This window comes from Sturnus vulgaris, chromosome Z, assembly GCF_052056855.1.
Source record: "Sturnus vulgaris isolate bStuVul1 chromosome Z, bStuVul1.hap1, whole genome shotgun sequence".
Lineage (NCBI taxonomy): Eukaryota > Metazoa > Chordata > Aves > Passeriformes > Sturnidae > Sturnus > Sturnus vulgaris.
In genome coordinates, this window is record NC_142283.1 from 63,966,585 (window position 1) to 64,038,673 (window position 72,089).

The window sequence follows — 72,089 nt, forward strand, 5'->3', positions numbered from 1 at the left end:
TCCCCTTGGAAATCAGTGTGATTCTGGAGAGCAGAAAATACATTCTCCTGGAAATTTGGTCAATAAGCAAGTGAAAGTACAGTGAAAATTGCTTTAAGATTAAAGAATTCGGTTTTTTGAACAAAAAATCTTAGTTAAAAAAAAAAAAAAAGCTTTTTTTTCTTTCTAAACAGAGCCTTTCAACAGATTCTCCTTCACAGCAATGTAGTTGTATCTTGTGTGACTAATAAAAATAAAATTAAACAAACAGGGAAAAAACCCCAACAAAACAAAACAAAAACAAACAAAAAAAGACAACTGTGCAATCTAGCTCTGATTTTTAGGCATCCTTGATGGTAAAGATAATTACTTGTATCCTTTCACTGTTTGGTCAACCAAAATTGGCTTAGAAAATACTATGGGAGGACTTATTCCTAAATGCATTCCTATTTCAAGGTAAATAGATTAAGCCTTACTGATAAAAGCTTTCCAATAAGCTAACAATAAAGAAATCACTACAAAAAGAATTCAAGGTTATTGACTGTTGAGGAAGCCACACAGACTTTATGTACTCCTCCAGGGGAGTCTGTTTGCTTGGACACAAATCCTCACAGTCTGTATTCACGACAAACATACCTCATGGACAATGGGGAGATAACAAAATCTGTTTTAGATAGCAGAAGTTAATACAAAGGCAATAACATGATTGTTAAATTTGCAGTTCCATATATTTAAGTCATGAATTCTATATAGTTTAAATCATAAATTAATCTGTGTAGCAGCTAGAAGATCACATTATACATATAAGGAAAACAAGGAAAACTATGCAAAAAACTTTCAGTGTAGGCTGAACTGCATTTGTTGGGCTTTGTGAAAGTCAGCTTCTAATGCCAAATCTCTTTTTACTAAAGTAGCTAACATTAAAAAAAACCAGCTTTCTCCCATTCCTCCCCTAAAGCCAGGCACTTTAGGGTTTAAAATTTTCTTGTTAATCAATGACACATGAACATGGTAATTTTAATCTTTTGATCCTGTCTGCTTTAGACACATAGAAATCTTAAGGCATTTGTAGACAGAGAAGAGAATCACATTGTACCTTTTAAAGATAATAGGAGCTGAAAGCATTTAGCTTCTCACATGCCATGTCTAGTGCCATCCCACACCAAATCAAAACCTCTTGCCCTCTGAAAACATTGCTAATTAATAAATGTTAGGAGCCTGACATAAAGATTAATCTTTATTTCAGAACTCCAATGGGGAATTTTGAAAATCCCCTGGAAGGTCATTTTGGATCAGTGCTTCTCTAAGATTATACCTTGTTTTGTCTAGCAGCCGTTATTATTATTACTAGAATACACAGACTGATAGCCACACTTGGACAGAAAAATAGACCTGGAGATCACACTGGAATGTAATTTTTCAATTTTCCTTCTATTTTCTCTTTTCATTTCTGACAGTACAGAAATATCTTACTATGTTCTATCATCTCATCTTCTGGTTCTGACATGAAAAGGTGGAGTTTAGAAAAATGGGATTTAATAATTCAATAAAAATGCACTGCACTGTTACAGAACCCTTAAAAGGTATTATTTTATTTAACTGGTCTGTGTTTTATATTGATTTTTTTTCCCTCAATACAGAAGTCTCTAAGACCTCCTTAAATATCTCTAAGATGTTTATTCATCTACTGGGTTGCAGTGAATACAGACAAGCAATGGAAGCAGAAAAGGTATAGCTTGAACTATGTTTTTTTATGTATTCCTTTAAATTTATGTTAGTGTGCCAGAGTATTGTCCCCAAAGGAGAATCATTATGATATTCTCAGAGACAGCTGGATATTGCACTCAGATTTGGATCTTGTTATGAGTAATCTTCACTTAAATGAATGCATTTATAGGTATATTACAAACAATTTATCATCTCAGAAATCAATGAAGGAAACTACAAAAGCAATTTTTTCCTGTCCATTCCCATAACATATTTTTACTAAAATAAAGGAAATAAAAATTTTCAGTTAAGGGCCACAGGAACTTGTAACATATACAGGAATAAACATTTATTGAAAGAGAAATGGCCTTCATTCTATGAAACTGAAATGAAGAGGTTAGTAAATGGCTTATAATTTAGACTTAGGGGGAAAAAAAAGTGTTTTTTTCAAAATTATTAAAGGCTATTTACTTTCCTAGAACTCTCCCAGGAGCAACAGGAGGTCAGTTAAGGTGGTGGCTCATTTTATTCTCATCTCTTTGCAGTTGTGTGAGATTGGTAACATTAGGATCCCTCCTACTCCACTCCTTCATTCCCAAAATCTCAGAGGAAAGACCTATGCCCTTCAGATTTAACTGACTTCCCTGAGGGAGTTTGGAAGGATTAGGAAGGTTAAAAATTAAATGGGATTATGGTTTATTGGAGGGACATATGGGTAGTGGAGACTGCTCTGATGCAGCAGTGAGAGCTCCGTGTCAGCCTGCTGCACTGTACCTCCTGGTCATGCAGCTGGGCCAGCATGCTGCTGTGTGCCAGATGGGGCTCAGAGTGCAAGGTCACCACTGCATGCCTCTGAGAGATTAAATAGCTTGTTTGAAATATGAGCTTCCTTAAATTTCTACACACGTGTCTTTGCTTTGGGTTTCGTTTGTTTGTTTTTGTTTGGTTTTTGTTTGTTGTTTTAGGTTTTTTTGTGGCTATTCAAAATTTTTAAAACCATTTTGTTAGCAAGGTTGATAACTCTCATTTCTCAGTGCAGATGCTGCAGTGTAATGGAGAGAATACTAACCCTATGATAAATTTCATCTGATAAATTAAAATTTTAACAGAGGTACTGGATCCAGCTGGTTGGCTGAGTCAATTCATGTAAGCAAAGTTTGAATCAAATTAGAGCACACTGACAGTATTCAGAAAGGTCAAGTGAGGGTTCATAGGATCAACCCACTAGGCTGTAATACACTTCCATAACTAGGTCTTTATGAGCCCTTAGTTCTGAATGCATGGTTATCAGCTTCAGACTTGCAGCTTGCCCTTCTCTGTTCCCTTAATAAACACTTTTAAACATTTCAGGAGGAAATGTTTTCTCAACTTGTGGATAACACAAGATTTAAAATAAACTTTACCTAAAGCTGTGGTCTCAGCATTGCTTTCAATTATGCTTCACATGAGACTGAAATGGAGCTGTTGTGTACAGTGAACAGGTTATGCAAGAGCACCCCCTGGATAAAGCAAAAAGTGAAATAATTTCCTCCTCGTCATTTGTACAGGTTATTTTGGCAAATACATTGTATTACTTTGAATTGGCTTGTTTCACAGAATTGTTTTGTTTTTCCTGAGACCCGAGTTTCAGTGTGTGTACGTGTGTTGAGGGGCAGGCAGGAAAAAAGGAAAGGTGCTTTGCTGTTCGTGTTCACTGCACACAGAGACATGATAGCCATTGAACAGAGTTTAACTCAAAATAGTCTGGGTGTTGTGCTCTACACAGAGAACAAAGCGGATAAACCTACCCCCACGTGGGGAAGTTTCCCAGCTTTACTTCTTTTCTCAAATACTGATTCCTTTGAAGGCTTCTAGCTACCGTAATTGGCAACATCCAAAATTGCATATTAAATGCAGACACAGAATAATCATTGTTTAGTTGTTTGCATGCACCATAGCCCAGTTTTGACCCACACCAGCTCTCATCCTCACAGATACCCAGGCACAGTTCAAGGGTTAGCAGGGACCACACTGATAGTTCCCACCGAGTTTCGGGGACACAGCTGCTCTTTTAAGGAAAGAAAATTTAATTATCACAAGCTGGGCCATGCTTCTTACTCTCAGGCTGGAGAAAGTCTTCCAAGATATTTTAGTTAATTATTGGCATTTTACAGAATAAAGTAACATAGCCCATTAGTAAAGTACTAATCTACCAGCTAAGAAAATAAGGCTCATAACTCTGCTGTACAAAGAATGGCTGAGTTCTCAAAGGTGTTTATGATTAATTATTGCCAACAAAATTAAGGTATTTAGTTACATTTGCTTACCTCTATATATCCATCCATGGAAAGCAAAGTGGGCACAGCAGTGATTTCATATGCCAATGAGCAGAAACATTAAAAAGTGCAGTGCACCAGAATCCTGTAGAGACCATACTATTTCAAAAGGCAGAAGTAGTGTGTAGTGAGAAGATTGTTCTTTAACCTTGTTTCCCATCTCCTCATGTCCTTGTTTGATTATCTGCCTATTCCTTTGAGAATTCGTAAAACACAGACTTCCAAGGATACAGAACATACATGCAATGCAGCATGAAATGCATAGAACACTAATCTTGTTTAAATACATATCTCGTCAGATATTCAAAAGTTTTACTGATTGCATTGACTGAAATGTCAGAAAGAGCTGTGTGAAAAATACCATTCAATTTTAGAGGAGAAAAGAAGAAAATTACTGTTTATGTTTTTAACATTTTTAGTTATAACATCTGTTAAATTAAATGAGAAGGTGAGGACTTGTTTCCCTGGTATGTGTGCTAAACTGGAAAGTAAAGAGCTTAAACTAAGCTCATCTGGATTATTTACAAAGTTGCTTCAGCATCTTTACCTATCTGTCTTTGGTAGTTCAGCATTACATAGGCATTGAACTACACAGGACCAGCACTTCACTGTAGTTCACATAATTGGGCTTTTTTTGTTTGTTTGTTTCTCTGATTGATACATATAAATAAAGATAAAGGCATCAGTAACCTTCTTCAACATCTTCATCTTGCAACCATGATACTTAGTATAACCTTAGAATAGATTCTCATTTCTCAGATATGAGAGGTATGACCACACTTGCAACTTTCAAATGCAAGGGCACAGTGTGTATCCTTGATACTTCAATAAAGTCACCAAAAAAATATTTATCTTGCAAGGCATAGGTGGAATCACCAGATACCTACACACATTCCTTACTTAGGGATGCTGTATTATTGAAAGAAATTAATACAGAAATAAAATAAAGACTGAAAATAAAATACAATTTGAAAGAACAGTTATCTGTTGAGAACTGAGACTTGTATTGAAAGTTATTATCTAGTATCATATCCAGTAACCATATCTCTGTCGGCTCATAGTGGAGATGTACATAGTGGGAGTGTAAGACTTTGCAGTCACCGTTTCTAAGTGAAGATAAGGCTGATTCTGAACTAGGCATTATTGGAAATGTAGCAATTGTGGTTTCCAGGTTAGAATCTCAGGTAGAGTTTGCTGTCATTCTGTTTCCACGTTTTTATTTTCTAGGTCCTTAATTATCCTTTCTCTTTCTTAGTTTAGTTATGGTGCCTCAGAGAGGATTCCATGTGCACCAGCAGTAACAACAGAATATGGTGACTGCACACTTGTTAATGACTTTCAAACAATACGGAAATCAGAATAATCTCAAAAGCTTGAAATGTATTCTAAATACCTCCAATACTATGTTTAAGTATTGTCTATAACAACCAAGCATAGTTTCAAGGGATTTTTCACTCTTTTAGATGTCTTTGACACAACAAATCACCACAGACCTGTTTTATATAGCACACAAAATACTTCTTGAGATGTAAATTCAAAATTTAGTATTTGCCTTGTTTTACTTATACACAATCCTCACATACAGGATCTGTCTCAGAATACTCTTCTTTAAAATGCCTGGTCAAGAAGAGAATAAGGGCATGACCAGATTTGTTTTAATCTGGACTGATATTCCCAAGCATCTATAATTTCACTTTCTAATATCTCTGACATTTGCTCCTGAGTATAACAATCCCACTACATTTCTTGGCCTTCAGTGCATCTATCTCTTTCCAGTGCAAAATTTCCTGCTGATTCCTACTTCCTGATACTCTGAATAAAATAATGATTTGTTTGTTTGGTTGGTTGGTTGGTTGGTTGTCTGTTTGTTTAAAAGTTACAGAGGTGAAGTGATTTTTTGGACGGAGGGTATGTAAGCAGGTATGTATGCTTTTTATAGCATACAATAGAGAAGATAATACATTTGACTTCAGGTACTGTAAATTGTAGAAGTAGAGTTACAACGGTAAGCCATGCTTTTCTTTGCTTACTTTTTTATTTGACAGCTGTTGACAAAAGTGTCTAACACAGGCAGATCTTCTGGCCCAGCCCACAAATTTTCCATTAAATACCGTCATACTGTAGATTTTTTTGCTATTTTGCCATGCATGCACACACACAATCATAGATACATTAAGACCTGTTATGTGGGGAATGGACACATCACAGCACATTTGTTGTGGATAATTTGCATGAAATTTCTTCCTTGACAGTAAGCCACTTACATAGGCAGGTTGCTTATCAAAAAGAAATAATTTGTTCTTATTTTTCTTTGGATAAACAGACCATCTTGTTCACAAATCAAAGTAAACCAGTGTAATCACAGTAATGCTAGGAGAAATCTCTGTAACAGTTTAGATCTCCACTGCTGCATGTATACAAGGACATGTCACAGTAACGTGAATTTTCTCAAGGACATTCGCACTGCCTGTTATATTTGCTCTCACAAAATTCTGAAGAGGTATTATGCTCTCTCAGAATAGCTCAAAAATGTGTGTGCTTGTCTTTGGCTTGGCTACCACAGTACGTGTACTTATTGCATTCTGCTAAAACTTCCTCATACAAAAATAATTCACAACTGAAACGCCTCTTTCTGGTCAAGGTTTCCTCATCCTGAATACATGCTTAGTCTGTCCACTCCACATTCATAAATAGTTTAAGAGACTTCAAGCATCTGAGGTCATTGTGCTTCACACAATTGTTCTTTGTTGCACTCTGTGAAGGAGATTACATGAGGGCAAGCTGGAATTCCTGGATACTATATTTCTCACTATTGAAGGGCTATCTCCTTGAATAAAAAAAGCAATAAGGCTATCTAAAGTGACCTTGGCAATTGTTCACGTAATTTATGACATTGTACAGCTAGATGTGACTTCAAATCAAGCAGTCCTCTAAAACCATAGGGATCATTTTCAATTGTGATGTCTCTGAACTGAGAAAAAATTGCTAGATGAAGAATACATTTTCTGAAATATAGGTCTATGCATCAAGCAATGCATTTGATAAGTACTTACCTGAGATTTAACCCCATCTGCTATAGCACTGCATTGTCATCAATTGCTGAGCTGTTAATCCCTGTGAGTATATTAAAATTAAATATATTTAATGGAAGAATGTTGCTGCTCAGTAGGGGTAATTCTTAGTAAGTAAAGCCAAAAAAGTAATTGCAAAGAATCTCATTATTAGTAGATGAATATTACTAATGCAGCTGCTTGCTGGTAGATAATGGATGAAGTATTCAACACCATACTATAAGAATAACAATGATAATCAACAATAATGAATAACAAAAATAACAATAATAATTATCATCAACTTCTTTAATTTCTTTTCATGCCTTTTAGCATGATGAAAAGAAGACATACAATGCGGTGCAAGGAAAAAACCTCTGTCTCCCTCTTTTAAGAACCTTTTGATGCCATTCCTTAGTGAGAGAAGTCGAAGATCTTCAGGCTTCCAGGCTATTAGATTTTGGACAATGAGGTGGTGGATAGTGGAGGGAAACTATAAAAGCAGTGGAGAGGGAAAGCTGTCACAGAGACTGTACTTTATCCTGCACTTCAAAGAATTCTGTGGGAATAAGTGTGTGTTGTGGCTGCCACTGGAAATTTTTCAGTTCAGCTTTTTCTTTATTAAACTCAAAGCCAGAGCACATCACACTTCTGTGTGCAGAGCAGCCTGTGATTTGGACTTAAGCTAGTTTTAAATATGATCTTACTCTACATTTTGCATTGTTGTGAAGAGTGTGTCCGCTCTGAGACCAAAATATATTAATCTGGACCACAAACGCATAAAAGATGAAATTCTTCCTTCCCTCGAAAGTAATTTTGTTAAGGAATAGAGCGGTTTCCTAGTGCCATGGTATCACAGGTCTGGCAGGTACCACTTAGCCATTCTCACCAGACAGGGTCCTCACTCAGGCCAAAACCAAAAAATCTTCACTGAATGTGAAAGCTGTAGTTTGCATTATCTTTTTTAGATTTGTTCCCACAATATGTGGTAGGGTCTGTTATGAAACTTGGATTCCAGCATTTGGTGTTTTACTGACAATGGGGGATAGTTTGAGATAATGCTGCATTTATATCCACACTTAGAAAAAAAAAATGAGAAAGAAAACTTGACAATTAGATGGTTTTTGTAAATGTGGAGTATATTTGTGCAGGGCTAAACTTTGTAATAAAGACTTTTGTCAAATATATTTACAGGAATTAGCCATAGTATATACATAAAGGGTACAGGATTAGTTTGCTGTGAATTATATCCTTGTATCTCTCCTGCAAACATTCATTATTTTAAATAGACATTGTACGTTTAACACATAATTTAGGCTGCATGGTGTTCCAAGAAACAGGAGGCACTCTCTTCTGGTCCTCATCAAGTGGGATGACAAGGCTCCATGACAATGGAGCCAGAAAAACCCTGTAACTTGTTACCTCAGCTACCACACCTTTGCTGTGACTCTAAATTACAACTGAGAAACACTTTTTCAGCAGATTTCAAATAAAAAATTAAAAGCCTATTAATTTAATATAAATGTATTCAAAGTGTGACATTGTTTTATGAGAAAGACTACAATGTCAACAAACATCATATAAAATTAGAAAATTTTTTATTTTAATTGCATTTTGAAGCTATTACTTTGCTTTTTTAACATGAAATGTAAAACATTTAAAAAGGTGAATTTGTCAAAATGCATTATTTAAGCTGACTAGAAACTGTCATATTTCTTTCTTTATTTAGGCAGTACAGGGTGAGGTTCAAGCTTTGGGAACTTTTGCAGAATATAATTCTTTAGCTAAAGAATTTGCCATGAGCACTGTGACAAATGCTTGAAATTTTACTAATTTCAGGCTGCAGTTAAGAGGAAAGAGAGGTAGAACAATAGTTTTTTTAAATGAAAGTCTATTTCTTCATGGTTAGCAATGTATAAAAACATTGTGTGGATTTATTGTGCTTCATGAGATTACAGCTAGTTGTAGTGCTTCAGTAATGCATCTGCAGAGACCATGAGACAAGCAGATGCTGGGTTAATGAGATCTCCCATGGATGCGTGGTCTGCAGTCCAGCATCCACAGGAAGCATAATGAAACCTGAATACATTGTAATTTACTACACTTTCATCTCTTTCTACGCTTTAAACCAAATAATTCTATAGTCACTATAATGTGACAAACAAAAGGCAAAAATCGCCTCAAATCATCCTCTGAGAACCCAAGCACAATCAGCATATATGTGAAAGAGCACAAAATACAAAGCCCAAAAAAGTCTCAAGCATTAAGCATGAAGAGCTTTCAATATCCAGTGTAAACACAGACATCTAAAATACAATAAAACATTCACTGGAGTCGGCATCAACAGGGATTTGGTACAAATTACCTGCAAACCGATTGACTGCTAAGCATCAACTGCTGGTGATGCTTGTAAATCCAGACTCCAGTTTACAAGCTAAAGAGGTACTTACAGAGTTCAGAAAGGTCATGGATTTCAGTCTATTTTAATATTCACTTACAACCAATGTACCTCCCTGTTGTTTTTGGATTTCTGCCCAAGGAAGTAGAGGAGGAGTTTAACATGGCCAGAAAACTCTAAAACCTTCCCATCAACTAAGTCTATTGTGTAAAACCTGCATTTTAGCTAAGAAGTTCTATTGTCAAACATATTTCTAGGTTTTCCAGTTTTCAACAACTATTCTCTTTTTCCTCTCCTTTGAAGAAAGATAACATCCTGTCCAACCTCGAGGAGGGAACCCCCCCCTCCATGCGTGCGTGCATTTGAGCATGAACCCAGTCCTATTCTCAACCCTTGGCAAATACTAATGTGGATTTTTAAGCAACTGTAAATTTGAATTGAACTCTTTGACTCAGGTGTTGGCATTACCCAGGAATTTATCATACACCCTTTAGCAGAGGAGAAAACAGAGTAAAATACAACACACTCTAGTTAGAAAGAGGATAGTAATAAGTAAAGTTCTATGTACATAAAAATTCACGGCTGCAATCACAGAATGAGACAGATTTTCTGTTGAAATAGGCTCAAGAATTAAGAGGAAAAAAGTCCTTAGAATAATAATCTACCCTCTTTCCACATTCCACTGATTTCCTGTCTGTTTCTTTCTCTGTTTTTTCTGATTTTTCTGATTTTTCTTTCCTTCTGTCATAGGTGATGCATCTTCTAAGGAAAACACTAAAATTTGGTCTTGCCATAGAGTCAGTTCTTTGACGTTAGATAAATTGCTATTTTACCAGATGGCAGTGTTTCAAATGTCCAGAGGCTGGAAGATTTCTGACAAAGTGTTTTGATTGTCCTGAGTTTGATGAAAGTCAGTTGGGGATTTTCATGGTAGAGGATTCAAACTATTCTGTTGTCATCATGTTTTACAGTCCTGTGCTGCATAGAAGTAGTCATGGTGGTGATTAGACAAGCCATATATGTTCATCTAGAATATTTCTGAGTTATGAGGAATAATGTAGAGTTTTAATCTCTACTTTCTATGCATTCTTATGACAATTAGAATTTACCTCCTCTTAATTACTCAATAACAAACACATTATCATAAATTGTTAGTCACAATTAAAGGAGTAAGGGCTAATTCACCATTACATTTACTTCACAATCAGAGAAATGTTGAAAAGGAAAGCTCAAATTTAACTTATACAATATGAGGTACCTTGCAGAAATATATGTCTTATGATTTACAGGCAGTAAAGAATGGGTTCCAAGCCTAGGAAGAGTTTTGGTTAGAGAGTATATTTGCCCATATAATTTCAAATTTTGTACTGAATGGGTTTCAGCCAATGTCCTTTTTCCTTGAAGATTAAAATTCTATTATGTGATTGAGGGGAATTAACTTTATGATGATATTTCTGCCATGTCAGAATAAATTACAGCAGTCATCACCTGTCTGCAGTGCAGGCCGTCTGAATACACCTGGAAATAGTGTGCAGAAGATGTGAGCAGCCCTGAGGAGATTAGCTGGCTTTCTCCAGCAATAGCGAGGTTTATGTCTCTCTGTATCATGTAAGGCAGCTTTCCCCAGGTAATAGTGCTTATCGGTCACATATACCATAATTTCATCGTCTCAGGACTGGGAATTTTTTGTTGGTTTCTAATGCGCATCAGGGAATTTAATTAGATGTGAGGACACCTGGCTATCTGGATTATTAAATCGAGGAACTCGAGGGAGAGACATGAAAGAATCAGACATATAAAAAAGCACAATACACAAGTTATAATATATAACTAAGTATAATTAGCAGTTTATGTCAGAAAATGAAAAACAGCTTTTCCTGACAGACCTGTTCAGTTCTTTAACCTAACAACACAAAAAATAATATATATTTTTCCTTCCTAATATTACTTTGAGAATAGAAGACAAATTAAATGCAAAAATCTATCATTGCAACCACACACAATTTACAGACTTTTCAACCAGTAAAACATGCATTTAGACACTGTGAAAAATATTTTATTCTCTTTAATTTGCTTCAAATAGCAGCTCCTAGTGATCAACAGTCACTGAACTCCAAAACTGAATGAATAAAGGAAGACAAAATACAGCCATGAAATGTGAGATAGAAAAACAAAGGTGAACCTTGTAAAAACTCTGGAGAAAAGGATCAGGATTTCAACATGGTATTGAAAAAAATGGAAAGCAATTACTAAATCTTACAATACGAAATTTTCCAAGACAATAACAAAATACCATCAATAGAAAGAAGCAGCCAATAAATTGCTGCAAAAGGGAAAGACTTGGGTAGTCAGAGATGCCACACAAAAGGATCTGGATTTGCAGTGATCACAAATATAGGACAAGTCAGTTTTATTCTACAGGTGAGGATAGTCGAAAGGCTTGAATTTATTCTAGGGCGCATACAAGCCAAGAAAGGCAACTATTCCAGTGCTGATGGAGTCTTTTCTTTAGGGGAGACTTCTGTGAGCAGTCCAGGTTTCATATGTACAAACTACCTTAGAGGAAAATACAAATGCAACAGAATTGATGCAAGCTCACTCTTCTTTACTTATACTGGAAAGTAGGAAAAAGTGCCTGTCTGCCTTACAACACTTCTGAGCCCAGACTGATAAATTTTACTGTGAGTCTAATTTTAAACTCAGCTTCTCTGATGTGCTCGTATGAACTTTTAATGTGGGTTGGGTTTTTTTTTCATATTTTTTACTTTTTGGACACAAGACAAGCAGAGAAAAGTAGATCTGTCTATAATGTGCATATGCAACAAAAGGCAAAGAGAAATGAAATATGAACTATGACAGGCCATAGGTGGATCACTGGACAGATTGCATAAGGTTGAATAGGCAATGGCAGGACCAGCAGACTGAGGAAGAGGTAAATAACATGCCAGTAAATGGAGAGCAAGGCTGGTAAAAATCACTAGGAAAGGAGACAAGAATACTAGGCAGAGGAGGGTGGTAGAGAAAGTGGGTGCTTTTAAGTCTTTAGTCATGGCTGTCTTACTTGTCACTAAGAACAAGCAATGAGGTGTAACAAATCAACCACATGGCCACTACCTCTGCTGGAAAGGGAAAGGATGAAAAAAAATTCCAGCCTCCTCCAGACGAAGCTGTATATGTTTCTGTACACATGATGAATATTCCCAAAGGAGAGTTTGACTAGGATGCTGGCTGAATACGTTCCCTTTGCAAACTCATGGTTTTTTAAAATACCTCTTAAGTCACCAGCATATTCTCTTTGTGCCATATCCCAAGGGCCACTGCATTTTCAACAGCAGAATCACCCATAACCACCTTCATTTAGCACTCATTTAGGAATACCTCTGAGGGAGAACCTTGTTTTTCTTGTTTAACTTTTTCCTCTCTGCAGTTGTGGACAGGCCAGGACAGCCCATTAATATTATATTTGGGTCACACACACATGTCCTGGACTTTTCTCCTTCTGCTAGCTGCTTAATGTTAATGATTGTAGGATGAATGACTCCAGAGACTGTCACAGTTAAGCAGATAGAAAGTAAATTAATCTGACAGGTGACTGGCTGTCCTTCCAGCAGTTTGCCAGCTCAGACAGAGAGGGAACTGCCAGTTCCTGCTAAAGGGAGTGTGTGGCTGGTTTTGATAGAGGGGGGACTCATATGGCCCAGCTGTCCCTGATCTCATTCCCAGCAGTGCATTTGGGTGACTTCAGCGGGGGACACCTGCAGGTCAGAGGCTTGGTCCTCACCTTAACTGTAACAGAATTGCAGAAACCAAGATGTTTGGATGAGGGTTGTGTTACTTATTGTATTTTTTTTTCCTTTCCTGCTTTTCTCAGCAATTATGCTGCATGTTCTATTCTTCTTTCGGGGAAGTGGATAATGTTCATGTTGTTTTGGAGGTTTTGTAAGAAAAAAAAAGCTTTGGTCCCATCTTTTTTTAGGGGGGGAAATGCTGTAATTAATGCTATGCTACTTCTTACAAATTACTTCATGAGCCATAATACACTATGTTCTACATAATACTCTAATTTAATTTTGCATATGGGTTTGGGGGTTTTTTTGGTTTTTTGTTTGGTTGGGGGTTTTTTTTGTTTGTTTGTTTTTTTCTTTTTACATGGAAGGCTTATATTCAAAGGAGCATAGAAAAAAAATTGCACCAGAAGCCTCTTTTTACATACACAGTGGTAAAGCCAGTAGTGCAAACTGCGGGCTCTAGCCTGCGTCCTTTATATCTTGGTGAAGAATAAGGAAGCAAACTAAGGGGTTTTACAGGAGCACTTTATGCATAAAAACCGCTCAAAGCCAAGTACCTTAAAATGGAGTCTGTTGTAAGATTTGAGTTTTCAAGATGTCAGTTTCCTGCATCACTGTAACTTGTATCAAATAAGCTAATTGTAATTGCAGCTCTGCCTCCAGTGGGAAGGCTCTTAACACTGAGTGAGCTAGCCTTACAACACAGAGACTGACTGTAATTGTACTCTTGATGTGACAGCAGGCATGACAATTTAAACTAGTGAGAATACTTGACAGAATGACTTCAGGAAAATACACTTTTTATTGAAGCTAAAATATATTAAGGAGATCTACTAGTTAGGTGGGAGGTTTCAGGTTTCTTTTTCTTCAATAAGGCAGTCTTTATCCTCTGAGATCACAATCAGCCTTGAATGTAAGGATTCCTCTCCTTGCTGTGCTAGATTAAGCAATCTGCTCTGCACCCAATGCCCAAACCCCAAACAAATGCCAAAACAACTCCAGACTCTTTGTGTAGATTTAACTGCTATACGGTGCTGACACAGGTTCTCGGGGTTAAAGATTCTGGTGGCTCTTTTCTCCTTACTTTTATCACTTGGTTCCAGTGAAAACTGCCACCTTTCCCACGAAGTCTTTTTTTCTCATACATGTACTGAAAAACTGATCAAGCTCTGTACATCTCCATTTTCACATAACTGAAGCGCTCCTTTTTACTGTGGAACAAAAGAAAACATGGAAAGTGAGAAGGCTGCTGTGGAAGGGCATGCTCCATCTGACTTTCCTTCATGGCATCCTGGTTTTGACTGGGATAGAGTTAATTTTCTTCTTAGTAGTTGTGTTTCAGATTTAGGATAAGAATAATGTTGGTAAGACATTGATCTTTTCATTGCTGCTGAGTAGCACTTACCCTAAGTCAAGGACTTCTCAGCCTCTCATGATGCTCTATCAGAGAAGAGGCCAGAGGGTACAAGAAACTGGTATGGGACACAGGCAGGAGAGCTAACCCCAACAGGCCAAAGACATATTCCATACCATAGAATGTCATGTTCAACATATTAACTAGGAGGAAATTTTGCCAGGAGGGCCACTGCTCAGGAAATGGTGGGTATTCAGCAGTTGGTCAATATATTTTTATTATTACTATTATTATAATTATTATTGTTGTTGATATTATTATTACATTATATTTCAATTTTTAAACTCCTCTTATTTCAACCCACAAGTTTCTTTTACCTTTCCAATTCTCTCCCCCGTCCAAACAAAGGGGAAGGAAGCTGATGTGTGGGGCTGAGTTGCTGGCTGGGGTTAAACCATGACACATTGTCTTGGTTTGAAAAGACAGGTGTTTGGTAAGGAAGGCAAGAGCCTCTCTCAAAACGGAAAATGTAAACCCCCTCCCTCTGAAATATTGTAATTTTGAAATTAAGGGGCTCTCAGGCAAAGATATGTGAATAGGAATAACAGTTCTTTACTAGGAAAATTAAAATAAAAAATCCAGTAATACAAAAACCAAAACACTGACAGAGTCAGAATACAACCTGACACCCCATCAGACAGGATGTTGGTGGCAGTCCCATTAAATGTTGGCTGCAGTCCTCCTGGAGTGATAGACGTGGTTCTGTTGAAGCAGTGATCCTGTAGAAGGGTGCAGTTTTCCTCCAAAGGTCCAGTGCAGATGGGTCTGGTTTTCCTCTGGAATCCAGTGGAAAAAGGCTGCCTTGGTGTTTCATATGTCAGTTTTTATCTAGGTAGGAAATTCTTGACTGGAGCATCTCCCAATGGGATGATGTAATTTTATCAGTCATGCAGTGGGACTCAATGGACCATTAACAGATGATATTTCCTTGGAGAAAGGATGGGTTGTGGAAAAGATAAAGAGCACCATCACACCTGGTTTTTAACAGCTGGTAGTAGAATATATATTTCTGATCACATCTTGCATTGCAACCTAAGACATACATTCAAAGTCAGCAAGCTACACCCCTCTAAATACACTGCTAGGGCCAGGAAAAGCAGTCACTTTTATAATATATCCTGCATTTTTTCCTATGCAAAACCAGAAGACTTCAGTGACTAGGAAGTGAAATTGAAAGCTCTTACAAATACTCAAAAAGAAAAGTATGAGAAAGGAACTGACTATGATAAATAACACCAGGTGCCCATCAAGCTGCTCCATCACTCCTGCTCCTCAGCTGGTCTGGGAGAAAATATAACTAATGTCGTGTAGGTTACAGATAAGTACAACACTTACCAGTTACCAGCATGGGCAAAAAAATCTCAATTTGGGGAAATTATTTTCATCTATTAGCATTCAAATCAGAGCAGAATAATGAGGAAAAAAACAATATTTAAAGCACCTTTTTTCCCCACCCCTCCTTTCTTCCCAGGCTCGACTTCTCTCCCATATTCCATCCCAGTGGTACAGGAAGACAGAGGCTGGATTCTGCAGTCAGTTTTTTACATAGTCGGGTCATCTCATATTGCCCCTGCTGCTGTTTTGTCCTCTGTGGGAGCACCTCCTTCCCCTCCTCCTTCATTGGCTTTGATTTCTGCATAGCTGTTTCTTTCTCTCTTCTCTCACAGCTGTGGTTGTCCAACAGGTTTTTTTCTCCTTTTAAATACACTGCCCCAGAGGCGTTACCACCAGGGCTGATGGGCTTACTGACTTACTGGGCTTCAAAGTAATTTTGACCTAGGACTCTTCTGAAATATGAATTGTGGCAAAATAAAATGTTTGATGTAAGCTGGTCAAGTATATTTCTTTGGATACTGCCAATTCTGTTTCCTGCAACAGAGACAAGATCAATAGTGCTAAACAGCAGATGTGGTGCAAAAGATTTTTTGTTACAGTTTTGTAGTAATAAGTTAAAGCTAGTCAGAAAAAAAAGTTGGATTCCATTCAGACTTGCTGAATTTGTGAAACTGAAAAATGCCAGCAGAGGTGGTGTTTCTCCAGATTCTGCAGGAATCTTTTCTGGGTTTCTGCTGGGTCATCTATCCCTGAGCCCATCAAAGAGGTTATATGGGATCTGCACTACCAGGAAGCAATGAGTCTGGAGCATCCTCAGTCAATTACTGACCCTGCAGTCAGCAGTTTCAGCACTTCCATTTGCAGCTCTGCTGAACGGATCTGCTGAATCTCCTGGAGGAGAACCACTGGAATTTCAACATGCCAGGCAGAGAAGCAGACAGTTTTGTGTTCCACGATTGGGCTGGCTGCCTGGTGAGGTTTCTGAGGAATTTGGGCTGCCATGCATATTTGGCGAGTCTGGGCTGTTCCCTATTTGCACAGCAGGCAGGCTATGTTAATGTTCTGGAATAGAAGTAGCAGTCTAAGGCTTGACCTTAAAAAAAAAGAGTGAAGGGGAACAACACAATTTTCAATGAAGCTGGTTTTCAATGAAGTTTCTGAAGGGTCCATACAGTGGAATTTACTTGCCCAGACTAGCTCTTACAGCTATTCACCACTTTATTTCCAGGTGCAGAGAGGCTCACACTTCAGTCTCTTGCTGACAAATGCTTTCCTGTTCCAAGGAAAGGCTCATTTGTATGAAGAGGAACTGGCAGACATAAATCCAGTGTGACTAAGAACAAGACTTTCTGTATATTAAAACAGGACTTTCTGTATATGAGCAGATAAACTTAACCATTAGATAATGCGAGAAAGGAGTTAATGGTTTTCTGTGAAATATACTATCAACTTTTAATTAAGGGCTAGTGATACTTTATCACTTAATTGAGAAACTTTGGAACATTGTTATATATGGGATGAAACATTCAACCCTTAGAAGTCAGGAAGCTGATTAGAAAATTTATCTTTTAGCCATCTTGCTCTTTGGTTGTTAAACCAAACACTTGCAGCTATGCATACTAACAGCAGGAGGATTTCCCATCTGTAGTGTAGCTGCTTTTGTCAGTTTGTTTCAACGCAAAAAGGTGCTGCTGTTTCACAGTGAGTTTGTTCAGGGAGGTTCCTGGCAGACCAACTGCTAAGCACTGATGTCCTGCCAAAGAAACAGAAAACATTGCCTCTTTACTCTGCAATAAACTCACTAGGATTGTACACCTGTAAAGGAAGGGAAGAAGGGAAGTAAGGGAAAACCTACAACAAATCATTAGCAACCAATCTTGTTTTACTATAAGATAAAATAGATTGTGGGTTTTTTTCTAGATTTTTGATAAATGAAAAAAAATTCCTCCCACTTAAATTCAGGTTATTCATCCCCTTTGTCTTTGTTAGCTCTATTTAGGTTTGTTTAGTCCTATAATGCTATTTTTAAACAGAGCCGTTTGAATGGTCTGTGTCTACTTTTCAAGTTGAAACCATGAACTAGAGCTTGAAGCTAGTAATGAAATTTAGTGGTATTTTTTTTTCTCCAAAGTGATTTTTATTATTTTAAATCCTTACTTAAATACTTGCCAGAGTCTAAAGATGGACTAATGAGGCCAGGAGGTTTGACTTCTCTGGATTCCAGATGAGAAATTACTCTGCAAGAAATTGCAGTCTTGAGCCCCTGGTTCTCACAAATACCCATCCCAAAGTCTCGATGAGCAATATTCTCATTATATACTTTTGAATACAGGTTTAGAACTTCAGTTAGGTCTACCCATATTGTCAGTGTTTTCACTCCTGCTGCCTTCTTAAGACTGTCCTGTCCAACAGCAGCTCTTCCAGGAGGAATGAAGGAGAAAGTACTACGACTAGACTTTGGAGGTACATGTTCTACAGAGTGACAATTATCAAAACTGTACTTTGATTATGTTTATTTGAAAATAAGAAAATTTACTTAAGGGAGCCTTTAATTTTGGGTAGTTTGTGCAGTGACCTGTTGGTGCTTTGTGCTCAGCTCTTATATCCCTATCCTCAGCTGTCTCTATCCACAACTGACTGTGATATTTTCTTGCAAGTGGTGAGAGTTTGGTATTACTTAAGAAGTGAGACCTGTTAAAGAAATAACATGAGAGACCTAACTAGCTAGAAATTCTAGCTTATGTAGTGGTATTAATAATATGGTGTTCTGACTGTGGAATTTGGAGGAGGTGGGAAATCGCAGACATTTGGTGAAATTTTGAGGCCATTGTGGTGCTTCCAAGTTCAGTTTGATCCTCTTCTGAAGAGGGTTCAAACTGGCATTCCTCCTGCTGCTCTGGGTATGGGCTGCTCCACATGTTCCTGTAACTTTTTCAAAGATCAGTGGTAAAATGCCTAAAACATTCTTAAAAGTAAGGACTCTCCTCTCTGGTAAGTGTGATTATTACCTGGCTATTGAACCAAGCTGACACTTGTTTTCTCCTTTTTGTCAAATGAATCTTGAATCCTTTTGCTGTGCAGCAGAACAGCTTAAACAGGGTGAAGCAGGATGGCTTCCAGAGCAGCATAGCCCATAGTGATGAGAGGAATGGACCTCGCTCAGTGCTATGGGGAGACAGAGGAAGGTTCTGGGCTGAAGGTTCATGACCTGGCAGAGGTACTTGCTACCTTACAGACTCCCAGATGTGAGATTGTTTTTGTCAGATTTTCTTGCTGGCTAACCCTAGTAATGAAAAGCTTTTCATAAGAGCTCTGACATCTTCTATTCAAGCAACATGACACAAATCACAGACCTTCAAGACTGACCCAGAGTCCTCAGTATTTCATACAACATGCTAGACCATGACCCCTCCTTTTCTGCCCTTTCCAGCCCCCAAAATCAAAAGGCTCTCTGCACTGAGAATAAAATATTTTACCAAGTGCTGCTGAAGATTTTATAAATACAAATTTTTGTTTGTTTGCAAAAATGATGCAGCTTCAAGGTACTTTGAATTTTAAAGCAGGGTAAAAATTAGAAACATTCTCACTGAATTTAGGAGTTCTATATTGTTAGCTTTAGTTTGAGAACCCTGAGGGTTGCATTTGCTTGGCCTGATATATTCTGACAAATATGACTAAACATTATTCTTGCAATTTTATTTTGTTTTCCTCTGGTGTTTCATAGCTTAGAGTCTATTGTTAGCACTGGATACATGCCACTTTCATTGCTGAACATATTGCAGAAATCTAAAAACATTTCTGAAACATCTAGATGACAAAATTATTAAAAGCTTTTGATGATATGCAGTGTATTTGTAGCTCATGAGTGGGAGAATCCATTGCATGATAACCATTATTCAGAACTCATAATTTATAAGCCCATTTGCTTACTCAGAAAAAGCTTTTGTGGTTTTGCACTTTTCCTGTGTGTTTTTTTTAATATTTGAAGTTAACAAGGTAAGTCACTTGCTTCACGTGGGAAACAGATGTATGCTAAAAAAGGCAGTTCTCTTACTAAGGAAAGGATGTAAGTAAGGCATTGTTGTTATAGTAAGTGTGTATGATGTTCAGAAATGCCTATTGTCCCATGGCAGTAGAAAATTTCCCCCTCTGGATTTCTCTGTCTGCCCCAGATTTAGTTCTTACCCTGATAACTGAGGTCAGTTAAGTTTCCCAGAGAGTGCCCATGATGAAGGAGTGTCTGCTTCCTCCCTTTGCTTTTTAATCCTCTCCAGAGTAAGGAGCTCCAATTTGTATAGAAAAACAATAGCAATCCCTCCTTCTCTGTGTCTAAATCCTCCTACCAACACATTTCCATCTGAATACTCTTAAATGTTAACTTGCACCAATCAGATGTTTGCTCTCCCACACAAAAATGCATGACTAACTATTCTATTTATCTGACTTCAGGGGTTTTGTACTCTGGACACTGACTGCAGTATCTGAGTGTCCTCTACATCTTTCAGTGTTAAAAAATTGAAGTCACTCTGTATTTCATGGTATAAAAATGGTCATGTTAGTTGGAATTCTAAGGAACAATAATTTCATTATCATGTTGGCAAGAATTAGAAGTAAAAATAAACATCACTCTAGCAGTGGCTGAAATGCCTGAAGGGCTCTTATGGATTGCATAGAGATTTCCCATGATTCTGGTTTATATTCTGGTTAAAAATTACTCGTCTTGAAAGTTAGGGTCAGAGTTTCTGAGCAGAAGTGTGGTGTGCATTTGGCAGCCCCTGGACGGATGAGAGGCACAGCAGTGCTGCTCACCCCTTTGGGTGCTGTTTTCTTCTGTTGATGAGAATGGTCTTTTGGCTGCACTGTAACCCAGGTGTGCAATGTCCCTGAGATCAACTCAGTTAGTAAGAGCTTGGTGTTATTAGCATGGGTTTGGTCCCTGTATGGATTATTCAGTTAAGAGTTGGACTTGATGATCCTCGTGGCGCCCTTCCAAACAGATTACTCTGTGATGTTTCTGTTATTGCAGCCATCTAGACATGGCCTTGGTGTGTGAAGCCTAGAGAAGTACCAGTAACTGTTCATTCCTGTCTGAGAACCTGGCATATATTTGATTGGTGAAACCTAAGTTGCTGTAACTGTTTTGTTATCATTTCCTTGGTTAGGAAAATCAAAGTTACTGTGGTTATATGCAGGAGTTTCTGGTGCAGACATATCTTGTAAAAGGCCTCGATTTCCCTGTCTTCAATTAGTCTTTCATATCTAGTTACTAAGGATCTATTTTCTTTAAAGAACCCCTGGGATATGATGTCATTGTTTGTTACAGAGGAAAGGCTCATGAGAAAAGATGGGTCTTGCATTATGGTCTAAAAATAGTAAAGGTCACTCCTGTCAACAAAAGATAAGATTTTTCAAGTTAAGGAAAACCCCATGTAATCTCACACAGACAGAGCACACAAAACCAAGGCAAAGTGCAGGAAATACACCAACAAAGTCCAATTGTGGGAAAAGACATTCAAAGTACTTAACACTATGTTAGTGAGAATATCTTTTCCCTAAAACGTTTACTAAAATACAAAGCTTTCTGATATAAACTATACAATAATGCTGTAAAACTCTTGGCTTTGGAAAAGGCTGAACTCACCTGGAGCCAAAGAAGATCTTCTTTGAAAGTAAGATTGGAGTAGTATTTCAAACTACTCCAAATAACAGTATTGCAGTTCCTTCTCTCCTATGAAGAGAATGTGTTTCAGTTTTATTTCCAAGGAAACAAAACATCTGTCAAGTTCTGCTATCAACAATTTCCCAGAATGAAGTAGTATATAAAATTCATGTGATTAGAAAAAAAAAAACCTAAATATCCTTATTCTGATGCCCAAGGACTCCTCAATCAGCTCTTCAGTTCTGAAGCAGTATAAATAAATGAATTTTAAATGAGGTGGGAGAAAGACATCAAGTAAGCATGTAAAAAAAAAAACATTAAAGAGTTTTTAAACCCATGAACAATCATAATTTTAATTTTGAGTATTAAATGTGGGCTTAAGGAACTCAGTAGCAAGCAGCTGAACTACCCTTCATAGACAAGTGGAGACAAGTAAGGACAAGACCATGCTCACAGAAACAGTGAATAGCCTGGCACAGAGGAAGGAAAGGTTGTCTGCAGCACTCTGCATGCAGGGCTCTGTGAAGAGCAGAGGCAGAGGGAATGAAGAGGACAGAATGCACTGGGAATTTGTGAAACTGCCACCAGAACCCACATCTCTGTAGACCACAATTTAGCAAAGGTGGGACTCTGCACAGAAGCAGAGCTCAGCAACAAGGTCTTAAAAGTAGGTCACATGCCAGCACTAATGTGGACCCCTGTTAGGACTTGAAGATCTGAAGAGTCTGGATATTTGGAGGGATGAGAGGGAGGGAACGTTGTCTACTTGTGTTAGTGCAATGAACCATGTGCTACATGGCTTATGCAAAAACTCCTTTTCTAGGCTTATTTGACCTACACAGCATGAAAACTTATTTTGAGTACAATAACCTTCCAATATATATTTATTGGTATTATATATCAGGTAAACAATTGTAGGCGTAAAAAAGAAAATGTTTTACACATATTTTAATGTCTTTTAAAGTAAAAAAGCATGGTAAAAGCAAAACAAAAGCAAGTTTCCTGAAAGTTTAGTATTTCATATGACTGAGAAAAGAGTAGAAGTAGAGAACATTTTTCTGAATTTGGAAAAGTGACTGTAATTTTTGATATAAGTATCTGAGTATAAAAATAATTTATGACAATTTTCAATTTTAACTTCTCTATAATGACATTTGAAGGTATTGACTGCTGCTACCAATTTCTGTGGATACTCTTCTAGAATTCACAAGATATTTCAACAAGAGTGGCGGTGAAATTTTTATTTTCCTCCTAGAAAATTGGTTATAAATGCCAACATCAGCTAGGTATTACAAAAAATTTTAGCAGCAAAAACTAATTAATTTTTCAGAATTCCAGGCTATTCCCAAATTTTCTGGTTATGTTTTCACTGTTGTGATATTCTAAGGTTTGTGTATACATATGTATCCTAACACATTGTTTCTCTAATGTCCCAAACTCTTGATGAGTTTGCCCCATGAAAGGTTTTCCTTGACTTAAAAATCGGAAAGTAAACCATTAGCAAAGCAATTCAAAATACTGAATCCTGGATTTTTATTTCTTGTGAGCATAAGGCGTACAATATTACTAGTTTCTCAGAATTCTAAAGGCCAGCAGGAAACTCAAGAATTTGGTGGTTCTAGAGAAATTTGCCAAAATAAGTATCTCAAAGGTTTTTCTGTCAGTGCATCTGCCAGAGAGAACATCCAAGAAGATTCATAATTTGACCTACTGGTGATAGCATTTAGGGGTGCTACTGTTGAAAATACATACAGATATGCAAATTTTTGACACTCACCAGGATGGGAGCAAGATGTCCTAAATGTTATTTCCAAACCAGTTTGTTTTAGTTTCTTTTTGGTGAAATGAGAAATATTGACGCATCTTTCCACCCCTCCCTGTTCACTGCAAAAGTAGCTAAGGCAGAGATAGCTCTGTGCAAATGAATGCAACCAGCACAGTCTGGGTAAAGAGAGAAAAACAGTCTTTTGTTCTGTGTTGTTGTTTGGCTGTCATAAACCTTGTGTTGCATGTGGTAATTATTGCTCGGATGCTAAGGATTATCAATTTCTACATGGTGGAAAATAGGTGCTTGAAATGTCTGAAATTGAATTTCTTCTGATTCTCATTGAGGGAAGAGAACAATAACAACAACAGCACCAATAACCACAAACCTAGGAGTAAAGGCATAATGATAGATGGAGATAAAATTTAAACCAGGCCCGTTCATCATATTACCTGGGAAAACAGAATATCAAGGTTAATTTTAGAAATATAATTTGAAAACTGAGAGCATAATTTCATTAAAAATGCTGCTTTCTTCTTGCCTTCTTATTCCTTTTGGTTTTAGTATCTCTTCACGAGCTAAATATACTATGCTGTTATATGAGTTGATAGGAACTGTTTATAAAAATGAAGAAGAGCTATGAATTTATTGAAATTTGTATGGGATTTTTCAGGATGGCAGTGCTCTAAACTAACTGGTATAATTTTATGCAGGTATGTCAATGATCACTTCAAACTAATAGCCAGCTAATGCATATCTATACAGGTTTTTAAAAAGATGTTAGCAGCTGAAAAGTGAAATAACTTTCCTGGGATTTTAAACAAGCTAAAACATAAGGGGAAGTTCAAGAATATCTTTCCATGGGTCACAGGAAGTTTATCTATAAATAGACTATGCGTTTGTTTCATAGCTATCAGACTGCAGAAAACAACTCTTGGTGCAGAACTGCTGTAGAGAAAAGGCAGAATGAACTGCACTTGTGCAAGTTGTACATCTAAACAAAACTGCTGTTCCTAGGGCTGGAAAAGTCCAATTAGAAAAGACATTACCTTTTGATATTTTTCTTCTCAGCAACTACTGAGAATTTTACAAATAAAATCTCAATTCTGCAAGCAGCCTGAAAAAACCTAGTCAAAAGTATGAAATTTCAGTAAGTTGCTTGGGAGCAATACCAAGATCTTGTATGAACTAAATATCTTCACACTTACTTCCAACATGATGAAGGTAGCAGTTCAACCCAGATGCTAAAATTCCTATTTTAGTCCCATTCTATACAATATAATAATTAGAAGACAACTAGGTCATCTATTGAACATTTAAAAGAAAAAATAAGTATCATAACAAATAAGGAATGTTTTTCTGTTATTCATGAGTATAATTCATTTAAGAAAAGAAATTGTAGCTATAGAAATTCAAAATCCATGGACTGTCACTTTCTGGTAACTAAACTTAATTTTTGCATGGAAACTTGCTTATTCATATGCTGGGGGTTTTTGTCAATAATTGTACAGTTTTTATGCAGAACAAAGGGCTGCTGTTAAAGATACCTATATTAACATAACAGCCCTTGCACCAGTTGTTTATGATTCTTCCAGTCAAACCACTCACAACATTGTAGGGGCAGAATATGCACTTGGTGATTTGCTTCCTTTAATGGGGTGTTAATATGTTGACTCTCATTTTTACAAATTGCTCAGTTTGTCAAACACTGCTTTGGGCTAAAAAATAAATAAATCTGTCCATGCACATTCACGTTTCTCAAACTGGTTTCACTGAGGAAGTAATTTAGCTAAAATTTCCATGTTTCTAACCTCTAGTCTTAATGGGACCTGCCAAGCAGAGTGCCACACCATGATCCCTCCAGAACTGTGTAAAGGGTTGTGATTGTTGATGTGCTGGGCTATCTGGCACACAATGTACTGTGAAAGAAAGTAGTTTCAGCTGTTTTGATGTTTTTCATGGAATTTTTCATACCTAAGGTATCTTGAAATCATCACTTACCTCCAATTTTTTGTTACGGTTTAAACAGCGTCACTTAATACGTGCAAATAGGTCTCTCAGCTTATCTTGAGTGACCTTTTGGAGGAAGAATTTGCTTTAGAACCACACACCCCATTTTAGATTTATCTGAAAATGAAAATATCTTCCAGGCTTCCCTGTAGCCAGTCAGCAAAGAATTTAATGACTTACAATGTCCTTACTCACACTGCTACATTCACAGGCAGCTCAAAAAAATGTTTTTCTTGCATGGCAAGTTATTGCAAATAGCAATCACATGTTATAGGTGTTTTATAATTAGTGGTGACTAACAAACATAACCCTTTGGCTCTGATTTCAGTTTGTTCTATTATTTTTATTCACCAAGAAACACGTGGACAGCTGTATCTCAAATCTTGGCTCTTAATAAAATACATGGAGAGAAGATTGGAGCTTAAACTGGGAATGCAAATGTTTTCTCTTCCCAGCCGAGAGCTCTGCTCTCCAAAGGGTGCATCAGGGAAGATCAGTCAGAAATGCATCAGCAGCAATGCTGGCTGCAGTACTGGGGATCTGGGAGTCGCCAAATTATTTGTCATAACTGCTCAGAACCCCTATCTGGGAGCTATGCAAGAAGCAGAAAAGCCTGGGAGCTGGTAGCATGCAGCTGCACGTGATTGCATGCATCCCTGGTGGTTTGCTTGTCCGAGGTGGGAATTGCCTTAACGTGTTAAGTGCCCTCTCAGCATGCTTCAAATTAGTAACATTTATGACGGCCTCTCTTGATGCAAAAAAAGTAACAATTTTGGCTAGAGCAATAATAGACAGATGTGTCCTAGGACTCCTAACACCTTTGCAAAATAAATAATTACATAAATTGTACCAATGTTTCAGCTGCTTTGAGGATTTTGTTACCTTTTTATATCTTAGTGTCTTGATTTCTGTCTCAGCTGAAGTGATTAAAATCTTACTCTGTTCCTAAGACAGGTAAGAATCAGTCAAATGAGGCAATGTACAAGTCATGTCTGACAGATGTGTTAAGTGTCATTAGCGTATATATCAATCCAAATCATGCAAAAACTTTCTCAGCTGGACAGGTAGAAACAACATCTTCAACTGGATGTCTGAAGGCAAATAAGGAAATAGAGCATGTCTCCAGAATGCTGATACTGTCCAGAAGTTATGTGAAGCAAAAGTGAAATACAAGGTAATGTTATTGTGTCCGCTCATTCTTCTTCCAGGACTATTTGTAGCTTTTTTGGTTGGAAGTCTTTCATCACATGAGATAGGTTCTCAATCCGTCTGGCATGTGCTTCATGTATCTTGGGCAGCAGTGCTTAAGTTGTCTTTGCTATGCTCCATCTTTTTTGGGGGAAGCACTACCTTTCCCTCTCAGGACCAGAGACTGTCTTGCCTAATGTTAGTCTTTTGTATCAAAATATGCACTATATCATCTATCTTTATCTTACAATTAGCAACTTATTTCATTAATGTGTATAAGACCTGCAGGTAGGAGGTGATTAATGCTTGTTACCCCCCCATTAATTTATATTAGATACATAAATATTATTAAAGAAAACTAACCTTTAATTCTGATCTCTCTAGAAAATTCAAAGACAACCCTGATTACATCTCAGCTAGAAGTTATTGAGCAAATCATGTCTACACTGGAACCAATCCAGTTGCTTAGATTGCTTGTTGCTTGCATAAATTGAACAGTGTGCCAAATAGAGCAACATTTTATGAATGCACTAAGTGCTATGTAAATAGATCAGAGTCAAATGGGTAGGGGGGGCATTTTTTAATGACAGATCAGTAGCAGTGCATTTCTTAGCATGAAATACCATTTTGATGAGAGCTTTATTGTCATGGAAGTATCTGATGCACAGCGGGGGACATTCTTTGTATTATCATGTCAGTTTAAGCTCCTAATATTTTTATTTCTGACTCTATCCAACAACTATGTTCTTATTGTTTCTTTTCTGCCTATGTTTCTCTATGCTACTTGCAGCTTCAAGTTTGGTTTTTATCCTCCAAATTCTTATTTCTAAGTGCTTAATCAATATCTCACAAAGTTTCTCAAAATAGAGTTAGTTAAGTGTTGGGAAATGTACCCAAACCCATCCCAGTAGCTGAATGACTCCTGAGTCATATTTGCAAACTCCCTTAATCATTTTCACCTAGAAATTGCTAAGGTGCTGATCAAAGATTTTGTTCAAGTTCTCAGAACATAAGAGGCTTTTAACTTGCCTTATTTTAATAAATCTTTTAAGCAGTATATTAGATGCACTTAAAGAATGAGTGAAATGTCCAAATTCCTGGAACGTAGAATTTAAATTTAGAGTCAAGCCTCTCTTCTTAGAGTTAAGGTTAACTACATTTACTTCTTTCTCAGTGTCACCTAATGTTTTGGTAGAATTGAACATAATTTAATAGATAGCATTCAGCATGTAATCTTGGAGCTACCTGTAAACTTGATAGAGGTAAGGGCTCCTTGGGGCCAGACTGGCTAGCCTCTGTATGGTGCTAATAAAGCATTGAAACATTGCATGTCTAAATTAGCTGTGCAGGCTTAAACTCTCCTTGGGACTTACTCAGTGAACCTTTATGTCTCAGAGAAGCAGTCTTTGATCAGATCTCTGCTATTGGGAGGCCCTATCCATGAGCTGATGGAGGCTACCATTTGGCTGACCTCTTTCAGCTTAGTTTAATTTTTCAGAGAAGCCTCATTTAAACACTTTTACACACATTTTTAACACCTCTGGGGTTATGCAAACCAGATCTGGGAATGCATGCCAGCTGCTACAAAGAGAGCTTTAATGTACCACTTATTTTCATGAGCTTTCTGTTTCTTACCTACAAATGCACAGATTCCTTGAGGACAGAGTTTTTTGGATGGATTACATCCCATGTGATGTGCTAGGCTTCTTTACCTCTTTGATCTGGTATGGTGCAACACAGGAGTAACTAGCCATGGCTAATCAAGGTGCATGGAAATGAAAATCAGAACTTAATGTATTTTTATTCAATGGCTTAATACTGAATGAATAACTAAGGTGTTTTGATAAAAAAGCTCTCAAACGTTAATTCTTTTATTTTCTTTAATGTTTACTGCAAAAAGCTCCATGCAGTTAGTTTCATCACGAAGAAAGTGAGGCAGTGCCAGTATCAGATGTTCCTTGCTTATTTTGTTCTGTTGGATTTCTTTCATCATCTTTTGGAAGAATTTCTAGCTTAATAGGTCTCTTAGTATATATTTCTTTCCAGCTTTTTAATTTATGCCTCTCATAATGAAGTTCTTGAGAGTTCAGTGGCATGTGACAAGAGTTTCCTGAATGCTAACCTGGGGCTGTGTCCTTTTGTGGATCATGGTAATTGTGAGATGACTTACAAGAATGTTAAGTAGCTGCATTTCGCTTTAGGAAGCATACCAGGCTGTCATCTCAAATCTGTGAGGAAACATAGGCATGTTACTATTCACCAGGGCTTGATTTCAATACTTCCTGCTGAGAGGAATTAGTCAGGATTCTGTACCAAATTAAACTATCCCTCCTCTGTGGTAACAAATGCAACAACACTACTTCTGGTGTTTCCCTGATTTTAAAAGGAAATGCACAGACACAAAACCTGCATATCAAGAGGGGCCACAATTCTGGCAGCAATATCCAAACTCACACTTTAATGCTCTTTCCAGTGATGAGATTGTGGTAGCAGATCTGATCTTAAGTTATGTTATTATGTTAGTTTATTATACATGATGAGGGATGAAGAGGGAAAAATCAGTATGATCATCACAGTACAAATGCAAAATCTTCCATATCAAACCACTTTTTCAAACAAACAACTCTAAGCATTTGTCTGCTGTTGTGATGTTAAACTGCATATGCCTCATAATCTAGCCCTTCTAAATTACTCTTTCAAATTCGTAATGCAATAAAAAAAAATCTGTAAAAAGCACAAAGTAACTGTATTAGCTCCTTAAATATACTGGGAAAAAAATGTATATTTATATTACAATGTCCATTCAGTAGGTGTTTGAGGAAGTTATAAAAGCACATGAAAACAGTCAGCAGTATAGAAGAGTCTTCCCCTCCTGAGGTCAATTGAAATGTAAAGACAATGTGATCTGTATATATTCATAATATATTGCCCAGTTTCCGTCCCAACACCCAAACAGGTGAGTTTAGAAAAGAGGCTCTATTTCTATTTCCTGTGGAAAACAGGGATGCTGTATCCATCACAGCATCACAAAACAGGTGAATCAGATCCAACTCTGAAGGTTGGATCCCACCCCACTGCTCAATGAAGGACCAACTATGTCACATTGCTCAGGAACACTTCCAATCAACTTTTGAGCATCTCCAAGGAAGAAGACTAAAGAGCCATGAGACACTGTTCCAATGTTTGGTCACATCCTCTTTAGTCTACCTGCATCTTCATGTATTTGACTTGGTGCCCACTGCCCACCCTGTCCTGCCTCCACTCCCCTGAGAACAGATTCCCTTCCCCTTCAGTCTGTCTCTCCCACCCTACTAGGTCTCTACATACACTGATAAGGTATCCTGAGTCTTCTCCAGGGTAAACAGTCCCAGATCTCTCTGTCCCTGTAGAGCAGATGCTCCAATCTTCAAGCTCTTAATCTCTTTCCTGGTCCTCCACTGGACTCACCTCAGCAGACCGATGTATTGGTGAGCACAGACCTGGACACAGAATTCCAGGTGTGCCTTGCCAATGCTGAGCATGGGGAAAGGATCACATCCCTCAATTTGCAACACCCTTCCTAAAGCAGCCCACGGTGCTGTTGGTTGTATTTGCCCAAAGGGCTCGTGTTCACCTTCAGATCTATCAAGAGAAGAAGGTCCTTCTCTGCAGAGCTGATTTTCAGCTTGCTGAGATCAAATGACTAAATCAAAGTAGAGGTGGTACTGTCCAGGTTTATCACACATATAACCTGCCATAACATTGATCATTGCTGCAAACACTGAAATAAATGTCTGTAAACAGTACAAAACTGCTATTTAGCTAACAGTAAATGAAGTGTTTATGCTCAGTATAACTCTTTCAGGTGTTAACAACTGCAAAAATAACCATTTCCAAGCATATAAGGTACACAATAGTTTTAACTACTAAGGTATTGGGATACAGAATAATGTAAATTGTTGAATATGCTTTTCCACAAGCTCTGTAATTTTTCTTATGAGTTTACCTAGAGCTATGCCAAATCACTTTTGCAGTGGAATCTCACTTTATTCTCTTAATATCAAAAACTAAATATTTCCTACATGTTTATTGGTAGTGACTTTCCAATCTGATTTCTACTGAGCCACCATCTAGGCATATCATATAAAAACGGGGACAGCAAACGTGGTAAAAAAATATCTTCAAGAAATATCAACATTATGTATTATGCTATTTAAAGCAAATTTAAAAAGTGGAAAACCAAAAGCCATTCACAACCACCCCACACACACTTTAAGAAAGGATAGAAAGAATATTAAAATGCATTCAATTTTTTAAAAGAAAACCCATGTGAATCTACTGCTTTGGTGTGGTAGGGCAGAGAGAGGAGGTCCTGAACTTTTCCTCCCCTCAAGAGATGGCACCAGCAACCAGCTGAACACCCCTGGCCCCCAACACAGGTGAGCCTCAGCATATACTCATGCTGCTGCAGAGAGTTTTCAGGTGTCAAGAGACCTCCACCTACTTCTTGTATTTAGTTGTCTTGGTGTCTTTCAAACAGAAATAGAAAGGGCAAGCCCACACGATTTGTGTAGGGAACATAGGCAGATGGGTAAGGGTTGAACTGCAACCTCCTAAGCTTGGTAGCTTGAGCTCATGGTGCAATCTGTTCTGTGAAACATCCTTTCTCATGTTATTTCTGGCTGTTTCTGCAATGCGTCATCAAATGCTATTCATACTATGAAGCACAATGATTGCATTGCTCTTTAATTCTCCTCAAGCTTGCCGTGACTGTTGATTAAACAGTATGTGGGCTATGATTAGCTTCAATGCAGAATACAAAATTGACTCCTACCTGCTCAGGAGGATCACCATAGCAGACAATGCTCTGTTCTTTTCCTCTTGAACTGTGCCATCAGTTCTAGGATCATTAATGTAATATTAACGCAAATATAAACCTGAACCACTGAAAATATAGAATTTGTCTTCTCTTTGGTCAGAATCACAAAAAAGGAAAGTATTTTAGACTTTACCTCAAATTCCAAAATCATTTAGTCTTTATAACTGTTGCTATTACAGTGATACTTGTGTCCTCCGTTCAGCATTTCCCCATTCTTCTCCTTTCCCAGAGAAATACCAGACAGATACCAGCTCAACAAGTTCTGCTGTGACTCTCTGGCTTCCAATAGCTTTGGCCTGTGAATATCCTTGGTATCTACTGACAGTTCAGCTTATTCTGGCTGCTTTTCTTTTAGTACTTATCTCATGCTTGGTATCTAGTTCTCATGATATTTGTAGAAGCTTTCAACAAGATTTGTATCAAGTCGCACCAAAATTTACATTTTGTTGAAACTGAGTGGCCTGTTCAATGGATAAGAAAGTGATTGGGCAGATATCCAGAGGGCAGTCGGGGGCAGCTCAGTGTTCTGATAGATATTGCCAACAAGTGATGTCTCTCGAGGGCCCAAGTTGGGACCAGTGTTATTTATTGGCATAGACATCAATGGCATAGACAAAGAGATGGAGGGCACACTCAGCAAATTTGCCAATGACACTAGGCTGAGTGGTGCTGTTGAAACTCCTAAAAAGACAGGATGCTATCCAGACGGACCTGGACCAACTCAAGGAGTGGGCCCCTGGAGCCTCATGAGGTTTAACAAGACACTGTGCAAGGTGGTGCACCTGGGTCAGGACAAACCAAAGTATTATCATTATAGCCCGGGAAATAAAGGGATTGGGAACACCCAAAAAGAACTTGGAGATTCTAGTGGGTAAAAATCTCAACATGACCCAGCCATGGGCACTCCCAGCCCAGAGAGCCAAACGTGTGCTGGGCTGCATCCAGAGCAGTGTGGGCAGCAGGGCAGGGAGGGGATTCTGCCCCTCTGCTCTGCTGGGACCCCACCTGCAGGGCTGCATCCAGCTCTGGGCTCCCAGCACAGGAAGGACATGGACCTGCTGGAATGAGTCCAGAAGAAGGCCATCACAAATATGATTATCTCCTGTGAAGACAGGCTGAGAGAGTTGGGATTGCTCAATCTAGAGAATAGAAAGCTTCAGGACACCTTAAAGCACTTTTCCAGTACCTAAAGGGAGCCTACAAGAAGGTTGCAGAGGGACTTTTTTAAATGGTTTTTTATCTATAAGAAAAGGCAAAATAGCTTTAAACTGAAAGAAAGGAGGTTTAGATTAGCCATTAAGAAGAAATTCTTTATTGTGAGATTGATGAAGCACTGCAACAGATTCCCCAGAGAAGCTGTGGATGCCACACCCCTGAAACTGTTCAGGGTTGGATGGGGCTTTGATCAACCTGGTCTAGTGGAAGGTGCCCCTGTCCCCTGCATCAACCACCAACAAAACAGGAGAACAACATAAGAGAAACCATTGGCTGGAAATGAACCCACATAAACTGAAGACAGACACATTTTTAAACATTAAACTCATGTTTTAAACAGTGAGAATGTTTAATCATTGGAGCAAAATTTCAAGTTAAGTGATAAATGCTTCATTTTCTGCTATTTCAAACACAGGCTGCTTTTCTGGCATGTATTTTAGCATGTACAAACTGTATGTCAGAGAAGGGCAAGTTATCCTTTGCTCTGAGCAGGGAAAAGGGAGAGAAATTTAATATTTGTGATATAGGGAGATTAGGGAAAATTATGTTCATTCTTCTTTAATCCCTAAATATGAGTGTGATTGCATGCACAAAAATGAGCACAAAATGTCTGACTTGGTCATTTTTATGCTGCCAGTATACTTGGTGGGTACATATTCTGATTATGTGTATTCTTTCATTGCTTTACTGGGGTCACAAAGTCACTCTACAGTGAACCCTCCCCCCCTCCCCATCTCCTTAGACCAAAGGGAAGATCCTTAGAAAAAGGCACCTGTTTTCAAGAGATCACTAAAAATTTCTGGCCTTCTTTTTAAAAAATCATTTTAATCGTAAACTCATCCCAGTTCTGGAAATTCATTAGTGGTTATTTATTTGGTATAATGGATCAGCTCCTTTCTCATTATTAAAAAATTCCTTCCAAAATAATATAGTTTTAGTCTGGACCCTGTGGAGTAGCTTGTGTTTCTGTTATGTTTGATGCACCAGTTTTTGAACATGACTTCTGAGATCCTGAAATGTGCATATTACAATCAGCACAGTGATGATTATTGGCAACTTTTACTGGCACTGAGGTATTGTAAAATACAGTATTGATTCTAATTATTGTCTGCAGCATTTTTCACACTCGAATCCTAAACTTTCTAGACAGAATAATAAAATTTTGTAGAGTGGAAAGAACTCTTGAAGGATTTACTTTCCATTAACAGCTAATCTTGCTATTTTCTTGCTTTTCATCTCCCCTTTTAAGTTGGAATAAAACAAGCAATTTTAGTTTTTAGGACAGGGCCTTGTTTCCTGAAAAAAATGAAGTCAAATAACTGAACATCATTTAAAAAGACACACACTGAGACCGACTAAAGTCACAGCTGTTGTTGCATTGTAAAACTAATGAAATTCTGAAAAATCTTGGACTCCACGAGAAATGGACTTTTCAAAGTGGTTTTAGGAAGAGATAAACAGGTTTACATTGTTCTCTTATGGCAATTTTGCTAAAAATCAAGTAGTTTCCTTCAGCTAAAATTACTTTTGTTCCAACATAAGAGAAAAAAATCAATGAACTAGAATTTAAGCCAGTGCAAATGGCTTAAATTTTAATTAATTATTTTAAAGTCGATAGATTTATCCCAATTTCTATTAGTTAAGGATGAAGTGAAACTGTCCACTTCTAAAAAATGCCTGCTTTACCTCTGTTAAGTGACTGGAGCTGCTCAGAAAACATTATATTCTATTACTTTTCAGGACTACATTTATTGCTGTGTTTGCCTCAGCTGGATATTCTAACCATGGTATGGGCTGTGTGTCCAGCATCGAAGTGTGCTGCCTGCTTTTGATTATTTCTAACATTCACTCTTTACCATCCCGCCTCTTAGCATTTCAAGGAGATATTCGAATGAAAAAAATACTGGTTGTCTTCAAAAACTCCCTGTAACAAATGCAAGCAGCCCTTAAATCCTGGTAGCAGAGGGAATCTGCAGAGGAGGTACAGTATTTCTCTGAATCCTGAATGATGTTTTATCTCATTATGTGTGTATGCAATGGTTACAATGTGAGGGCTGAGCATTATGTGTGTGGCATCTCATGATTTAATGTTTTCTTAACTTTCCCTTCTGTCTTTTAATGTTTCTCAGTACTTCATGAAGTTCCCATTTCCAAACATTTTCATCTTCAAGAGCCACATTAGCCATGCAGTAGCAACAGTTTGGAGAGCCACAAGGAGAATAACTTTTCATCAGGAATTAATCTAGACTCCCCGTTGAAAGTGCTAATTGTCAGGAGCAGTTGAGTTGAACAGATTAATTCTCCACGTGTTCTAGTTATCAAAACTGTGCAGTGGATTCTTGGAAAAAGTCTGGTCAAATAGGTGTCAGTTTCCAATGCAGAAGAAAATGGAAGAAGCAAAAAGAAGGTAGCTTGGGATTTCTCTACAATGCATTTACCACAATTTCTTAGTGATGAGTTCTTTCACCATATGTCAAATTCTGTGTTCATTTTTGGGCCCCTCACTCCACGAAAGATACTGATGTGCTGAAGCAAGTCTGGAGAAAGCCAACAGAGCTGAGGCAGGGTCTGGAGCACCAGTGCTGTGAGGAGCAGCTGAGGGAGCTGGGGGTGTTTATCCCAGAGAAAAGGAGGCTCAGGAGTGACATTATCACTCTCAACAGCTGCCTGAAAGGAGACTAGCCAGATGAGGCTTAGTATCTTCTCCCAGGTAACAACTGAAAGGAAAAAAGGAAATTGCCTTAAGATGCAAAAGGAAAAGTTTAAATTAGATAACAGGAAAAAAAAATTCACTGAAGGTTTTGTAAGGCATTGGAAATGACTTTGCAAGGAAGAGGTGGAGTTATCATCTGTGGAAGTGTTCATAAACCACGTGGATATGGAACCTGAGGACATGGTCTAATGGTGAACATGGTGGTGGTGCTATGTTGACAGTTGGATTTGATGACTTGAAAGGTCTTTACCAGCCTTTATGATCCTGTGATTCTTCTATTTATGAAGCAAGTAACAGCCTCTCTATCTCAGGAGACCAGATCACTACATCCTTTTTCCATGAGCAGACAAAAGAGATAGATGACAAAAGCTTGCTTTGGCATGGATGACAAATCTCAGCTTGCCAGTTGTCTTGGTTGGTAGATATTTTCTGTGTGTAATGTACATAGCATGCAAGAGTTTTCATAAATAAATGAGACATTCATGTTCCAGTCCTACTCGTCCATTTATTGACTTGTATACATCTTCTGTAATCAACCTGCTTAAAAAATTAAACTCACTGTTTCTTTGCTTCTTCTGCAAAGAATACTTTAAATAAATGATGGAAGAAAAGCAGATGGAAATTGCAACATGCTCTCCAGACCAAAATGAGTGGTTAGCTAAATTCAAAACACATCTTTATACTTTGGTGCTTTAGGAGAGTATCGATATAACTGTAGACTTAGGGCACAAGTGCTCATGACTATCGTGATACACATTTGCTCGAGGAAATTTTCCCTAGGCTTGCACTGAGGCAGTGTGGGCTCTCAGCCTCCCCACCTGCCAAATAAATCCTGCAGGATGTCACATGCAGAGTGTCTGTTTCCTGACAGGCAGTGCCCTATGACCCTTGGCAGCAGGAGCCTCTTTCCCTTCAGTCTTACTGAGTTGCTTTGTGTCCTCTCCGGGTGAGAGTTGAGAATGTTGCTCCCTTGGAAGGTCTTGGACTGAAGCCCCAGGTAGGAAGGATGTGATGTGCAGAATCTTTTGTCAGAGATAAAATGTAATTAGCCCAGAGGATGTGTGAGTAAAGGAAGCTTACAGGAAAATAAAATCACATGACTCTGATGAAGCATTTAAAAGCACTTGTCTCAAAAATAGGATAAAGTGAATTAGCGTGCAGGAAAGCTGGAATCCTTGAGCACAGCTTTTCAGTGTAGCCCAGGTCTCATAACTTATCAAAATGTATCTTTAGCTTCTGTGAATTCTCACAGATAGGGTGGCTGTGATGTCTTTTCTGTCTTTTCACATGAAGTCATAGCAACTGCAGATCTAAACTGCACTTAATTTGAAGATGTAGAACAAAATTGTTTATAATAGTACACATTTATATAGTGTACCATGTCTGTATAAAATTTTCAGTAAGAACAAAGTTTCAATATGTCTCAAATTACTATTTGGTTTTGGTATCAGTGATTTTCAGTATCACATCTGGATTTTTCATTTTCAGATATAGTATAATTTGTTTACTGATTTAATGAAGTCAGACTCTTCTTACTTATATGGTCCTTCCACAACTGAAGAATGTATTAATTTTCTATGTTGAAAAAATTTAATTGGAAAAGTTTTGTTTTACCAGATTTGTATGCATATCATTGGTGATTTTATGTATTTGGTTCAAGCAATTTTATGACTGAAACTGACACTATAAGTAGACAATACACAGTACATTTTAATAAAAACATAATAAAAAGTCAGGCAAGGAAATGAATGGAATAAATTCAGAATTATTTGCAGCAGAATGACTTTTCCCATAAGGTCATCTTACAAAATTCATTTCACAAGAGTTATTTTTAACAATTTTGAAATTTCATTTGTAACAGCCAGCTTAGATGTAATGTTAAAATTGAAAGTAATGGCTACAGCTTTGTAAACAGGAAAAGGCTGGTGTAGTATCACAGTATGACATTATTTGGGTTAATTATGCCACAAACAGAACAGAATTTTGGCCATACAAATTGATAGCAATTAAAGATATAAAAGCGATTTCAAAACATGTTATTTTTATCTAGTAATATTTATGTTTGTTTACATCAGTGCAGAATCATTTTATTTCTGCTCTCCCTCTTCAGCTCTTTTGTCGTGAAATTAGAGAAATTAAATTGATAAAAATATCTCCCAGCGATGAGTTCAATTGACATTTTGGGATTTTCTGATACCGATAAAATTCAGATAGCTATGTGCCACATTTCCTTGAGCAGATGAGACGAATGAAATTTCTGCAGGACTATTTACAAGGCCTAAGTAGAGCAGAGCTGCTCCCTGTGGACCCCCATTTCCTCTGCATGTTGAAGCCATGATTAGTGGGAGGTTGGAGAGGAGCCATGCTCACTTGAGGAAGCCAAGGTGACCAGTCCGTGACCGCCGCGCTCTCCGCGCGGCACATCAAGAGCCGCTCTGGTTTGCTCCCAGCTTCCTCATCAGGATGTAGCGATACATCCAAGCCATGAGCCACTTCCTTTGATTGCACCTCCTCTGCTAGTGGTTGGCTAGATAAGGGATATTATAGAGCTTCACAATCTCTTTGATGGACGCAATTTATCAAAGGGACATCCTACCCTTCCTCGTGCGAGTAGGAGTACGTGGGGCTGCGTACGTGCTCCCAGTCAGGGGACACGGAACTGTCCAGGCAGTTCTGCTGCTGCTCAAGGCATGCCCAGTGGTGGTACAGCACTGGCACAGTTCCCACACTTGGCACCACCAAGAATCCACAGCGATATTTTAGAATTACATGCTACTTGATCCCTTAGAATTTTGTCATATGCTACATAGATAGCTTAGGCATTGCTTATTTACAACAGTTATAAAATTATCCTCACTAGTGATCACAGCCGCTCATTTTAAAAAATGGCACTGAAATGCCTTAAAGGAAGGTGGCAAAAAGGCACAGATACCATACTGCATGATAATGTACGTAGAAGATAAATTGTCCACAAAATTTACCATTTAAAATCCCTGGCTCCCAAGTTTAATTTTGCAGCCTTAATCCGTTTCCACTGACAGTATAGGGCTCTGTTCAGTTCGTGCAACAGGGATGCATGATATCTGCTTGTGAAGTATGTGAGACAGCATCTAGGTCCAGGCAAGGGAGCAGATGCTGAGAAAAGCCAGGAAAACCTGTGTTTCAGGACATCAGAACATTTTCAAGATCCTAACTATATACTTTGGCAAAGGAGTATTTAAGAAAGAAGCATAAAAAAAATATTTTGTGTGCGTTGTTTTGTGGTTTCTTTGTTCAAGAAGATTCTTTTGTGTATCAGGGACAGTATTAAAAAACAAGGAAATGCTGACTGAGAAATGAGAAAGTTGGGAGTGGTTGGTACCACAGGTGTGCTGGAAGTAGTAGGAAAGGAGAAGAGGAAATCTCATCTCAAGATTTACCATTAAAAAACAAAAAGCCTTTTAAAGTGACAAAATTCTCATCTTCACATCTCTCTTCATCTTCATTTTTAACTACATATGACTGCACAAAATCCTGGAAAATTGCTATCATAAAACCTGAGGAATACACAAACTGGGTATATGTGAGTCCAGAGATCCCACACTGTCCAATCCCATCCTTCAGGAACCTGCAAAGCTCTGTAAGTGCAGCAGGTTTTGGCACTGCATTATTCATACAAAAAGAGTGATTTGAATTGTTTTGTAGACTTTCAGGTGCTAAATTAGGACTCTTCAGGGATACGGCAGAGCTGAAACAGGGGTATATAGTTACTCTTTCAGTGTTCTGGTCTCCATTTCTCTATGTACTCTAAGATATCCTGCGAGCTGGATAGAGATGAATACTAATCAGATGTAATGATTAGGGTGGCAAATACCTAATTATTTTATCCTCCACTGAAAAGCTGGAGCAGGCTGATGCTGAACTGCTACAAATTAAAGATTGCTGTGACTGTTACTTAGTACGTGCATTTCCTCATATTCCAGTTCGTTATAGCAGCAATGGAAAGAGACATGAGAAGATACTTCCTGTACCCTAAATTTAACCTCCATATGTTTCCTTTTTTTCTATATTTCAAAATCCCTCTTTTTGCTTATACTGTTCCTGAGGTGAAGTTTGATTTTATACATTGTTGACAACACCCAAATTTGAAAGAAACACAGTCTGATGTTTTCTCCCAATTTCAAACCTGGTTTTTATTTTGAGAAAAATACTGGATGAATTTCAGCTTATATAGAATTTTCATTCAGTTCCAGGACTATTATTACATGTATTTTGGTAATGTCAACTCATCTTCCTAGCGTCTTCTTTTCTGTAAAGATCCAGATAATATGGATGTCTTCTCTAGTTATGCAAGAATAAGAAAAATATTGAGAATATTAAAGGGTTTGGGCATTATCTATTTTCTGTTGGACAACTGGAGGATTATGTTAAATAACAGATAACAGTTTTTCACTTAGCACTGGATCAGGTTCCCCAGGGAAGTAGCCATGGTACCAAGCTGGGCACAGCTCAAGAAGCATTTGGACAATGCTCTCAGATACACAGTGAGATTCTTAGGGTGTCCTGCACAAGGCCAGTTGGACTCAATGATCCTCATGGGTTTCTTCTATCTCAGTAGATTTAAGGATTCTATGACAAATCCTCAGTGTATCCTGGTAAAGCAGTGCTTCTTTCACTGGCAAGGCAATTGGATAGTGCATGCACAATAAATATTTACTTGTTTGTAGGGTCTAGGAGTCTGACAGGTACTAACACACTACTATCAGTTGTCTGTTGTGATAAATCAAGTGTCAGTCTGCATGAGCTGTTTAACATCCCACCTGCTTAAATTCTTAGGCATATAAAGATGTTCCACTCCAAGCAGTTTGAAGGGCAGTAAAATTGTTTAGGAGTGAAAGACTCAAGTTCACATCCCTGTGACACATCTGCTCCTCTGTTGGCTATTCAGCAGTGAGCCACTCTCAGACTCTCCTTGGAGGAGGCCACAAACCTCCACCTGGCAAACCCAAAGCTATCTTCTTTCTAGCCAAATGTTTACATATTTCCACATAACGTAACAGTTCCAGGAGAAGGAAGACCCGTAAAAGAATTTGTTGATCTCTGTAGGAAATATGTTTGAATCTTCTTTGTGTCACATGGATGTACTAATCTTTGGGCTGTTGATTATTTGCAAAGGGAGTTTCTTTCTATTTACCAGTCAGGAAAAAGAGTACTTTTCTTGGGAACAAAAACACGTAACATTAACAACCTGGATACGGCTTTTTTTTCTTTTCTTTTTTTCAGTCTCTATCTACTTCCCTGTAAAGCAGTAGGGCACACCATGGTCACAGCATACAGGGTCACAGAACATGTCTCTGATCCCAGCTGGAGAACACAGGCCTATGGACAAATATTTTTAATATTAATTGAAATCTTCTTGTGAGCTGATTAAATTTATGTGTTCAATAAGGTTTTCTGAAGAGGTTCCAGGCATCACAATGGCAAATACAGGGGTAAGATTACCTTTTATCCCACACCAGGTTTGTGTAAATTTTAGCTTTACTGTGCAGGCAGGGAACTTACAGGAAACTGATAGTTCAGCACAAGTACCTGACAGGAGCTCAAAAGTGGATGCTTTGATTTGCAACAACAGTTGGACTATGCCTGTCTTGTTTTGAGCCATCACTAGCACTGGTGGGGTTTTTTTCCTCATCTGAAAACAAATAAACCAAGAAAATACTCTACAGCCTCCTCAGATCTCCACTACAGCTGGAAACCGTGACCTGTGCAGTTTTCCTGAATTCTGGCTCAAGGTGGGTGTAAAGTCAAGCAAAGTGTGTGTGCAGTGATGTTGGGCTCAAAACCTGTGTAACTGCTCTACAGTGCCACAAACACCACCTGTTTTCTCCCTTGGGATCAAGACCAGATGGGCAGTAGCTTCTACTGAGCAGAGTTAATCCTTTATGTAGCTAATCAACTCTTGAACTTTTGCTCCCCGAGAAAAAAAAAAACATTAGAGAGAAGGAAATGCCTGGTTAGGCCTCATTAAACAGTTGCTGCCAGGCACTGTAAGATCGTGGATAATGAGGACCTCCCTTTTCAAGGAGTTGAGTATTTAATTCTTTCTGCCTCTCTGGTCCAAAGATTGGTGCAAATATCACCCATCTGGAGTTTCTCTAATGGCTACAACAAAAGCGTGCATCCAGTTTTACCTTCAGACTGGTTTATGACCCTTTTCCTACCCATATTCTTGCCAATAGAATCATCTTTCTTGGCTGTTTTTTGTCCAAACTGCTGGCCTGAGCTTTTTATTTCTAGCATATAGCTCACATTGATGTGAAAAGATCTGGCAACTGCTACAATACACTGCTTTTCCTTACCCAAGGTTGTATTTATCTCTTTAATTATAATTTTTAACCTGTAGCTATCTGTTCTTCCTTCTGAATCACTTGAAAGATAGAGATTTCTTCTCTGGTTTTTGTCTCCTTTATTTAGCAAGACTTTTCAGTCCTTCAAAAATATATGTGTTTCTCTCCTTTACTCCTTGAATAAAAAGGAGCTACAAACAAGTGCTGAGTTATGCATTCAAGGACAAGATTAAATAAATCTTTCTAAAGCAGGTGGAAGAACATGGTGACATGAAGTCTTCAAAAATCTATATTTACCATCAGAAGAATGAACTCTTTAGAAGAAAAACATTTATTGGCATCTAGTGATGGTATACATATTAAGGTTTAATGCCAACTTTAAAATTGGGTTCTCAATAAATAAAATAATACCTATCTATCCACCACCCTTGAAATTAGCACTGGGTGCCTTTTCAAACTTTATGGCTTGACACAGACTTTAGTTGAAGAAGGCACCAGAAGTGCCTTCTCTCTACATTATTAATTACTTATGAATTGATCAATAGTTATTATGCTCACATTAGTGTGTCTAGTCTTGTATCATTTGGATAATTCATAATTTGAATTATGTGTTTCTCTGTTTTCTGTCTGTCTAGATAACCAAACTTTGGTAATCTCTGTGCTATCACTCACAGGCTTTTAAATGCACTCTTGTGTTTCAGAGTTATTTTAGAAGCACTGAAGTTTGCCAATACCTTATTCAAAAAACAGTTATCTACTACTACTGCTGTAAAATAGGAAAGACGCTGATGTGGTGGGTTGACCCTGCTTGGAATTATCTCTCCCCTCTTCCTTCCTTCCTTTGAGCTTTTATTTCTGACCAGACACAGTATGCTATATTCCTTTGGTCAGTTTAGATCAGCTGTGCCAGCTGTGTGTCCCTTCCCAAGATCTTGCCCAGCCCCAGCCCGGTGAGGGAGGAAATGCTGGAGAGGCAGCACAGCTGCTGTGCCAGTGCTGCTCAGCACCTGCCAAAATATGGGTTGATTCCAACACCCTTCTGGCCACCAAAACAAAGCACAACACTGGGGGGCTGCTGGGGGGAATATGAACTCTGTCTTATCCAGACCCAATACAAGTTTTTATAGCTATACCATTTCTGTTCTCACTCTCTGCACTCTGGATTTCTTAATGTTGACATGTAATCCTGAAAATAAGCATCTTCTCTTGAGAACTCCAGATACTTCATTATTTGACAGACGGAAAGAATTTGATGGGAAAATGTCTAGAAGGAGTGATTCATCAGGAAGGACTTAAGTACTAAATGACAGATTAAAGGGAAGAGGATGAGCCTTTTTTCTACTTGAAGAAAAATCTGTGAGCAGGAAGATACTGCAATAGGTACAGAGTTAAATAAAAATGGAAGGGCCTCTTAGTCACCATTTATATCTCCTTATTTTAATAAACTGAGATCAGTAGCCTGAATGGTTTTGGAAGGATCATGCTGAAGATCAGAGAAACAGTGCCTATACCAAATGCTAGCATGTGTCCCTGTGGGTATAGCACATCTATTCCTGTTAGGCTCTTTTCCATATTTTGGTCATATTTCCATTTAAGACCACAGCTAAATACACTGCACTGAAGCAATCCACAGTAATGTTAATTATAGACTCCAGTATTGCAACGTTTATCTCTAAAAGTAACAAAGATGTCAGCATGATAATTTTCTATTATTTCAACTGCAAGTCTAATCAGAATTAGTCTGTTTTCTTTCAGCTTCACTCTTTTTTCCTCCCCCTCCTCCTCCCCAGTCACAGTGATTCACTTCTGATCATCATGCAGAAAGAAACTGCAGAATTTCCTTGAAGAGAATTTTTGTTTTCTTGATGTGTCTGTTTTACTGTGCTCAGGATCCAGAACTAATAGGTGGTCACAATTAAGCAAGAGCTAAATTCACTCACGGAACATTTACAAGATTGTACAATCCTAATAGCCCTTTTGAAAATCTCTTGAAAATATTAACTTAGGAGTATCATAAGCATGCATACTATATTATGATTCAAGAAGTATGTAGCAAAAACCGGCTCTTCAAAGACTAATTTCAGGTCAAACATGCTGGAAAATCAAAGTGAATGAGATACAAAGATACACAGAAGAACTCAAACAAATTTTAGAAAACAATTGCTCAAATCTAGAAACGGAGACTAAACCAAGAATGGGACAAGTGCAGAGAAGGCAGAACCAGGCTCTTTTGAGTGGTATCCAGTGATGGGACAAGAGACAGTGGGCATGAACTGAAGCATTTCCTCTGAATATCAGGAAACACTTTTTACTTTGAGGTTGACCAAGAACTGGCACAATTTGGCCAGGGAGGTTGTGGAGTCTCCATCCTTGGAGACATTCAAAAGCCATCTGGATACAGTCCTGGGCAATCTGCTCTAGGTGATCTTCCTCAAACAAGGAGCTGTACCCCTTGCAAGGTCACCTCCAAAGGTTCCTTCCCTCTGTGATTCTCAGATTCTGAGATAAAGATGCTACACTAGATTGAACAGCATGAAAGTAATGCAAGATTTCTGCTGCTCAATTCTCAGTTTCTGTTTACTCTCCCAGGTTTGTGAGTAAGTTTTCACTCAGAAAATGTTATTTAGTTGAGGGTAATTTTTATGCTATGTATTTATATGAACAACAGTGCTTAGCTGCTTAACAGTAGTACCATTAATTTACAATACAGAATAGGCTATATATTATGGTAATGCTAATATTTGCTAGTGCTGTGCTTGTTTTGTTCCACTACAACATTAGAATTGTGTTCATTCAGTCTGTTTGTCAATATTTTTTGTTTTAAATAGGTCCTATATGCTCAGGTCTTCAAAGGTCATTTTGGGAAGGTGAACCATATTAGTCTAAGTGCTGTATCTATTTATATGCAGCATGGTCCTGCAAAGAACTGGATTTTCAGTGTCCCCTTCGAATTCATTTTAGTCTAGTTCTTTCTTCTTACATGTTTAGTTGTATTTTTGGTTTTTTTTCAAAAAGCTTTCTGTTCAATACACACAATATTAATGCAAAATACATTCTGTGTAAACAAAAAGTTTCTTTTGGGTCCAGCACTCCTAGAATGTCAGCAAGAAATTGGGCATACTATTTTGCCACTAGAGAAGCAATTTTCTCACATGTTGTCACTTTCTTTCACTTTTTTACCCTTTTTATTCCCAGAGATCTCTAAGCCTATCAATCTGCACACTTTCCTGCATTTATTTTTCAAATAAATCACTTGTTAATTTTCCTCCTGCCATTTCAGCAGTAAGAGAAGGAAACAGACAAAACAAAATTCGATTTCTCCCTGATATCATCTTCTAACCAGTCTTTCCTAGTGATTGACTGTGCTTTTTCTTAAAATTCATTATAACTTTCCTCTACCTTGAAAGTCTCTTTTCACCGCTTCTCTGTGTTTTGAAGGTCTTTTCTCTCCTCAATTTCTTTTCGTCTTTTCCTTATTCTAAGGATTCCTACAATAAGAACCCCACTGAAAACTCATTTGCCAAAGGATGAAGAGAATAAGGCTATTGCACTGCCCTTTTCTGTTACCATTTTTGGCCCTGCTGTTCCTTGAGTCCACAGGAGACAGCAAAAGAATCAGATATTCAGCAATTTCTGCATTCAAAGTTTTGGGGAGCCATAGGCATGGTAGTACAGATATTAGGTTAATTTTTTTGCTGATTGTTTTGTGTTTAGAGCAATGATTATATTTTCTTTTAAGGGGACCATTTCAGCAAAACAAGTTTTTTAAGCTGGCTTTGCTTGGAATCTGTGTTTAGCTTAAAAGAAATGAAAGGAAACAAGCAAATGGTACCAAAATTCAGGTGTAAAATGGTAGCAGCTATTCACTCTCTAGCTTCTACAATGGCTTTTTTCAATTTCTTCAGCTTAGGCTTTGCCATTGCCAAGGCAGAATTTTATTTTCTGGAAATATTCTATTTCCCACCTATAATTGCACTCTTTTTAATTCTTTTACTAAGTATGAATTAAGACAGCTCAAATCCTACCATGAATTGATTAATCAGGTTTACAATCCAGACAAAAAAAAATGTAGCCTTCATTTGATTTGTGTCTTGCTTAATCTATAGTGTCCTCATTCAGTAATTTTTTATTTCCTTCTCTATTGCTTGTGCTTCTGGCATCTCTGTCCAGTAAAGCATTTTTAACTGCATAATTACATTTTTTAATTGCACTGGTAGTTCAAGCAGAGCTCCACACCTTTAGTTTCATTAGCAATCATCAGAAGCTGCTAGACACAACTGTTACCTGTGATCCAGAGTCAAATTTTATTTTAAAAGAATTCTGAAGCCAGTCAGTCTCAGTTTTTCTAATTTGTCATATATGATCCCTCTGTATCCTACAAATCACTTCAGCAATTTTTGACTAAAATAGCATTGCTGAATTTCTAAGTAAGATTTCAAATATAAAGAAAAATCATAACCTTTTTTTTTTTATTTAGGGAAAAAAGCATGTTAATCTCTCCATCTTTATTAAGTTTGCCCTTTTTTGAGATTTCTGATTTATTTTAGGCAGTGTGACATTTCACATATTTTTTTTTCTTTCTCTTTTTCTCAAATACCAAGATGTTTTTCTCCTCTTAAAGTAGTTCTGCAAGATTCTAAATATCTCATGATATACAGAGTGCCCTGAACATCATGAAAGGCCAAAACATATGGCTAATTAGAATTTAATTTAGTAGGAACAAAAATATTTGGTTTTGGTTTTTTATTGGTTTGGGGTTTTGTTTTTATATTTGTTTTGTGGTGTTTTTCCCACAAAGGAAGAAGGAGAATGTGCTCCATGGTGCCTTGGCAGGGGTGGCTGAAGTGCACACTTTCCTTTCAAGGGAAAGGTCGCAGAATGAAAGCTGATTTGTGCTGAGTAAAATCAGCATGAAAAAAAAGGCCTGGTGGTGGTATAACCTGTGATGGAACCCGTCCTTTCCTCATGCCTGACTTCTGCAATTTACTACACTTCCAAGTGTAAGTTCTGCACCCTTAATTATACAACTGGACCAGGATCAAAGCACTTTCCCACTGTATCATTACAGAAAGGTATACAAATCCTGCAAAAGCTCTGTAAAAGAGAATTTATTCAGAAGCTTTTTGGAGGGCCTCTTGGACATAGACTCTGAGAGTAAGACAAAGCTCCTCAGCGATGGATGACACTTTGATAGCTGGAGGAGTTGGGGCAAGGACATTGACCTTAGAATATTTTTGGTGCATTTCAGTTTTGTGCTTCTCTTTATGATTTGCAGAGCATCGAATTTCCTTTTTGGTGACAAATTTATAGCGTTCATTTTTTTAATGTAACTTAAACTCTAGGTTTCTGCACTTAAGGAACATCAGCTCCCAAAATACACTTTGCTGCCTGCACTGCAAGCTGCAGCTCTTAGAGAACAAGCAAGGAACCAGCAGATATGTCATGGATCACAGTGCCTAAAAATTGAAGTGAATCTGCCCAGTATCATTAACAGAGATATAAATGATATCTAAAACAGTTAGAAGGGAACTTCTTCATTGTACAGTGGTTAAAAAAATATTTCCCAGCAGTGTCATGTTTCACTTTGCGTACAGGTTTCGCACAGTATCTTCATTAATTTAATTAAATGGATTTCTAGTAGTAGTGTACTAGTTTCACAGACGTACTATGAAGAACTACACTGAATATCTTCAGCTAAATTTTTCAGTTGAAAGGTGTTATTGCAGTCTTTGATCTGCAGCATGAGTTTCAAGGACTGTCCTGTTTAAAGAATAGAAAAAGTATGGGTTTTACTTGGAAACTCCACATGTAAGATTTCAAATGTGCTATTTTCTCTAACTACTAGAGCCATTATGACAGCTTAACGTAGCAAAGTGCATGCTTTCTGCTCTGAGAGGAGAATCAAGTTTTTTATATAACCTAAATTTGACTAAAAGTTCTTCAAATCCTCTAGAGGTTACTGAAAGTTGGAAAGTAGAGGAACCAATTTAATTTCTACCTTAATTTTTACACAAAATATTAGAAATTTAGATTAGATAAATAACAAAGAAAATTTATTTCTTTGCATTGTTTCTCTTCCTCCTGAACTTCAGTTTTGCTGGGCTTAAATGACCTGTTAAATCGTACAGAACTGTAGCTTTATAAAACATCAGCAATTAATCTGATCACATACATTAGTCAATTATTGCAGCAGATTTTTCAGAAACATGCTTTGTGATCAAGGAACAATAATTTCCTAAAAAAAATCCTGGACAGGAAATCAGACCATTCAATGGAGCCTCCCAGCTATAAAATCTGATCTATATTTTAAAGGAAACTCTAAACAGAGTGTTAATAAGATATATAAATAGGGCTTTACAGATTTCTTGCTGAACATAAGGCTTTGGAAAGCTGTCAAACACTTGAAAACATGGGAATAAATATATTCCTTTATTATTTTTAGACACTTCTCAGATTCTTAAGCAATATAAAATACATACCACAGTATGAGTGCAAACTGTGCCAAGTACCCTATCAAGCAATGGCAGAGCAAGTTCCTGCATAGTAGTTGGGCCAGTCATTTCAAATCATTTCAACATTAATTGACAGAATGTAGATTCATTAGAAAACACTCTCAAACACATTCTTAATTCCTTGAATTGCTGCAATGTGAGAAATTCTTCACATAACTTTCACACCTAGTCACACTATCTTACTTTTTTCTGTAAGAAAAGTTGCAGTGCAATCAACACTAGGTGCCTGATTCAAAATGCTTATGGATATTCACCCCAAATAAAATAATTCTGTAATATCTGCTTTCTATAAATACACTACTGAGTCACTTCACTTGCAGAAACATTTGCAAAAGCTAGTGGTTCAAGTGAAGAGTTCAAGAGACTATTTTCAGGAGAATGTTTTTTTTAGAATTACATAGAATTGGGGTTTTAGCATATATTCTCTTTTAATCCATCCAATGAACAGAAAACAAAGTCTGATTTCCAAGAAAAGTTCACGTTTTCAGAACTAATTACATGTATAAAATTGCTTATAAATTTTTACATAAATTATTCAATAAAAAATTTTGGGTCTTGAAATAATTTCAAAATTCTCTAAGCCAGCTCATACATTCAGTGACCAGAAGCATGTGCTATCCTAAATTCCCAAAACAATGTCATTAATTCCAAAATAATCGCTTCTTACTTTATCGAATCAAGTAATATTTCATGGGATTAAAATTGAAATCTATTTTATTAACTGGCAGGTCTACCTGTCTCGTAATGTCTCATTGAGAGATCAGAGAAGAGAGGAGATGATCTGGAAAACCAAATAGAAATGGGGAAAAATATAGGTTTATCATCTCCTCCACAGAGACAGAAGTATAATAATGCATTAATTCTGGTTTTTCACACTTTCTCCTCCTTTGTTCAATATTTCCTCAGGCCCTGAAAGGACTGTGGCACTGAAACACTGTGAGGATGTTTCTGTGCATCAGAAAAGCCTTCCAGAAGCTGTTCTGTCACCCTGCAGAGATTCTTCTCCCCTGCGGTGCCCACAAGCCAGGAGCATTTTTTGATGCCGTTTCCATGCAGAGACAGGTAACTTTTTAAAGATCTTTTGTACCCTCAGAGTCATAGAAATGCCAAGAAACAGGTAAATCTTTAGTCCAGTCTCCTCTGCCCAGCAAGCACACACTTCTCCAAAGAGAGAGTATCTGCTGCACATGAATGCAAAATTATTCAGTCACAGTTGAGTAAAGGTGAGGACAGTACAGAGGAGTTAGTACAGTAAAAACCAGATTCTACCCATGTTTGTCATAAATAAATTTATTTTTGGGCCAGTGGTGTACAAGGAAGGTGACATACAATTTTGATTATTTGTTGAAGGCAGATCTGTAGTCTGTCTTTGACCCTGACCTGCCATAGTGTTGAGGAATGTTGTACAAATAAATTCTAAATCAGATATTTACTTTTATAAAAGTTGAAAATTAATCTGGGGAGGCAGCTGTTTTCTGCATCATAAAGGACAAGTTGATAGAAAATCATTGAGTCACCATGGGATGCTGATAAAAGCAGTCACCAGTGATTGAACTATGAAATCAAGAACACTATTGTATAGTTGTTACATAATTTATGTTGTTAAAATCACAAACTGTTGGTGCTGCTCCAAAACAAATCTAACAAATTCTATTATTGGTAGTTCATTAATAACAGTTCATTAATAACAAACATATAATTTTAACTACCTTCCAAAAGCTAACATATGTTTCAACAGCCTTAAAGTTTCATTAAATTTGTCATATTTTATTTGGCATAGGTGAAATTCTGGACACCAACATTTACACTTTGAAGTTTTAATTCAGATTTTTTGCTTGAACTCACCTTCATTTTTTGAGCACCTGTCAAAACGCTGGAGGCTGACCTCAAGCTATGTTACTTTTCCTTATTTATTTCTGGCCCCTTAACAGAGTATTTCTTCTACTTGCCGAATTCATCTGCAGGCAATGTACTCTAGTGTCCCTTCTCTTTCTCCTTGGCTTGCTTATTATTGTCATTATGCTTAGAGAATTTGGGTGCTTCAGCTCCCATTGCAACTTCGTTTCTTGTCTTTGCTATGACAAATAAAACTGAAATGTGATTTTAACTATTAAAAAAATTATAACCGCACACCTATGTTTTTTCTTGCAATTTAAACCAATCCGTAAAATAAATTTGAAGGGAAAAAATATAGTATTCTTGAGATCTTACATCTTTTGTACAATGTCTGAAGAATCATATCCTTTTGTTAGTAATTGTCTTTTACACAGAAAAGTGAGTGAAAATGTCCAACCATCAACCTTGAATTGCGTTGATCTGTATATTCTTCACTCCTTTTTTCTCTCACCTACCTAATTTTCACACTGCTTACAAGGGTCTCCACTCCAGCTGTTTTGATTATGCTGAGTTATGCAGAACTGTGAAGTCAAGGTCTGCAGCGCCTCAAAATTCCTGAGAAAAATAAATGGCCTAAAGAAGGAGTAGCAGGGAACTTATGTTATGGATTAGGAAAACCAAATCCCTTCATCCTTGCCTTCACTCATGGAAATTCATGGCCTATAATTACATCCTGTTCCTACCTAGTTTCCATTACTCATTTATTTCTAGTCTGCTCAGAATCCATTTCTAATGAATACTGGAGCTCTTTGCATGGTAATGTATTAAGAGACAAAGCAAAGAGACATTTCCTAGGCAGAATTGAACAAAATTGTAATTGGTTAAAACAAAACCCCAGAAAAAAAAAATTAAATCTCAATAAAATGAAAATCTATTACATAGTCCAAAAAGTGTTTGTCTATTGTTTAACACTGATTAAAAAAAGCCCACAATGGTTAGGTTTAGTCTGGGAAAAAATCAGTTATAAGGAACTCAAAAAGAATAAATTGTGAAGCTAAAATTTTTCATGATTTTCTTATTCTCCATAGAAATCAAATGCTGTCTCTGAAACCTCTTGACATTTTGAGAGAATAATTAAATGTAGAAGATTTACTCATTGTTGTGTATATGGTTGCAGGTACTAAAGCAAGTTAAAAAGCCAATAAATGAGGTACTTTTCATGAATAATGTTAATTTAATTTTCAGTAAGAACTGTGAGAAAGAAATACCAAAAGAATGAACTCTTGGAAAATTAATCCCTGCAAGAGCTAGTTAACCCTGCTCCTTCAGGAAAACCTTTATCTTTCTTGTACATTGTCACACCCCCTGAATCCTCCATGCTGCTCTTTCTAGCTTTTCTGAAGATAAATTGACAGAAGTGTGTGATGGATATATATCTTGCACAGCTTCGTTTGCATCTAACATAGTTCACAGAAAAGGGCAGCCTTACTTACAGGAAATACCCTGCTTTGTTTTGCTTCAGATAGAATTAGGTAGAATGAAGCAAGGAAGAAAATGCAACTAGGTTGAACTTATATCAGTCACACAGAGTAGAAGTGAAATTAAAATATGCCTTACCAGCTGGATCAGTCTTCTATCCTGCTATGGTCAATTGAGTTGATTCAGTGATTATTCAAATTCAATTTACTTCCAACAGAATACACATGCTCAGGAAAAAAAGAAAATTCTGTTAACAAGGACAGAAAGCTAATCTATTATACTTATCCAGCTACTTTTAGGTCTGTTCTGAAATTCAGTTGAATATGAGTAAGAGAAGTTGTTGAAACAGAGATGTCCTACAGGGCAGAATCCCGACTGTGAATATGTACTTACACTGGGACCTGCATTCAGGTTTCCAAGTCAGATACATTCCTGATCTACTGCACACAATTTCCAAATATCAGATGCTGACTAAAATAGTTTTAAAAAGTTTTAATTTTTAAAAAAATTTCATTGCTCAGACTATTTGAGAAGAATATAGAGAGCAGGCAATCATGGAGGAAGAAAACATATAGGACCAAAGGTGTTGGAAGAATTTCAGTGATGAAGGCAAAATAAATCCAGATGAATATGAAATATTTAAAATGGAAAAACATCTTGTTTGTTTGTTTGTTTGTTTTCTTTAAGAAAGAGCCTGAATTTTATTGTCTTATTTTAAAATATGTCATGCAGACTCTCACTAGACTTCAGCTTTCTTTCATTGAATCATTTTTGGTTTATGTATGTGCATACCAGATTCATATGCCATGGTCTACAACAGCCATTAGATTAAAGTGTTTATAGGGCAAATTTATAGTGAATTATTAAAAAGTTTTTTCCTAAAAATGGAGGGAGGATGAACTACAGCAATAACTGATGGCAAGTTTTAAACTCTGAAGACCTCTGCAATCCTTCCAGGAATGTTGCACACCAGTTTAGTGTATTGCAGGGTTTCAAGTCTTCAAGAGCCACAGAAGGATGAAGGGAAACGACATTAAAGGGAAACTGTCCCTGTTGACCTACTGTCTTTAAATCTGAAGCAACTGCCCCTTGTTCAGTCACCACATGATCTTATAAAAAGTCCCTCTCCATTTCTCTTGTAGGCTCCCTTCAGGTACTCAAAGGCCTCAGTTAGGTCTCTCTGAAGAGTTCTCTTTTCCAGGATTAACAACCCCAAATTTCTCAGCCTTTCCTCACAGAGAAGGTGCTCCACCCCTCTAATAATTTTGGTGGTGTCCTCTGGATTTGCTCCAGCAGCTCCATGTCCTTCCTGTGCTGGGAGCCCAGAGCTGGATGCAGCCCTGCAGGTGGGGTCTCAGCAGAGCAGAGGGGCAGAATCCCCTCCCTGCCCTGCTGCCCACACTGCTCTGGATGCAGCCCAGCACACGCTTGGCTCTCTGGGCTGGGAGTGCCATGGCTGGGTCATGGTGGGTTTTTCATCCCCCAGAACTCTCCACTCCTCAACAGGGCCACTCTTGATCTGCTCATGCCTCAGCCTGGACTGATACCAGAGATTGCTCTGATCCATGTGCAGTACTTTGTACTTAGTCTTGTTAAACCTCATAAAATTCCACTTCTCCAGCTTGTCCAGGTCCCTCTGGGTGCACCCCATCCTTCAGGTGTGTCAATAGCTTGGGGTCACCTGCAAATCTGCTGAGGGTGCACTTGGTCCCTTTGTCTATGTCACTGACGAAGATACTAAATAACAATGGTCCCAGTACAGAGCCCTGAGGGTTCTGACTTGTCAGTGACGTCCATTGGGATTCTGAGTCCTTGACCAAGAGCCTCTGGATGTCATCATCCAACCAATTTCTTATCCATCCAACAGTCCACCTATCAAACACCTTTTTTCCCAATTTAGAGAGTAGGTTGATGTGGAGGATAATATCAAAAGTTTTACAGAAATCCAGGACATCCACAGCCCTTCTCTTATCCACTGATGCTGTCGCACCATTATAGAAGGCCACTGAGTTGGTCAAGCAAGACTTACCCTTGGTGAAGCTGTGCTGGCTGTCTCAAATCATCTCCCCATCTTCCACGTGCCTTAGCACAGCTTCTAGGAAGATTTGTTCCATGATCTTCCCTGGCACAAAATGAGGCTGACCAGTTGATTGTTCCTAGGGTCCTCCTCTCTACCCTTTTAAAATATGTGTGCAATGTTTCTTCTTTTCCAGTCTCCTGGGACTTCACTTCACTGCCATGACTTTTCAAATATCATGGAGAGTGGCTTGGCACCTACAGCTGCCACTTCCCTCAGGACTCTGGGATGCATCACAACAGGTCCCATTGACTTATGCACATTCAGGTTCTTCACGTGCTCACAAACCCAGTCTTTACAGTGGGAGAGACTTTGCTCCCTCAGTCCCCATCCTACTGTCCATCCACTTGAGAAATGTGCAGAGAGGCTATCACTGAAGCCTGAGGCAAAAATATGTTGAGTATCTCTGCCTTTTCCTCATCCTTGTTAAGAGTTTTACAGCCTTGTCCAACAGGAACCGTTACTCCTTCTTTGATATTCCTTTTCTGGTTTACATGCCCATAGAAGCCCTTCTTGGTGTTCTTTGTGTTCTTTGCCAAGTTCAGCTCCAGCCTTGCTTGGCCTTTCTGCCCCCATCCCTACACAACTGTACTTTGTTTCTATACTTTCTATACTTTCCCAGGACATCTGTCCTAGCTTTAACTACCTGTGCATCTGCTTCTTTCCTTTCAGTTTCTCCAGCAGGTCCCTACTCAGCCATGCTGGTCTCTTTCCATCCTTGCCTGATTTGCTCTTGGCGACTGTCAGTTCTTGCACTCTGTGGAAGATTTCCTTAAAGATCTCCCAGCTCCATTCCACTCCCTTGTATCTGAGGGCAGTCTCCCAGGAGATGCCACTGACTATCTCCCTGGAAAGCTGGAAGCCTGCTTTCCTAAGGTTCAGGGACCTAATTTGACACCTTACCTGACCTATATCCCTCAGTACTTCAGACTCCACCAGTGCACGATCGCTGCAGCCCAGGCTGCCTCCAACCTTGATGTCCCCAATTAGCTCACTGGCACTGGTGACCATCAGGTCCAGAAAAGCAACCCCTCCAGTAGAGCTGCCTAATACCTGGGTCAAGAAGTTGTGCTCCATGCATTCCAGCAGTCCCCTGGAGCGTCTACAGCCCACAATGCTTCTTTGTTAGCAGATGTTGGGGTGGTTGAAGTCCCCCAGCAGGACAAGAGCCTGTGAACGTGATGCCTCCTGCCACTGGAGCAGGAAGGTTCCATCCATAGGCTCCCCTTGGACAGGCAGCCCATAGTGGATGCTAACCACAAGGTTCCCTTTTTTACCTTGGTCTCTGATTCTCACCACAGGCTTTCAATCTGCTCATGGCTGTTCTGCAGACACAACTTCCACACTCAATCCCACTCGTGATGTAGAGGGCAACCCTTCTGCCTCTCCTTCCTCTCCTGCTCCTTCTGACCAGCCTGCACTCATTGATTTCCACACTCCAGTCATGGCACTCATCCACGAAACACAAGCTTCAGTAAGGGAAAAAAGGTCATAGCTTTCTAGCAACATGGTGGCTTCCAACTGATTGTTGCCCATGGGTGTGCATTGGTGTAGAGAAACCTCAAAGATGACACCTTAATTCCTTTGAAATAATTCTCTGGTATTTCCTTGTTGGCTTCTATTACCTCAGGAGCCCCTGGGTCATATCCATAAGATTGCAAGTGTGTTCCAGGGTGGCCAGCAGAGTTCAGAGTCAGCAGGGTGTAGCTGCATTTTGCTGGGTGTCAATTTCACTCCTAACACTGCTATGCCACGCAGAAGCTTGTCTCTGCCTATGTTACCTCCTTCCCCTTCAAACCTAGTTTAAAGCCCTCTCAATCAACCCTGCCAGCTCACAGGCTAGAATCCTTTTCCCCCTCTCAGACAGGTGAACTCCATCTCTGTCCAGCATCCCTGGAGCTGTATGATCCACCACGATCGAAAAACCCAATATTCAACTGAAGAATATTGGTCTTTAGGCCATGTGTTGATCAGATGGACTCTCCTGTTCCTTTTGACATTCTTCCCAGATATTAAAGGAGTTAAGGAAAACATCACCTGTGCTCCTGTCCCTTCAACCAGCTGCCTCAGTGCTCTGAAGTCCTTTCTCATTAGGTCTTCTCTCATCTAGTTTATCACTGCTGACCTGGAGAACCAGCAGTAGGTAATAATCAGAGGGCTGAATTAGTCCAAGGAGTCTCCTGGTGACATATCTTGCATACTTCTGCCTTAGTCAACTCACGTGATTATCCAGGATTATCTAGTGCCAGAATAACCAACTCATCTTGTCAAGGTATATGTGAAGGTGGCACAGGTTTAAATCCTAATGTGCATTAAGACCAGGCTCTTTTTCAATATTCTAAGTGTTAAGCAGTAAATAATCTCTATATATATAGTTTGATCAGAAAGTCTATGCTATGACGCAGAAAAGTTTTTATAAAAGTTTAATTTAGAAATGGCCCAATAAAATCGTGTTTACTATTTTTCTAAAGGAAAAAAAATAGACTATTATCATAATTTGAATTATGTTATAATAATAAAATTTCAATCAACCTCCTCTCTTTTACTTTCTATTCCTATCTCCGATGAGCCTTATAATCTTTTCAGGGTCTTAAGTGTGAAATTCAACACTAAATCTTACCATTTGCTCAGACTTTCTCTTCTATTGCTTCTCCCATTTTTCATCTTTTTCCTTTTACTTTCATCTCTTTCCTTTTACTTTTATCTCTTTCTTTTTCCTTTTACTTTCACCCTTCCAGATCCTTGTTTCTGTTTTGGTTTTTTTTCCCCTCCCAACATTCCCTTTAAATCTCAGGAGCAGATTGTAAACATTGCTGAGAGAAACATTCCCATTGTTGTTTGAAATACTTAATGTGACTGCTCATTAGTGGTAGCTTTTTTCACAGTCTAACCAGTGTGATTCACCTTGGTTTCTTTTATAAGAAAAGTTAGTGATTTTTATCTCTACAGCCCACATCAGTCCTTAGCTTATTATGTCTCCAGAGAGGAGGAGGGTGAGAGAAAGACCCTGAGTGCTTATTCTCTTCCATTCTCTGTAAAATAAAATGTTTAGGCTCCTGGCATAACAGTGGGATGCAGCTGACAAAATACAGAGGCTTACATCTGAAATAGTTGTACTTTTTTGCCCAGTGTAAAAAAAAAAAAAAAAAAAAAAAAACACAACGTTTTCAGGGTACAACTCATGCCATTTACATCCCACAGCTCATTAGAAATAAACTTCTAAAATGAGTCAGATGAATCTCATCTTTAGCATCAGCAGTTACCCAGAGACTCTATTTTGAATAAGTGGGCTCAATCATTAACATTTTTCCCTGATATTTATTGCATTAAATGTTCTTATTAATAAGTAAACAAAAGGAGTTAAACAAGTTATTCCATATCAGAGAAAGTCTGCATACTTCCATACAGAAATTTTGCATCCTCTGTAACACTCAAATTTTCACAGGGAGTCACAACAGAAAGTAAAAGTTGTACACGTGTGGGCATAGAATCAGATCAGCCTCATGTCCTATCAAGTGCTGAAGAGCAGACTAGTAAAAAAAAGTAGACACACCAGTCATGGTAAGTTGCCTTTTGCACAGAGCTACCAGCCTGGATCACAGCAAGCTGCTGTGTTACAAAAAGAAAAGAAGAGATTAGATTCGAGTGGCCAGTATTCTTTTATTTGTCTTGACATCCTACATTTTTAGATGATGACTCAAAAAAGGAAACACTCCAGCTAAAATACAAGTAATTTTGTTTGGAAAAAATCTTGGGTGCTTTGTATGACTTATATTACAGAAGCCTCATATTCCAACTCATACTCCATATCCTATAACAACTCACAAGCTTTCCTGTGAGTCATATGTAGAAATATGTAGAAACCTTTCAGCTTTGGAAGCTGAAGTCCCCCTGGGGAGTCCAGTGCCCATGAGAGAAGAAGGACATGATGTAACTGAACAGTAGCTCTGGTGAGTCACCACTGAAGCATATCCAGCTATATTATTTCATTGTGGAGACATTCTCTTTTTTTCGCTTAAAAAAGCATTGAAATTTCAAAAGAAAGACACTTCATTAAAGATTGTACAAGAAAACCTAGTTATACATTGACCTCAGTTGTCCATTATAAATAATTCTGATTTATTGTTATAAATGCACTATAATTATAACTCACCTAAGCTTATCTTCTGTTAACACTTTAGGAAAGTCTGACCATACATTAGAGAGTGAAGTTAAGCATTGAAGTGTTATATGAACTTGGCTTTAAATTAAATTCATCATATATTTGCTACCTGTTCATCAAGAAGTTTTTACTGGTACTTTTCATTTTTTGCTTTGGTATTTTGGTGGGTACTGATGCTGGAGGAGATGTCACAGGGTAGAAAATGCACTGGTATTACAAAAAGAACATTTAGTACAAGGAGTACACTAAACACAACTGACTTTTGATCCCCAGGCTGTCAACATTACATACCCTCACAGAACTCCCTTTTAGGAGCTGGTTACACCACTGAAATATTAAAGCTGCCTAGGTATTTCTCAGTCCACAATTCAAATTGAAAACAAACTGTAAAACATCAGGTGTCAAGAAAAAGAGAGCAACTGAAAAATGTTAAGTTATCCAAAGTTTGCTGCAATGATATTTTATGAACAACATCTTATTTTATTGAAACATCTTTATAAACATTCTTTGCAGAGAGGCTGTAAGAACTGACAGCTGTTAGTATCATCCAATGTTACTTGGCCACACTCAAGTATGTTCCCATTGATCTGGCTGTAAACATCAGTGACCACCCTGTGGGAAACCAGAATAAAAACTCTCTGGACACAGTAGGAAGCCTTTCTACTTTTCATAACTTCTGAACTACATCCATAATCAATGAATATTCAGAAATTACTGGAGAAAAAAATCTGATTATTTGGATGAAGTTCCAGGCAAATGGTATGAACGGTATACATCCTTCCTTTCCTCCCACAAGTAACACTGAGCATGAAGCATATCTTCACAAAGACTTTTATGTTTCACAAGAAAGATTTTCTGAAATGAAGAAACAGCAGGAAGAAAACAATATTGGGAATATTTCCAGAAATAAGGCTTACAAGGAAAGGCTGAACTTCAACCGAGTCATTATGTATAACTAGAGCAGAAATTATTTTTCTGTTTTCTCAAGGATGCCAATTTCATCTCTTGCAGCATTTTCAGTCTTTTCAGTTCAAGTGACTAATCAAAAGCCAGGTTAACAGCTGGCAGTAGCAGCTTTCCTATGAAAGAGAGAGATGTGTTTCATAGTGCTTAAAGTATCATGAATTGTCAGCAGCTCAGTGAGGACTCTTCACCTGTAAGGGTCAAAGGAGTTGTCTCTTCTGGAAGCTCAGTTGCAAAGTGCATATCCATGTATAATTTCATGTTCTTCCCAGTGGAGAGAGACATGAGGGACTGAGAATGAATGTTTAACCTGCATACAATCTAGGTAACCAAGGGAATTTTTTCATATTTTCTTAATTAGGTCAGGATCCCATTAAGAATTACTTCTACCTTCTCGTCAATGTATTTTAAAATGCTTTCGGCTTGCACTTTAGGTAAACAAACAAGCAAATATTTTGGAAAATCTGGTTTGGAGGGGAGATATAATATTTTGTTTGTTTTGGATTCAGGAAGGACAGTTAAAGACTGGGACTTTGCTGCACTGAAGACATGTGCATCCACGAGCTTCTCTGTCTCCAAAATAGGTTGTTGTCATAAATATAATTCTGTATAAGTAGATTTGCATCCTCTCAAGAATTGAATTAGCTGCCTAACTAGCTTGGTTTAGGTTCTGTTGTTTTGTCAGCAAATAAGCACTGAAATCCTGGGGAATGCACAGAAGGTTTTTTGTATTTGTTTTACTGCCTTAAGCTAGGCATCAAATTTTGCCCTTCTGGAAGTTTAACTTTGGTGATAAATAGGGAGAAGAAATGAAACAGAAGGCAAACATCTAAATTAATGTTCAAAGACAGGAGAAAAGAAATTCAACTGTAATTGAATTCAACTGCATATAACTGAATGTAACTGCAATTCAAACTTGTACAGATTAGTCTAGCAATACTTTTGAGTCAGTCAAACCAACCCTTTTCATTGCCCATTGCCTGCTATAATTTTTGATTTCACTTATTGGCAAGATTTTTAAAAAAGTATACAGTCTTCACAAAGGATGGGAATAGTATAACAAAGTCTTTCACACAGGTTAATAGAGTTGCTTAATATTAAAGTTTGTATCCAGTTGCATCACTAAAAAACCTGAGGCTTTTATTTTCACAATTCATGCAAGAAAGTTGTTTTTATTCTCTCTGAAAGGAATGCACATTATGACACAGTCTGAAGTTGCATTCATCACTTTGCATTCACAGCACGCTGTCATGCCAATCCTCCCCTCCAGCACCAAGAATAAAAATGATAATGCTTAGGAATGAATCACTCAAATTACTTACTCAGAAGAAGTACTGCCAACCAAAACCATCTCTCTTCCATCAGGTTTGCCTATGTTTTGAGTGACCTAACAGGGACTCTCACATGAACTTGGATCCAACACAGCCTGAAAGTCAAATGAGATAAATGACACTTTGTGTATCAGAAGGAAATGGCTGCAGAGAGAAAACAAGACAAATAGCCCAGGGAGTGTTACAACCCTTCAAACAGCTCCAATTTACTCTGTGAATATTTACTCTTCTTTTATTCTTTTTTTTCCTAATAAATATGCCTTCCCACACTTGTCATTATGCCATGTGAGATCTCACAGTTCTTTTTTTTTTTTAGAACATATGGTCCTATTGTACCTACTCTTTCTCTAGAACTCCATTTGGAAATGATGCATAAATACATCCTGTTTTTCTCAGCTAGAAAAGCCACCCTGCTCAGTACTCTTCCTTATTAACACCTTTTCACTTTTTGCAGTTGAATGTATGAGAGGAGACATAACATTTTCATTTCATATCAGCAAGTGAGAGGTTAGGTTTTTTTTAATTTCCTCACCAAATGCCAAGATGTCATTATGCTCTTAATGTCAGTACACTAAGATTTCAGTTCTAGGTCTCATTAATCCATCTCAGTCCCACCTCTATTTAAATACTTCCTTAACATTTTAGAAATTAACACAATTACAATTTAAAATGAGACAAACAGACAGGGCAAATCAAAGCTTTATTGCCACAATATACGGTTACACAATAAATTAAGAGTGGTTTTAAAAATCACTGGAGTAATAAAAACAAAGAAAGGGGAAAGTAGTCTTTGCAACACCAGGATTTATATATTTTAACTATTCCAGTTCTTACTAACAACTGTAATAGGTAATGATTCACTATTTTTTTAAAAATAAATAACTTCCTTAACGAAATGTAAATGAACAAGCTTTTGAAAAAAGCTTTTGACAAAATCTTGTTTAAGATCTGGCTTAAAAATATGTCCATCAAAAAAAACCAAGAATAGCAATATGTAACATTCAACAGAGGAAGATCACTTCTTTCATGAACAAGCATTAGTACCTTCCCATGCTAACAAGTTCTTCCATGGTGAAATTTTATGTCACTACAGCTCTGAATCCAACTGGTGGCTTGAGCTCTATGATCAGTAAGAGCTCTTTTGTAAGAGTGTTGTCTTTGTCTAATCTTAGGGGTCAACTGGAGAAGCCTATTCCTGGTCAACAGCTAAAATCCATTCATTTCAGATTTATCTCTCAGGATTTTCATGAGACAATGTTTTTTAAATTGCTGTTGCAAGCGCAAGACCTTCCACTGATTGATCATATTTCTGTTGGAGGACAAGCCAGAAGCTCTATCAGACTTCATTTTTGTAGTTCTGCTCTTGTAGCAATGGGGAAATAGACACAGACTTTCTTTCCTCTCCACCCAAAAATACACCAGAATGTGTTCACTTCAGAAAAGCATTTAAGCTTGCACTTATTAGGGCTTTCAAGAGCAATGCATTTCTCTGGAAATGTTCTGAGCAAGTGTCTCTTACAAAAAGTTGATGTTTTTTATTTTTAATTTACAGAAACTGTTAAAAATGTGTCATAACTACTCCACTCTAAACTGAGAGACAGAAAGGATGTGATCATTTTGTGCATTATAAGGCACATTCACCTCTCCATTTAAATACAAAGGCTATTATGCATTATACGTTTCCTTTATCCACATGCATTTGTGCTAATGTGCAAAAACTACTTATCTGAACTCTGCAAAATAATCCTCTGTTTGGGGTTTTTTTCTCTCAACACCAATGCAGAACTTACAGTTAGTGTCAGTGCCTAAGCCTTCAGTATCTTTTTCCAGAGTATGAAACCAATCCTGAAATCACCATCATTTTAAGGAACTGATGTTCCAGAAGACTCCAGGTTTGTTAAGTACTTGATAGGAGGCATTAAGAGGGGCTCTTACCAGAGGACTGGCATATTTCTGAAACTGTAAAAGCTGCCATTGCACTAATAGTAGAACTATTTGGCAAGCTAACAGATCCTATGCTTTTTTAGTAATTTCACATAATTTTTCTGTTAGGATGTGAATTTTCAATCGAAACTTTCTGAAGAGAATATTGTCTAATTTATGTAACTGGTCCAATAACTGAAATTACCAAACATTTGCTGACAACACTGTATTCTTTAGGGCATTAATGTGTCCTTGTCTTGTGCTCGCGGTTTGTGTGCATGTGTCTCTCAAGAGCCAGTCAAACCCTAGAGCTAGAAAACAGAGGGACAGACACCTTTTTCAAGTCTGAATAAATAACCAATGAATATCTAAAAGAAAACCAGTTGTACTTCACATTTATATGTATGAGCTCTACATTCTTAAAAATATCTTTGTATTCATAAGTTCAAGACTCCTAAGAATTACATCAAGGACATTTTGACAAGTTATTTTCCAGAGCTGCTAAGCATTATTTCCAGTTTCAGTTGCTGCACTTTGTCAAAAAATAAAGGATTTCTTTTAAAATGTACTAGGAAAAATATGCAATTTAAAATATAAAACAGTTCTGGCATCATTAACAAAATGTCATACTGAAAACTGAATGGGCATCTAGCAACCTGTGCTAATGAGCTGGAGTTAGTATTTTTCCACAGTATACTGCATTTGCAGGGTGCTGAAGGGTCATGTAGAGTTCACATGATCTACATAAATTGTGGAAAATTAATACGCTTTTGGAAAAATACAAGCAATTTTATAAGTGATATTGAGCTTTTGGCATTCCTTTTCTACTTCTTCTGCCATTATATTTTTGAAGAAGCAAGTTTAAATGATGTTTTCTAGATTCCCTCTACAGTGACTCAAAGCCATTGTATTCCACACAACTATAAACAAGTAAAGATGAATTTTCACAATACTGATATAAAACAGCGTGGAAATGCTATGGAGATGTTCAGCTCCAGTGTACTGAGAAAAATGAGAGCTCGTTTCATGCAAATAATCTAGCCGAAGCAATGACTGAAACAAATACAGACATAACAGCATCACTACAGGAGAGGGTAGAGGTAACCACTGCCTTATTTTTCCAGTGAGTTTGGCTAAATATCATTGGCAGACAAACCATTTTGTTCACACAAATTAATCACCCACAGGTTTCTTTTGTTTCTTTTCTGCTGTAGTACCTGAAGCTGAAGTTGGCAACGCCCATCTACAGAATCAAATGTCTCCTCTTGCTGCAAGTACACATTAAAGAAAACATTGGCACTATTCTTTTATTAAGTATCCTTCTTTTGGGTATTTTTAAGAAAAAGCAAATTAAATCTATATGTTTTGTTCTCCTTACAGTAATAGAAGTTGGGAAGGAGGTTAAAAACCTTGTCCCAAATTATCATCAAGTTGTCCTTCTTTTAATGCATTGCTGCTACACCCAAGCTGCCTGTGCACACCCTGTTCTTCTTGCACCCGAGGGCACACAGTATCTATATTTACTCACTTTCCAATCAAGTTCATATATCCTTGCTGTCTCTGCACTGCCTATACCACTTCAAAATCAAGAGGTTCTCATTTGGTTTAAGCAGAAAAGCCTTTATTAATTTCCTTAAAGATTCCACTGTGATTCTCAGTTGAGATCCTGCCATACCCATTACCTGCTTCTGCTTAGGAGGGTCTGCAGAACTGCTGCTTTACAAAAGCCAGTTAAGTTTAGGGTATGTCCTTGTGGCCTCCAAAATAGTGAGTTCAAAGTGATTGCTTACAAACTACTCTACAGGAAACTCCTGACGTTAGGGCTATTTCCCTGGCATACACCACTGCTGCAGTTACCTGGGCAGATGTTCTGATCCCACATAGATACCACTTTTCTTGATAGGTTATGACATCAGGTCTTGAATTCTGACCATCAGAGAAGTGGGAGATGCTCACAGAGATGACTGCAGCCTTTTAATTTAGAACTGAGATCTAGTGTTTTTCAGAGAGTCACCCAAGGAAACAAGACTTTGCTCAAGCATCATACAAGGTGAAAAAAATGAAAGGTCAATGATGGAACCCAAAATATGAGTCTTCTATGTGTGAACTGACAAACAGGACTTCCAATAAGAAAGACAAATTAACTCTTTTTTTTCTCAGTTTCTGATCCTCAGTCTTTCACACCAGTGTGTTCCAGCACGAATCCAAAATATACTGCTGGGAATAGTTTCTTGAGAGTGATGCTGTGAATCAGTTAGTGCTAGGAGTGCCTTCCTGCACACCACTTCCAGACTGTTTTTATACATGCAATGAGCTAGAGTCCAGTTTGGGGGGCTTGACACAGGTCTCTCATTACTTCAGGGACCATAAACTGGAAAAAGAGCACATCAAATAGTAGAAACTGAACCTCACGGTCAGACTCATAGCAGGCAGAAATTAATGTGCAAAATTCTTATCTGTGCATCGACGTGCACAAGGGAAGGCTGACTCAGACCAGTGTCACACAATTCGGAAGTTGTCTTTGCTACTTTGCAAACACCAAACACCTTCTGGGAAGTGTTGCTCTGAACCACTGTGTGCTGAGACAAGCCTGTGGTGGACTAACCTAACAGAAATCTCTTAAACCCAGAAACAGAGTCAGAACTCCTCCTGCCAGTTGTCTCCTTCCTGACTGCTACTAGCTGTCATTTTCACTGCTTAACTTTGACTGCTAGTGTGAATTTCTGAGTGTTTGCTGAAACACAAACCCATTTTTTCCTCCAAGTTTATTTTCTTGATAGAAAGGCAAAGTAATTTTCCTTTAATTACTGTATGGTGTATTCTCATAACCCTCTGAATAGTCTGTAATTGATAAAACACTTGTCAGATGGAAAATAATTATCTTTCATTTAATCTTGTGTTCTTCTTTAGTGGGTTTTATTTGTAAGGGGGGAAAAAGAAGTAATGATAAATGAAAACCCACCATTGATAAAGGCACACATAGAAAACTATTAATTCTGCCTCTATCCTTTTTTATGTGCTACAAAATTCTAGCAAAATAATCTCATATTCCACTTTTTGTTGATGAATGAGTGGCTTTATTTGCAACAACCCCCTACTTGTATTCCATTCTGAACCTTGATTTTATTTCCAAGAGCAAGATAGGCATAGCGACGAGTAAATTATACTGAATCAGAAGTAAATAGCTTTCTTCCCACTCAGACGTGTGGATAAGAAAATGTACTTTTAAGGTTTCCACAGAACAGCAGGAATATTTGTCGAGCTATTCTGAACTGCTGAATTGCTGCAATTATCTGAAATGGCACAGAGAAGTTCTGCTCCTGCTCCATAGGTTTAATGGCTGCCACGCTCACAGCACGTAAATAAGTGTTTGTTTAAATAGCCGTGGTGCTGCTCTCTCACCACGGGCTGCCAGCAGCTCTGCCTTGTGCAGAGTAACAGAGCACACAGGACACTGAGCACCAAGGAGCCCAGACCTCACCACAAGCATGAGGCTGGCAGCAATGAGCTGCCACACGGCTGCTGGCAGAGGGCAGGTGTGCAGCAGCATCCCCAAAGCAGCACAAGGACGGGCACGCTCTTCTCTTCGGACACTGAGGAAGGGATTGTCTTCTCTCCACCCAGGCATGGCATCCTAGCCCACTGTCAGCACCAGCGCCCAGCATTCCTGCTGGAAGGTGAATTGTGCCAAAATGCCACAGTTCTGTTCCCAGTGTTTTTCAAAAAGGTATTGTTCCCATATTATACTGATTTAACCCACTACCTCATTTGTCCACTCAGGCTCCAGAGCTACCAGGAGGAGCCAGAGAGCTGAGACTGTTGTCTGTAATTGAAGACCCTTGACTGTTTGGCTGTAAAATACTCAAAGAAATAGCTATTACATCAGTGTAGTACAGAGCAGGTTTATTCATGATGGTGGAACTTATAAACTTGTAAACAATTATTTCTTAAAACTCTATATCCACATGAGCCCTTTAACATTTGGCTTTGCACCATTAAAAACCCAAAAAATGTGGCAATAGAAAAATTCGGCAAAACTTGGTTTTCAAAGTATGGGAACATCAAACATCTTTAATCCACTTACGTAAGTTGTCATTCTTGATTTTCAGTTTACTGAACTGTTCTAGTTAATTCAACATAATTTGCTTGAACCAGTAACTCAACTTTTCCTCTAGTTATCTTCATTCTCTGTGTAACTACACAGTTTAGACAGGTTTGCAACATGGAAGAGAGAAGAGGAGAGGTCATTGAACCATGTATGATGATAAAAAAAATGCAAACATGTTTATAAAGTGGATAGCAGAAATACCTTCTCAGGAACATTGAAAATTGAATTAGTTGCCTTGAATAGTATTTCCTTGGAGAAATCTTTAATTTTATAAGAAAAGCATTTTGTCCTCTCTCAAACACTGCTAAAAAATTCTGCTCTGTTCTCTTTTCAGCATGAGCTGTATCTGTTCATGCCCAGACGAAAAATGTCCCTGTCAGCACCGCACCCTGCGGTGACAGTGGCATGGGGAGGAGCAGGAATGCCCAGCCAGGCAGTTCTGTGGTTTGGCACGGCTGGGGCTCTCCCATGCCAGCCTCTGACCACGGCAGCCCATCCAGCCCACCTCTGTCAATCCCAGGACACCGGTTATTTGATCTCTGAGAATAATACAAAGATTCATCTCCATCATATGGTCCTATTCTTGCTTCAGCAAAATTTCTGACAGCTCCAGAAGCACCAAATTGCTCACTATAAAAAGCCAATATCTTAGGATCACACAAGTGCTTAATGCCTTTTAATTAATTTTTCAGTCGTTTTGCAGGTTAGATTGTGGATATGAGTCTTTCATAGATTTCTTTCTAACAGATTACTTCACTGACTAAGAAATTCAATAAACTATTATAGATGGCATAAGTGACAAAAAAAAACAACTATATTTTTGACAACCAAGAATGTAATTCTCATTGGCATAACAAGGCAATTGGCTTCCCACTAGGCATCAGCTTTTTAATCTATAGTCCTATTTCTCAATTGGCTGCTTGGGGGAACTGTTCTTTCTTCAGCATGAAGATGACTGAAGATGCTGTTATATTTTCTGAAATCATAATTATTTTAGCAGCAAAATCTGAAGTTTGTTCTAGTTATAATATTGTAATAATTAATATGGTAATCAGGCCCCTGGAACTTTGAACACATCAGCAAATCAATCAAGGCTTTCCAATTCTATTACACTGACACAGACACAAAGTGACTAAAACTCCTGAAAGTGATCTTGCAAAGAACAACATTAAACCTTCATAGAAATTTATGCTTCTCTGTTTCTTTTTCTGCAGCTTTGGCAGTTCATAGGAGCAATAGGGCATTGAAGCCCAAAGAAATAGTCTACCTGGAAGACTCATTGTCTGATTAATAATTCTGTTTTGAAAGATGATTTTTTTTATTTTAAAACAAGTTTAGACAAAAGTGGCTTCTTTTCTAAGAAAAGCTGTGGCAAACAATCAAAAAAAATATTTACAGCTCTGAAATATTTTTGTATTTCCAGAGAAATTATATATTTAATAAAACGTTGCTGACTTGTTTTAAACACCAGATCTGCTAAAATGTTAGTGATAATCAATCCGAGCCATTCTATGATTCTAAGATAACAAAGGACAGAAAAAAATAACCAACTTCCTTGTCCTTGAGTCAATGGAAAAGCCAGAAATAGGACTGGGCAGGGCCCAGTCTATAAGTGGCATCTCAAACACCAGAATGAAAAACGGCTGGAATGACTGGCATCGAAAGCCAGCCCTCATGGGTAGTTCCCACACAATGGCATCCCTGGTGAGCAGGAAATGTCTCCATTATCTAAGGCCCTGTTGCATGGCAACAGCCAGTGAATGTTGACTTGTTAGCAGTACCCACTGTACACCAGAGTGACATCGCCAACATAATAAATGCTCATTTGTGGCAGCAGAAGTCCAAGATTACTTTTAATCTACAAATTAGACTTAAATTTTGACAATTTAGCAAATAGATCTCAAATAATAGGCAGCAAGGCTCAGCTATTAATCACAGAAACGCTTTAATCCATGAGAAAACATGCAATAAAAATGTAAAATGTTTCAGAGTGGATAAATTATGAGATATTTTGTCATTATCAAGATGCAGATCATGAGTCATGCTATAAAGACATTTTTTTTGAGCCTGTGTAAACAATTATTTTTTTTTTAATGCTAAGATCTAGACTTTGATCTATGGTAGCAGCATCATATATAGGCATTCCAGCTGATGCAGCAGAGGTTAGTTACACATGCGTCTATTCACTGTGTTGATAATAGGAACTTTTGAGTCGACTCAGAGTTCTAAAACTCTACATAGATGTGAGTGATGGGCTGAAAACATATTTCAAGCTAAATTCTTGTGTCACCTAAGTCCTTAATATCTTAGACAGAGGAAAATTTGTAAGACTTAGATGCCTGTTTTAAGGTGTTAAATGTGTTTGTCTTTCAGACTTGTGCATACATCTATGCACTCTCAGAAATCCAAAAATCTTATTCAGTGAAAGTGGCTATGTAAAATTAGCAGCTCTGCCAAAGTACTTCCTACCTGTATTTCACCTCTCTCCACTAAAAATACAATATATTCTCACAAAAAGTTAAATCCTTCCAGAAGTGTGGACTATCACCCTCTGTTTCACAAATTACATGAATAAGAGATAACTGTATATGCAAATACTGACTGCAAAGTACTGACTCTTATTACACAGGTAGAAAAGACATCCATTTGGATTTCAGATCCTTGATTTTCAACACTAACAGATAAATAAAACTAAATTCTTTCTACTCACAAATTAGGCAAATTTACTCTGAAATTAATAAAATAATCTGCAAAGTAGCCTTGAAGTTTCACGTAGCATTATGAATCTACATTTAAAAATAGTTATACTTCAAAGATCATACCTCATCTTTAAGAGGTGGTTTGGTATCCTGCTACCCAGATCAATGAAGGGATATTAAAGAGATGTTTATAACTCAATTCACACATCCTCTTTGTGGTTCAGTATAGATGAGTGGAAGCAAAAGGACAGGAAATGAAGGAGTTTATTTAAGTTACATTCAAACCATCCCTTTGATTCCCCATGTGCTTCTGCAAGTTTCTGAGTGAGAGGAAGAGTGTAGCAGACCAGGAATTTCTGTGTCGAGCTGTGTGTGATGTTTGGCTGAAGGATAACTGCAGAGACCAGTCCTAAAGCTGAGGGAAGGGACACTCCGCCTGGGACCTGCTTCACCACGGCTCCTCCAGGCTTCACCATGGGCATCCTGCCATCAGATCACCCCAAGGAGAGGCCCAGGAGCTTTCTCCAGGGTGCTGGCCAGTGCTGCTGAACGTGTGCAGAAACCGTCTGCCCCTCACACCAAAACCAGAGGATGCCTGCACACATCCCTGGGCAGGGGGCTCAAATTACCCCCACAAACAGTACAAACACACAGCCACTGTGCCAGAACACCATTTGGGGCTCGGCTTGGTAAAACAGCTCAGGCAGATGTATCTCCCACAGTCCACTCACCTAAACTGTTTAATTTGAAGTGAATTTTCTCATCTGACAAGAGGAGACTTCAAGCCCAAAGGGCTTAGGTACCTGCAGGGACTTAATAGCTCTTCAAAACTAATGAATAGTCTAAAATAGGGCTCTCCCCAGTGGGAATTGTTCTCTTTTGCCATAAAATATGTAAATATTAATTGGACTTGAGGTTTCAACTCTGTTTTTTAATTTTCTTTGTGAATCTCCTAATCAATGGGCTCCACAATGCTTCCCTCTCCCCAATGAATCTTTAATTATTCTGCAGGAAATAGAAGAGCTTCATTACCTTTCTTATTCTTAATATTAAAATAAATTCATTAACAGGAAGAGATGGAGAGGGATTCATTATTCCTCAAAGGGAAAATATTAAATGAGTGGAATCTGAAACATATCAGATATTGAACATGAGCATTTATACCAATTTTCAACTAAAAAGTGTCTATTGATTTCATCCGAATACATCTGAGTTCAGACTTTTAGGAATGAGACAAAAATTGTACTTAAGGAGATGGTACCAGAATTTGGATTGAACCATGAGGTCAAGTGAGAACCTCTTGCCTTAGGCATTGTGGAAGTCTCTCTCCACCAGAATTTTACTTCTTCAAAGGTTTTCTTTATTCTTCTGTCCTAAGTAACATGAATTGTCAGCACAAGAGAGGGTTAAGAGACCAAAAAAACAAGGAGCGTATAGGTAATTCAATATCAAAATTATACTAATATGATAAGGCTACTGGTTACATCTTAGGGAAAACTGCCACAACCCGGCAAAGACTTTGTAACTTTTCCTGTCTCTGCCTCTGTCACTCTAAGCCACATCACCATCCCCGGCATTGCAAGCTCATGGATGATCAGTGAAAACTCCAAAATGAAACCTGTTCCCACACATCCCGTTTGAAACTGGTTATTAAAAATATTACCATCTACTTTGTTTGTGTGCTCAAGTAGAAACCCACAGCAGGGATGTCTGTGATTATTACTCAGCACACAGAGATAGGCATGTAAAGCATTTTAAAAAGGAGTAACTTCTTTTCTCCGTTTCTCAAATATTACAAAATATCACATCTGGATATTCTTATGTTGTTAACATTTTCTTATTGTTGACTAATTAATATGGATAATAATAATTAATTAATAATAATTAATGGTAATCAATTATGACTCTGCTTTGAATTACATTTTCACTTTAAACCTCCTTCATATGCATATGTTCACACTAATATCTTCCTTAAAATTAAAGTGCAAGGATCCCATCAGCTAAAAAGCTCTGAGTCACCTGGGCCATGTTCCATCATCCTACAGAGTTTAGCTCTCACAAGTCCAAATCTCTAATTACTTGGATCTGATTTGCCTTTTTAAGATCACAGTCACTCCTCTTTCTTTACCTGATCAGGCACTTTTCATCAATGAGAATTCTCAAAAACAACACAATTGACTAAAATGGAAAAGAATAACTGAAGAAAAGGAACAGTACAAGACTATATGAGCCTGATGATTCAACTAGGTCATACTATTGTTCAAGTCCCCCACCTCTAAGTTTGTCAATGCATCCTCTCGCTATTAAAACTCAATGCAGCCAAAAATGTCACAAGTAAACATGAGAAACTGAGGAGGCTGGGAGCCTGATTTTCTTGAAGCATGAATTGGAAAACAAGTATAATATATGTTCACTGTTACAGAGGATGCTATGTTTTCTACTTTAGGCTAATCAATTGCATATTTGTCTGTGTTTATCTTCCTGATAAAAACAAGATTCCACAATCTTTATGAAGATCTTAATAACAGTGTGTTATATTTATATTGCAAATTTAAAAATTCATCTGCTTAAAAAGTCCCTGAATGCAGAATTTAGTACAGAATGTGTCATTCCTTCACAGAAGCAGAAATAAATGCTCAGTAACAATTTTTATGGTCCACTGTACATCACAGAAAGACAGCAGGAAAATTCTTGTCACTGGAACACTTGTTATATAGACACATAAAAAGTTACTTGAAGGGAAGAGAAGATCCATCATTAGCACTAAAGAGGATAGCTCTGAAACAATTCTAACAAAATATCAATTTTACAAAAAGTAGGAGAGAAAAATAAATTTATTTAATAAAATAAGGAAATAATAGTCATGCATGTAGCTTCTGCAGACATAAATTCAAGAGTGAGTAAAATTTTGCTGAATATACCAGGAAAGAAGTTTTTGATTATTCTCTCTTCCAAAGACATAGCAATTATTACACTGATAGATAAAGCCACAAAAATATAAAATGTCTTTGTGATCCAGAAATGATCCTGTAAGAAATGTTTCAGACTCTTTTTCTCTTGGACCTTATCACTGTATCTGCCCAATGCTGCAGGCGCTGCTGTTCTTCCCATCTACAACCTGCTCATTAGTGGATGGAAAGGATTCAGCCTAAAGCTAGCAGTGACTTTCAAATAAGACACTTGACAGCAGGAGTGTAAAGCACCTGAGCATGGATGCAACACACAAGGTCTATGGTGATTAGAGAAGTCAATAAACATCTTTAAGGTCAAGCTGGGAAG

At 37.9% G+C, this 72,089-nt stretch overlaps 1 long non-coding RNA gene across 2 annotated transcripts; it reads right to left on the reverse strand.

Annotated features, from left to right (window-relative positions):
- Nucleotides 1-10,779: 10,779 nt before the first annotated feature.
- Nucleotides 10,780-21,800, reverse strand: LOC148219881 (uncharacterized). Of its 2 annotated transcripts, none has more exons than XR_015799482.1 (3): nucleotides 21,628-21,800; nucleotides 15,274-17,739; nucleotides 10,780-14,448 (listed from the first exon to the last, which is right to left on the reverse strand). It is a non-coding gene; the product is annotated as an uncharacterized LOC148219881 (long non-coding RNA). The 2 variants fall into 2 exon arrangements; XR_015799481.1 differs by lacking the exon at nucleotides 21,628-21,800 and adding an exon at nucleotides 20,172-20,324 and having other exon boundaries at nucleotides 10,781-14,448.
- Nucleotides 21,801-72,089: the final 50,289 nt, after the last annotated feature.